We start from the raw sequence: 72,089 nt of genomic DNA on the forward strand, positions 1-72,089 counted from the left end.
AGTGTAAATGACTTACTGTCAGGATATATACACACTGGACAAGAAGGTAAGTTTAAATCCAACACTTTACTTGGTCACAGACTGGGGTAAACTCAAGCAGGTGCAGCTATAACAGTAAGGACTGGAGCAGAGTGCAGAAGTACTACTGTTGTTGTGTCACGGAATGTAGTTTTACATGTAGTTTATAGGTGAGAATATAGTTATTTAGACCTCAAATATGTGACTTATATATAAACATAGCTCCAGGCCATCAGCGGCCATTTAGCGCTCATGTACCTACTGAGAACAGCTATTTCTCGGCCAGTCCTTCAGGAATTTGCTGCTGGCTCTTATATAGATAATGTTTAAAAATGAGACATAATTCATTTTTGGTATATCAAACGGGCAATTTTTGATCTTATTAATCTATTACTTATTACATAGCAAATCAATTTGGCTAAGGGCAAAGTTCATAACATTTTTTATTTAACTGAAATCCTGAACTATAACTAGCGATATGGCTCTATCAGCATGGCTGTGATTGCCTACAGCACTTGGCCAGAGCCGAATCACAGCCATGGTAATATAGACCTTATGCGCCAGAGAAACAAGTGCACCGCCATCTTTATAATATTGTCTTTGAACTTCCGTTTTTGCGGTAGCTCTGTATATTTCTATGGCATCGCTATCAAAGAATAACTAGCTGGTGAAGTGGATCTACTTGTTGTAGAGCTAATGAAAGTTATCACGAGCATTGTAATGTTTAAAGCAGATGTCTTAACAAATGTCAGTAGACCGGGAAGATTTTAAAACGAGCAGTTCATTCATAAATACGCAAGATCGCTGTGGAAAGACAAACCGGAAGTCAAAAGGCAACAAGCGCAGCGCTGAAAAGGGGCGGGGCGGGGCTACATGGTCTATAGAGCCATATTGCATGGCAATGAGTGTGATGTTGCATTTATACAACAGTTCGACAGTACAAGTTTGTAAATAAATAAGAAACAACAACAGAGTGTCTTTAAAAACCCTCTTTTGTTCTGAACTCCTTCAGTCATGAATTCAAATCTCAAATTAACAATTTAACATGTCAGCGCTTAGTCAATGCATTTGTAAGTTGCATCTTATAAGATGTTGCTTAAAGGGGTCATATCATGAAAATCGGACTTTTCCCGTGTTTAAGTGCTATAATCGTGTCTCTGGTGCATCTACCAGCACAGAAAATGTGAAAAAGGACAACCCAGTAACTTTGTTTTGGTAAGCCTTTCTCTACAAGCATGTGAAAAATCGAGCTGTTCTGATTTCGCTCCCCTTGTGACATAGGAAGGGAATCTTATTATAATATTACCGCCCGCTGAATCTGTATGTTTCCACCCACGGTGCCGCCATTGTTTTCGCAAGCGAGAGTAACACTGGTCCTGGAGTGCAGCAGCAGCAGCTGTCCCGCAGTTTAGCTACAACCCTGATCAAACACACTTGAATGTCTTCAGGATTACTAAAGCTACGTGAAGGAAGGTGAGTTGTGTCAAAGCAAAACTCTGCAGGACAGCAGTACTCAAGAACGACTATCCCTGAGCTTGTGATATGTCTCAGCTATGTAAACATTATCACTGATCTGTTAACGGCTAAAATAGCAATTCTGTATTATGTATGCCTCAGTGTATTGAAATGATGAGCGAGCTTGGGGGCGGGGAGCACGAGCTCATTTGCATTTAAAGCAAACCACCCACAAAAACGGCTTGATTTTGCTCACACCCAAATCGGGGCAAATTTGACAAGCTATAATAAATGATCTGTGGGGTATTTTGAGCTGAAACTTCACAGACACATTCTGGGGACACCAGAGACTCATATTACGTCTTGTGAAAAGGGGCATAATAGGTCACCTTTAAAGTATTCTGTTCTGACCAATTGCGTAGTTTGAGCAAAGGCTTAACAGATAGTGTACAACTTAAGAAATGAACTCCAGAAAGCAGTCTTCATAACTTTAGTGACTTTACCTGTGATTTCTCTTCTCAATATTTTTCGGCTGAACAGCAGTTCTAGAAGAAAATAGTGTCAGTTTGAGTCAGTTCAGTGTTGATTTAGTGCCGTTGTAAAAAATCATCAGTTATTAATCTAGTGCATTTTATCTATATATATTCATCTATATAATATTGTTGAACATTAGGTGTCCCCAACTAAGCAAGGCGACAGTGGCAAGGAACCCAAACTCCATCAGGTGGCAAAGTTCCAGTTCTGCTCTGGTCAACAAATGAGTGCTGTAAGATTATGATTCAAGTGGCATCACAATTCAGAAGTCAGATTGGGATTGGAGCCAATCTCGGAGCATTCAAAATATTTAATCCAGTTCCATCTGGTTGAAGTTTCATCACTCCAGAATGGAGACGGGTTTTGCTGAGGATCTGTGCTGATGGCTGTCGTGCCAATGAGGCCTTCACAGGGGATTGTCTAGTTGACACGATCTCTGCTGACATTCAAGGCTGTGATGAGGTCATGTCTACAGGTGTAGGTCCACCATCTGGATATGGACCAGATCCGGCTGACTGTGGCCACCTCGGGATCAGGGTGAGACAGACAGACTAATATTAGCATAGGTGCCATTCTTCTTACGATGTAACAAGTACATTGGGTGTTATAAGAAGTGTTCCCGGTTCTGGTTGACCTAATTTATGCAGCCTAACTATCATTTAACTGATTTGACTAATAGAAATTGATAATGTGTTGTGTCTATGCCAGGTTAAAGAGATGTGTTTTTAGTCTAGATTTAAACTGACAGAGTGTGTCTGCTTTCCAAACAAGGCTAGGAAGATTATTCCAGAGGTTTGGGTGCTAAATAGGAAAATGATCTACCGCCTGCAGTTGATTTTGATATTTTAGGTCAGTGGTTCTCAAACCTGTTCTGGAGTACCACCAGCCCTGCACATTCTGTATGTCTCCCTCATCTATCACACCTGATTTAACTCATGAGCTCATTAGTAGAGACTGCAAGACCTGAAATGGGTGTGTCAGATATAGGGAGACATACAAAATGTTCAGGGCTGTGGTACTCCAGAACAGGTTTGAGAACCACTGTTCTAGGTATTACATGAACGCGCACAGCAGTGAGTGAAAGCGTCAAGAGAGGTAAATTACCTCATGTCTCAAAGCACATAACAGTACAATAATAATGAACATAAACAACTTAAAGAGCTCTGACCTGTACCACCTGACTGCTGCAGATTCATTTCGGCGTTGGTAGCGTTGCCACTGACACGCATAAATTCGAGTCACAGACCGCCCCTAGTATAACGTCACAGGCAGGGGTTAAATTGGGCCGGGGCCGTCCTGGGCTGAGCTCTGGCACATAGGCTTACGAGGGCTCGACATACGCTTGTCCGAGACCGCGGGACAAGTGGATTTTTTTAAGTGAAAGAGAATTTTACTTGCCTGACCAGGTAAGTAGCTTGATTAGCCTAAAATATCAATAACAACCAAAACGCGAGAATCATTAATTTAGCTTAAGTGGCGATTGATAGTGGATAGTAGTAATGTAGCCTACAGTAATGTAGCCTATCACTGGCGGTGATATTGCGCTGTTGAGTCTTACGTAATCTCTTGAGGAGAATTCAAAACAAATGAGCTCTGCTCACACAAAACTCAGTTATCATGTTGCAATAAAAATGGAATATGTGGGGTTTTTATAGCTAGCTATTTACGACATATGATAAAGTTAAGCATCACACGACCGAACGTGCTGAATTCCTGAATATCACCTCAATTGAAATTGACACTAATTTCATACAACAGTTCAATAAACAAGTAGTTAATATTAATCACTTACGTTTTAGGTGCAATATTGCATGTTTTTTGTTCTATTGTAGCACAAATAGTTCCAAACAAAGCAGAACCAGCGAATCTCGCATCTACGCTTAGCCGTTTTGAATGATTCAGCGTTATGAACGAATCGGTTGAGTGAAGATTCAATGGCCCATCCTTCATTCTTGATTCAGCCTTTTGAAGGAATCGTTTGAATAAATGACTCAATGGCTCACTCATTAAGACGGTCACTTGCCGCCATCTACTGGCGGTTTAATTTCATGTTTAAAAGTATAAATGTCCCACCAACATTTCTTATTTGTATATTCAAAAATATTTAAAGAATCTCATAACACTATTGAATTCAGTTGTACTTTTACAGTGTAAATTATTTAATTTGGTAACAGCCCTATAGTGTCTTACTATTTTAATTTATCAAATGTAAGAATTTGAAATAAAAGATGAAACAAATTTAATTAGATGGGGGGGGGGGGGGGGGGTTATAAAGGTTATAAAGGTTAATAAAATGCCCCCAGGGTAAATAAATAACAAAACTATGCAGATTTAAATATGTCACTGCTGATAAAACACTGATCAGCATTTTACTGTTCATAGCAGAGGGCTCTCTCAACTTGTTATATTTTACAGTTTGTCAAATGATACGATTTTGTAGTCTTTGTATACACATGCACCCCGCGAAAGCCTGAAACCACAGAGCCCCCCAGCATAACAAATCCCAATTTAACCCCTGGTCACGGGTTGCCATCTCTTAATTACGGTAGTTATGGTGTGAGCAGAGCATAAGCTCATTGTTTTGGTTCAGGAGGAACTATGGTGCATTCACACGGGGAGTTGGTGTCAACGCTTGATGAAGGGCGTGTCTGAAGCTTGGCGCTGACGCGACCGTCATAGTGACAACAGCCAATCACATTTCCGGTGTTGCATGAATGCAATCTGATTGGCTGACATTTGCGTTGGCGCTTGAAAAGTTGAGAAATTTTTAGGCTTGTTCAAGATGCATCGGCACTGCGCAGACTGATCGGCGTATGACATCAAAGTACCACAAGAGCGATTGGAGAGCAGACGACTCTTTATGCTTTTGAATCACCCTCTCAGTACTGTGATGTCTGCACAGCACCAATGCATCTCGAACAAGCCTTTTAACCTCTGCCATGAGCAACACGAGTGAAGCGACCCACAATTCAGTCACAATTGCATGACGTCACCTATTCAAAGTAAACGAGAAGTGTTAACGCCGATTCCCATGTGAATGCACCTTAAAAGGTGGCTGCTGTTTCAGTTGCTAAGTTTGTGACCGATGTGTGTCTTACTTTGCATAGCAAGGTCAGAAGCAGGTAAAGAAGCTGCTTTTGTGCTCAGTCAAACTGCTTTAAGGTAAAGTATGTAGTAAAATATAATATCAGATATTATTCACTGAATGTCTTTATAGGACAGAAGATTAACGCAAATAACTAAAACTTGTGAATTGACTTGCTAGATAAAGCATGACGTGCGCTGTCTAGTGATGCACGGATCGCAGTTATATCCACGGGCGCTGCAGATAATCCGTGGACAGGTAGGTCAAGTAATAAAAAAATAACATTGATTAATTGAAAACACATTCGGTCATGTCTTAAATGAATGTAACCATAAGTATATTCGGTCTGTGCATTCGTTCTTAAAGTGACAGCAGCCTAATAAACCTGCTGCCGTCTGTCATTATTGTTAATCAAGCAACAAAAAGACAAAATCACTCACTGCTCCTGACTGAATAACTTTAGTATCTTTATAAGTGTAATTGTTACAGTGAGCACTTCAGATGATTGCGTGTAAATTTTGTTTTTTTGTATTTTCAAATAACAAATTACTTGTTTTTTTAATTAAATACATTTTTTACAGCAGTATTTTGTATTTTATTTAAATACATTTGATGAGTATGTATTTGTAATTTGTAACTAAAAATACTTTGTGATGTATTTGTGCCCATCTCTTTCCATACTAGGAATGCGCAGTATACCAGTACTGGGAAAATACCAGTATATATTTTATTTCAAATGGTACAATATCATGATTTTGCTCATTTCTGTATATGCTGCTGTTCCGAAGTTCACCGCTTGTGCTACCCAAACTGACACGAAACCGCAATTGAGATGACAGAAAAAAATTAGATACATTTCTAGTTTCAACATTATTTGTTCTTCAGATATTCCTCTTTAAAAGAAAAAAGTATCAGCTGTATGCATAGTGACCTACATTTGGTTTTTGACCATTGAAAATGTGTACAATTTACCATGTACTCATGGAGCCACATTAACATGTCCATATCTCTGGGATCGTATCACCATGCCTTTAAAATGAAGATACCAAAAGAAATGTTTGTTAAAAAACAAAATATAAAAGGATATTAAGATATCTTTAATACTTCTTGAGTTACAGGCATGCAAACTTGAGGCAAAAAACACAAGAAGTGCTTTTTGCCATTTTTGAACTGTCACCATTGGCATGAAACAAAGATTGCTAAAGTCAACAGATTTTACTAATAGACCTACCTCTGTGTAAAAATAGAATAATTATGCTGCCATCTTTCTGAAGTCATTTTTACACCCCTGTAAATTGGCTCTATATCCAATTTATCCAATAGTGGATTCAGTAAATATACATCTGTTACATTTAATATTTTGGCTTTCATCAATATGTTTGTCTTTCTACAGAAAAAATATTAACAAAATCAAAAATTTGAGACGGGGACCTCTGGTTGAGTTGACACGGAATGACCCTACTAGCCTATTACACATGCGATGACGGATACTACACTATTTTTAATTCACGTAAGACATAACCGACTGTGTTTATGTTAATACTCACTAAGACGGAAATTTTAACATAATTTGGTGTGAATTTGACCGTTTAAGGTAAAACGACTCAATTTGGAATACACAAGCTTTTTTCCCAACAGGCAGAGGTGGAAACTAACTAATTACAAATACTTTCGTTACAGTACTTGAGTACATTTTCGTTTTTTTCTACTTTCTTAAATTGTGGTACTTTTACTTGAGTTGAATGAAAATAAAGTATTCAACTTCGCTACATTTATTTTTCACCAAAAGTACAAAATACTTTGACAAAGGTGCCGAGCAACAGGGCTAGCTTGCATTTGACAGGCACTTTTCAAACTACTGCAGTGGAGCCCTGCAATTCAGCCAAAAACAGACAGGGTCTGACTCAGGTGCAAAACCAATCAAAACTTCCAGTTCTGCTGGAGGGCGGGGCATTCTAACCGCGCTTTGACATTTAAATCATTGGCGTTGGGGTTTTGAATCAGTATCGCTAACGTTTCAATATTGTAACGAATGTAAGTGAGCTATGCTCATATTCTGATTTTAAATTGTAATTTTGGTAGCTTCTGAAATGAGCCATACCACTGATATTACCAGAGCACTGAGGAGTTTAAGTAAATAGAAAACTCGGCTCATACAAGGACGCAGTTATTGCATGGATGGGGCAAAGCTTGTCCTCTTTAACAATGCAGTTAAATTAAATGTACGAATCAAACTTTGTACGAAGCTGAAATAAATTCAACATTAGCAACAACTGTGAAATAAGAGCGCATGATTTATCTGTCAATCAGATGCACACAAAAGTGTAGTTTATTACAATAGCAACAGTGGACTCCATTTTCGGTAGAACGAAAAAAAAAAGCGTTTTATTTTAACATGTTAACCCATACCCCACTTCTTTATTTTTTTTTTTACTGGCACTTTTCTATTCATGTTTCATCAGTCAAAACGTCTCTATCTGCAGGTCTGATGTCCATATAAGGGATTTGCTGGACTCAGCTGTATTTCAAATACACTGTTTGGAAGTTAGTCGGCCGATACCAACAACAAACACGTAACCAATCAGCATTAGGGGGCGTATGATGGTTGAGGAGTGAGGAGAGAGAACAAGCAAGAGGGATATTTGAAAATAAGGAAAAAAAACCTGCAGAACAAGAAATGGGACACAATACAAAACAGCTCAAAAGAATATCACTGGAATGAAGGTTTATGCCTGGGTAAGCGCTTTAGGACCCGGATATTAGAAAAGCTTTCCAGTGCTGGAGAGAGCTAAGTGGGAAGGCCTGAAAACAGATGCAGAGGGTGCTTTATCCCGCTATTCATGTGAGTACACTGGGTTTTGATTGTCTGGGGATGGTGTGCTGTTTGCGACTAACAACGAACACTTTGTATTTACTCTTGTGTTCTGTACGTTCATTTTTTGTGCTTCCTTGTCGTTCGTCCATCAACTGTGCTTTATTTTTTGTGAAGCATTTTGTTGCGCGTCAGCTGTGATAAACAGACATCCCCTCTCGCATTGCATGTGTAACAGTGGCCAGATAGTGAGAGTTGTGCAGGTAAACCACTGCACACTGATGACCGCTAGAATGCGGTCTTTAGTGTCATTGTTAATGCACTTGCCTCGCATGCCAGCAGCGATTGGGCCGGGGTTCGAGACTGACTTGGAGCAGGGTGGTTGGGATTGGAGTGTGAGTTTTGGAGGCAGAGCAATGAAGAGAGGGGTGGGTTTGTTTGGGTTGATTTCAAATATCAACAATGTCCAACAGCGTTGTTCAAATTCTACTTAGAGCACCTTTAAGTTTAATACTTCTGTGAGTCTCACTTGTGGACTTTCTGCACGAGGGCGCCCTCCAGCTTCCAGAGAATGAAACAGAAATTACATGAGAGTGTTTAGCTCCATATTTTTTTAACATCGCCTCATTTTGGGTAAAAATAATACTAAAGTACTTTGTAATGTAGTAACGTGAGTAGTTTTAAAGCAAACTACTTATTTACTCTTACTTGAGTCATATTATTTTTCAGTACTTCTACTTGTACTCAAGTAAATTATTTCTTAAGTAGCAGTACTTTTACTTAAGTATAATTTTTTAGTACTGTTTCCACTCCCAAGTACTACTGACTGATATAAAATCACTTGGATGTTCAAATTGGCAAGGTTTAAAAAGACGTGGGAAAGTGATTTCCACCAGATGTCCCAAAACGCGCACAAGAGTTTTGTATTACAGCGTGCAGCTTGCTTTTATAGTGCAGGCGCGATGTGTTTTGAGGTCAGAAGCAATTTGCTAATTTTGAGAGCTAGAGAGGGGAGAAACTTCTCACAAGTCAAGTCAAGTCAAGTCACCTTTATTTATATAGCGCTTTTTATAATGTAGATTGTGTCAAAGCAGCTTTACATTGATAACTGGTACATTATTTGGCTGCACAGCAGCTCTTAAAGAATAGTGTCAATGCAGGCAGATCAAAGCACTGTTGAATATCAAATGTCAAGTCAAATGTTAAGTGTCCCCAACTAAGCAAGCCAGAGGCGACAGCGGCAAGGAACCCAAACTCCATCAGGTGACATCAGGTGGCAGACAAGTGGCAAATTGGTGTTAAAATAGAGAGAGAAAAACCTTGGGAGAAACCAGGCTTAGTCGGGGGCCAGTTCTCCTCTGGCCAACAGTGCTTTGTTACAATTCAGGTTGCTATCATAAGTCCAATAGGATCGCAACATTAAAAGTATTTATTCCAGTTCCATCCAATTGAGGATCGTATTGAGGATCACGCCGGTATGGACGGTTGTTGAGGAACTGTGTCGTGGCTGTCGTGTCGATGAGGCCCTCACAGTGGATGATCTAGTTGACTCAATCTCTGCTGATACGTCAGGGCTGCGTTGTGGTTGTGTCAAGGTGCAGGTCCTTGGTCTCACCTGGATACGGCCCGGATCCAGTTGACTATGGTGAACCTCGGGATAAACAGAAAGACTAATATTAGCGTAGATGCCACAAGAAAGTTTTCAAATTACACTGATTTGATGTGATAATCTGTGTTGATTAATTTACTAATAAACATTTGCGATAATTTCCCACTTTATAAATGCAAAACCTGCAAGAATGAGTACAATTAGGTGCAATACCCACGGCAAAATTCAGACCCTGTATAACATCAGTTTAATATCAATATTTCAGTATTAGATTGTGGTACCGTACCGAAGCCAAAATTTTGGTATCGAGCCGTCCCTACTCCATACTGAACTTGTGATCGGTATGATACCTATTCATTTACTGCTACAAACTTATTATGGTGTTATCAGTTATCATGATTTGAACCATACCAATGCAGTTCCACTAATGCCAATGTAATTTTCGAGTCTATTCAAAAGAATGTTTTGGTCCAGTAACACTAATAGAGAGATACAACCACGATCTGATGATAAGAGCAAATCATCTAACTCATTTGTAACTCTCATTTGTAATGAGAGCAGTCTCAGTACTATGGTACAATCTAAATCCTGACTGGAAATCCTCGCAGATACCATTTCTTTCTAAAAAAGTAACATAGCTGTGATAATACTGCCTTTTCTAGTATTTTTGACAGAAAAGGTAGATTTGAGATTGACCTGTAATTGACTAATTCTCTAGGATTATTTTGCATTTTTTTTTTTTAATAAGAGGCCATTATTATTAATAATAGCCAACTTAAAAGTTTTCAGTACATATCCTTTAAAAATGGGGGGTATTGAAATAGCGTTTGAATATGTGCTTGTGTTTACTTTCGCATGTAGTCTGTGAATAGGGAGTGGTGGCAACCGTTATCTAACTGAATTAAATGGTTTTTATTTCTATAAAAAGCAAAACGACAGTGAAGGCGTAATGTGTCAGACACAGACGGGAACAAGAGGGTAAGTATACAACAGGTGGTTTATTTGGAATCAGAGGCACGAACACAGGAATCACAGATGAATGGTAAGCTGATATGAACACGTTGAGCAAAGTCACTTAGCTGAATGTTAACAGAGTTCTTTCTGATATGTTGCAGGTTCGACGAAGGAAGACAGGACGAGACGAAGGAGTGGAGACATGGGAACATCGGAGGAGAGGTAAGGAGTCTAGGTATGTGTAAACAAGACCAGACACTGAAGTGCAGGAAGTGAGAGTTCTTATACTGCTGGTGTGATGCGGTGCAGGTGCAGCTGATCAGTATTCTGGTGATTGGGAATGAGTGGGCGGAGTGTGGAGATCCGGTGATTATGTGTTGTGATTGTTGGTGGTGGGAACTGACTCCTTGACAGTACCCCTCCTCCATGGGGCGAGGACGACGGGGTCTACCTCGACCCCGAGGAGCAGGGCGGTCCGGATGTTCTTGATGGAACGGTGTTAGAAGAGAGGGGTTGAGGATGTCGTGACGGTTTACCCAGGAACACTCCTCGGGGCCGTAGTCCTCCCAGTTGACGAGGTATTCCAGCGCGGGACCCCGTCGTTGAGAGTCGAGGATCGCCCGCACCCGGTAGATGTTCTCCTCTTCAGCGATGTCGGGAGGAGGAGGTACTGCATCGTCACCAGGATCTGTGGAGGGAGGAGACAAGGGTTTAGTGTGAGGTTTAAGCAGTGAAACATGGAATGAAGGTTATATACGGTATTCTGGAGGTAAGTTGAGCCGGTAGGTGACTTCGTTGAGCTGCCTCTGGATGGTGAATGAACCTATGTACCAGGGACTCAGCTTACGACAGGGCAGCCGGAGACAGATGTCCCGCGCCAATAGCCATACCTTCTGGCCAGGTTGGTACTGTGGAGTTGGGCCTCTTCTGGCATCCGCGTGCTGCTTGTGTCTCCGAACTGCCTGTTGAAGGTGTGCTGAGTCCCACACTCTCTCGCTCTGCTGGAACCAATGGTTGACAGCTGGAACCTCGGAGGGCTCACCCGACCAGGGGAAGAGAGGAGGTTGGTAGCCCAGGACGCACTGAAACAGGGTGAGCCCTGTGGTGTTCTGCCGGAGGGAATTCTGGGCATACTCCGCCCAGGGCAGGAACTGGCTCCAGCTGTCCTGGTTCTGGTGGCAATATACCTGCAGGTACCTCCCGATCTCCTGGATCTTCCGCTCAGTCTGGCCATTGGTCTGAGGGTGGTATCCTGAGGACAGGCTGACGGACACTCCTAGGAGCTTGAAGATCGCTTGCCAGACGCGGGATATGAACTGAGGACCTCGATCTGAGTCGATTTCCTCTGGGATTCAACATGTTGTTGAACAGGGCATCAGCGGCTTCCAGCGCTGTGGGCAAACCCTTAAGGGGAATAAGCTTGCATGACTTGGAGAACCGATCCACAATCACGAAGACACAGGTGTAATTGTTAGAAGGTGGGAGGTCTGTCATGAAGTCGACTCCAAGGGGAGTCCAGGGTCTCTGTGGTATGGGCAGCGGGAGGAGTTTACCCCCTGGAAGCTTCCTAGGAGTGTTGGCAATGGCACAGACTGAGCATCCTTTGATGTGTCGGGAGACATCCTGGGGCATGGATGGCCACCAGTACTGTTGCTGCAGAAGCGAGAGGGTACGTGAACTACCTGGGTGTCCAGAGCCTGGAGAGGAGTGAGCTAAGTCCACGATGGGCCGGTGGAACGTAGAGGAGCCCCTCAGGACCTCCCGGCGGAGCAGGCTCAGTGGAGTTAGCCTCAGAGATCTGTTGGTTGATGGTCCATTGGATGGGGCTTACAATCATGGCTGGAGGGAGGATGTATTATGTATTCTCTGGTTCAGGCTGGAACAGACAAGAGAGCATCAGCTTTACAGTTCTTGCTTCCAGGGCGGTAGGTGACTGTGAAGTTTAACCTTGTGAAGAATAAAGCCCAGCGGGCTTGGCAAGGATTGAGTCTCTTAGCTTCTCTGAGGTACTCGAGGTTATGATGGTCGGTAATGACCTCAAAGGGGTGAAGTGCTCCCTCCAGCCAGTGTCTCCATTCCTCCAAGGCTAACTTAATGGTGAGCAGCTCTCTGTTTCCAACGTCATAGTTTTGCTCCGCCGGCGATAGCTTCTTAGAGAAAAAGGCACATGGATGGAGTCGTGGTGGATCACCCTGCCGCTGGGACAACACCGCTCCAACCCCGGTGGATGAAGCGTCCACCTCAACGATGAAAGGGAGTTCTGGATTCGGATGGACCAGGATCGGAGCAGTGAGGAAAGCTTCTTGTAGCTGATGGAAGGCTTCTCGGGCGGATGGATTCCAGGACAGAGACTTGGGCCGGCCTTTGAGGAGTGATGTGAGAGGTGCACTGAGGAGACTGTAGTTGTGAATGAAATGTCTATAGAAGTTGGCAAATCCTAGGAAGCATTGTAACTCCTTGACTGTAGACGGAAGGGGCAAGTTGCGGATGGTGTCCACCTTCCTCTGGTCCATCTGTATGCCATGCTGATCGATGATGTAACCTAGGAAGTGAACGGAGGTGGTATGGAAGTCGCACTTGTCCAGCTTGAGGTACAGGTGGTGCTCGCGTAGTTTCTCTAGGACCTGGGAGACGTGTTGGCGATGGTCGGCCAGGTTCCGGGAGAAGAATATCATCGATGTACACAATGACGAACTGGTGGAGGAACTCCCAGAACACCTCATTCATATAGTTCTGGAACACATAGGGAGAGCTGGACAGGCCTGTACGGCATAACCCGGTTCTCGTAGTGGCCAGATGGTGTCACAAAGGCAGTCTTCCACTCATCCCCCCTGCGGATACGAATGAGGTTATACGCTCTCTGCAGGTCCAGCTTGGAGAAGATGCGAGCTCCCTGTAGCTGTTCCAGAGCTGCTGGGACCAGAGGAAGGGGATAAGTGAACTTAACATTCTGGGAATTCAGATGATGGTAGTCTATGCACGGCCTCAAGCCTCCGTACTTCTTGGCCACGAAAAAGAAGCTTGAAGCGGCAGGGATGTGATGTCGATGACGGATAAATTGCTGTTTTAAGGCTTCTTTGACGTACTCCGCCATGGCCTTTTGCTCCGGGATGGACAATGGGTAAACTCTACCCTTGGGTAGAGTAGCCCCAAGTAGCAGGTCGATGGCACAGTCCCATGGCCGGTGAGGTGGAAGTTGTGTAGCCAATCACTTACTGAAGACATCCTGGAATGCCCGGTATTCTGGAGGAATTTCAACTTTCTGATCAGTTTCTGGACTTTCGATAGAGGTAGAGAGAAGAGGAACATACTTGGAATGGGAAGAGGTAGATTGGGACTTTGCAAGTGGTTTCTTGATCGGAGATAAGCAGGATTGGTAACAGTTTTCACCCCATTTCAGGATCTCCCCGGTGTTCCATTGTATCTGTGGTTGATGTTGCGTTAACCAGGGACGTCCCAGGATGATGTCAGCAGTGGATCCTTCCAGCACCATGAACGTGACCTCCTCAGAATGCAGGGAGCCGATACGGTTCGTCAGTGTGGGAGAGAAGTGTGTGATGCGACCACGGGCCCAGCGGCTTTCCTTGGACGGTTTGGATTCATAGATCTTGTTGACATCGTTTTCGGCGTACATTCAGTTTTTGAAGAACTTGGGTGCTGATGAAGTTTCCCGCTGATCCAGAGTCTAGGAGGGCTTGTGCTGAAACACAGTTTTGAGAGTTTAACAGTGAGAGTTTAACAGTTGGACATTAGTTCTTGTAAGAGGTGCAACACGGGCTGGAACTTGGATGGTACTCACCGCTGGGCGTGGTAGTCGGATGGGACACATGGCGATGACATGTCCTTCTTCCCCACAGTAGAGACATAGCCGTTGTTGAATTCTTCTCTGACACTCTGCTCGGGTGAGGCGGAAGGAATCTACCTGCATCTGTTCTGGTGCTGGAAGGGAGGCAGGCAGAGAACTGGCAGCGGGTGGAAGCACAGAACACGCTGAGAAGCGTTGAGCCACACGTATGGTTTTCTGAATAAGGTTTTCCAAACCCATTGTGTTATCGTACACGACCATTAACTGCTTAACTCGAGGAGTGAGTCCTTGGCGGAAAGCTGTAATAAGCGCCGTTTATTCCATCCACTGGTAGCCGCCAAAGTGCGGAAGCGGAAAGCATACATACTCACGGTTTCATCGCCTTGGTGTAGATTAAACAGTTGGTCAGCAGTGCTTTGTCCGAAAACCTTTCTGAAATGGCAGAAGAAATCATTAATTGGCTGTTACCGGAGCGTTAGATTCCCAGTGGGGTTGAGGCCATTGCAATGCTCATCCAGACAGCAGAGAGATGATAAACGCCACCCTGGCGCATTCTGTTGCGAAAAGATGAGACTGTGCTTCCAGATATAGCGAGCATTGAAGTAGAAACCCTCTGCAGTCCTCCGCTGTACCTGAGAATGTCGCTGGTCGGGCCATGGGACTGGCAAGATGTTGCAGCAGGTGCTGGTTGAAGGAGTGCATGATGAACAGCGTGCACAAGGTCGGAAGTGGCTGCAGGTGACGTGCTAGTGGATGGTGGTGAGAGGGAGGATCGTACCGGTCACCAAGGAGGTAAACGGATCCAGGGTACGATCCTCGTCTGTGTTCGTGGAGCTCTGCATACGGTCTGGTCTTCTTTCAGACATAGACGGGAACAAGAGGGTAAGTATACAACAGGTGGTTTATTTGGAATCAGAGGCACGAACACAGGAATCACAGATGAATGGTAGGCTGATATGAACACGTTGAGCAAAGTCACTTAGCTGAATGTTAACAGAGTTCTTTCTGATATGTTGCAGGTTCGACGAAGGAGTGGAGACACAGGAACATCGGAGGAGAGGTAAGGAGTCCAGATATGTGTGAACAAGACCAGACACTGAAGTGCAGGGAGTGAGAGTTCTTATAGTGATGCGGTGCAGGTGCAGCTGATCAGTATTCTGGTGATTGGGAACGAGTGGGCGGAGTGTGGAGATCCGGTGACGATGTGTTGTGATTGTTGGTGGTGGGAACTGACTCCGTGACATAATGTAAACAGAGCGGTGGCATATTCTATACTAACTTCACCCTCACACTCCGTCATGGCAATATCGCGAGACAGCATTTCACCTCAATGAGAAATCTATATCTAGAGAAATGTGTCCTTGGCTGACATTAATGCTAATCAAAATTAAATAAGTACCTTAAAGAGAGTAGAATTCTGAAGTTTTTGAAATACATTATACATGTAATATTATTGTGCTTATTGTTCAAGGATTTCCCACAAATATTCCTTCACTCTGCCTCTGAAACTAGGTCTGAAGTAGGACACAGGCTGTTTTCTTTGATGTTTTTCCTCTAAGCAAAATATCCACTTCAAATGCTACCAGAAACAGTTATAATGCATGTGCATCCATCAGAGTAGAACATTTCAAGCAGTATAAATCAGTCACATTTGATACAAACTACCAAAGAAATGCTAAAAGTTTTATGTGCTAAGATCAATTATAAAGACTCTCTGCTTTATCAGGACAGATGTATTCACTCCACATTATTTGTAAACAACTGCAGCGGAAGGGCTCAAATAAGTGGTATGTAGAACAGATCCCTAGACGCACACCAAGGACGCTACAAAGTAAAACTACGGGACAGTGTGGAACAGATGGGAGATTAAAAATATCTGCCCTCCTATACACACCATGTCAGCAAAAACCTGCCTTCAGGCACAGCGTTTGCATGAAGAACCAGAATAAGACCACCACAGTAATGATTTAGTCCAGAATGAGACCAGCACAGTAATGAGTCAGACCAGAATGAGACCAGCACAGTAATGAGTGAGACCAGAAGGAGACCAGCACAATAATGAGTCAGACCAGAATGAGACCAGTACAGTAATGAGTGAGACCAGAAGGAGACCAGCACAATAATGAGTCAGACCAGAATGAGACCACCACAGTAATGAGTGAGACCAGAATGAGACCAGCACAATAATGAGATCAGAATGAAACCATTACAGTAATGAGTGAGATCAGAATGAGACCATTACAGTAATGAGTGAAACCAGATTGAGACCACCACAGTAATGAGTCAGATCAGAATGAGACCACCACAGTAATGAGTGAGACCAGAATGAGACCACAGTAATGAGTCAGATCAGAATGAGACCACCACAATAATGAGTGAGACCAGAATGAGGCCAGCACAGTAATGAGTGAGACCAGAATGAGACCAGCACAGTAATGAGTGAGACCAGAAGGAGACCAGCACAGTAATGAGTCAGACCAGAATGAGACCAGCACAGTAATGAGTCAGACCAGAATGAGACCAGCACAGTAATGAGTGAGACCAGAATAAGGCCAGCACAAATACCAACACAATAATGAATCAGAGCAGAATGAGTCCAGCACAGTAATGAGTGAGACCAGAATGAGACCAGCATAGTAATGAGTCAGACTAGAATGAGACCAGCACAGAAATGAGTCAGACCAGAATGAGACCACCACAGTAATGAGTGAGACCAAAATGAGACCAGCACAGAAATGAGTCAGACCAGAATGAGACCAGCACAGTAATGAGTGAGACCAGAATGAGACCAGCGCAGTAATAAGTGAGACCAGAATGAGACCACCACAATAATGAGCGAGACCTGAATGAGACCAGCACAGAAATGAGTCAGACCAGAATGAGACCATCACAGTAATGAGTGAGACCAGAATGAGACCAGCACAGTAATGAGTCAGACCAGAATGAGACCAGCACAGTAATGAGTGAGACCAGAATGAGACCAGCACAGTAATAAGTGAGACCAGAATGAGACCACCACAATAATGAGTGAGACCTGAATGAGACCAGCACAGAAATGAGTCAGACCAGAATGAGACCATCACAGTAATGAGTGAGACCAGAATGAGACCAGCACAGTAATGAGTCAGACCAGAATAAGACCAGCACAGTAATGAGTGAGACCAGAATGAGGCCAGCACAAATACCAACACAATAATGAGTCAGAGCAGAATGAGACCAGCACAGTAATGAGTGAGACCAGAATGAGACAGCATAGTAATGAGTCAGACCAGAATGAGACCAGCATAGTAATGAGTCAGACCAGAATGAGACCAGAACAGAAATGAGTCAGAACAGAATGAGACCACCACAGTATTGAGTGAGACCAGAATGAGACCAGCACAGAAATGAGTCAGACCAGAATGAGACCACCACAGTAATGAGTGAGACCAAAATGAGACCAGCACAGAAATGAGTCAGACCAGAATGAGACCAGCACAGTACTGAGTGAGACCAGAATGAGACCAGCGCAGTAATAAGTGAGACCAGAATGAGACCACCACAGTAATGAGTGAGACCTGAAAGAGACCAGCACAGTAATAAGTGAGACCAGAATGAGACCACCACAATAATGAGTGAGACCTGAATGAGACCAGCACAGAAATGAGTGAGACCAGAATGAGACCAGCACAGTAATGAGTGAGATCAGAATGAGACCAGCACAGTAATGAGTGAGACTAGAATGAGACCAGCACAGTAATGAGTCAGACCAGAATGAGACCACCACAGTAATGAGTCCAGAATGAGACCAGCACAGTAATGAGTGAGATCAGAATGACACCATCACAGTAATGAGTGAGACACAAATGAGATCAGCAGTGATGAGTGAGACAAGAATGAGACCAGAACAGAAATGAGTGAGACCAGAATTGGACCGGCACAGAAATGAGTGAGACCAGAATGAGACCAGCACAGTAATGAGTCAGACCAGAATGAGACCAGCACAGTAATGAGTGAGACCAGAATGAGACCAGCACAGTAATGAGTGAGACCAAAATGAGACCAGCACAATAATGAGTGAGACCAGAAGGAGACCAGCACAGAAATGAGTGAGTGAGTGAATAAGTGTCAGAGGATGGAAATAGGTAATTTTAGAAGAAAATCTATGTGCAGTACATTGAAAACTGTGATTTCCAAGCCTGGAAATCATGGAAGAGTCATATAAATTGATTAAATCCTAAAAAGTCAACATTTTTTAATTGACTAGAAATTGTTCTTTTGAGAGTAATCTCCATATAATCATTTTATAATTCATTAACAGCAGTCACAAATATCTGGAAAAGCAATGGAAAATCTTAAAGCATCACAAATTGCCCTCTTTAACACATTTTAGAATATCTGTAGAATATCTGAGTGCATTTGCATATAATGTGTTTTAATGTCACATTTCAGTGTTTTAATGTTCAATCTAATAAATATACAGCCTGAAACATTGTATGCTGTATTTATAAAGTACAGCATTTTTCATTTTTAACCATAAATTAACAGTGATTTAACCATATTTACCATTTAATTAAAAGTGTATGTTCATTTTCAGTATTTGCATATTCATTAACTAAAACTCTGGGACAATACAATGACATAAGTTATTCATAATTTTCCTGCTCTCATTATTGAGCTAATTAATAAACAATCCACTTTGCACTGAATTTTTCAATGAGTCACAGCTCATCTTCATCAAAACACGAAACACAACAGTGCCTTCTCGTTTGCTCACAATACTCGCATGGAAATCTGCCAAAAAATATAAAGCGCTACACCTGTACAACCTGTCTGGCAAAGCTAACAGATGGGAAGCACTTATGGCCTAGACGGGAACACTTCCTGTGCCACTGGGGGAACACAATGCACACACAGTGCACAATCAGACCTGTACTACTAGATCCACGGCTGTGTACGAGCACATAAATGCATTGAAACCCGCTCTTCCATCCACAGAATACAGAATCTGCTGGCAGCTGATGCCTACAGTCAGTTCAGGCTGGTATGGAGGCTTGAACACAGTATTGTTTGCTCAATATAGTACAGATCTCTGGGGGGAGTATCAGAACGCCAGAGTTCTTAACATTCCCTCAAAAATGCACGGCAAAAATGGGTCATGCTCGGAACCGTTTCCTATTTCTGTGATTTCAGCCATTGTGTATGGAAGCTGTGCATCATGCTGATGTGTTTGATCGCTCCCTTGACCTGGATAATCATTATATGAGGGATATTTCACTTCTATATTTTATATTTGATCATTTAATAAACTGAATAAATAAAGTAGGGCAGGGCATTGGGCTATATTAGAGTCTCTTTTCTAACTTCTCTATTAAGATTGCAGAAATGTATGAAAATACTGATGCACTGAAATAGAAATTCTGACTTATTTGTCAAATAATGTAAAAAGAGCTTTAAAATCAGAGAGATTTATTAGAATGCCATCTGACTATATTCGGAGGCATTTACGCTTGACGGGAAATTAATTTTGTAGCAGAGAGGCTCTAAGCCCTGATGAAATATTTGAATTTTACCCTGAAGTTACATTTATTTTTCATCAACATATATATTTTATCTCAAACCTGTTTTCTCTTATTGCTATTTTCCAAAGAAAACAAACTGACAGTTATATATGAAAAATATAGGCCATGTCCCTGTGCACAGTCCTTTCTGAAGAGAGAAAAATAATGAATCTGGCATCTTGACAGTGTTTCTGTTCATTTGATGAAATGTTTTATTCTGAAGTGTGTACAGTGGATTTCAGTTAGTCTCCTTCCATGCTGATGTATTTAATAGCCAGTGAGCATGTAGTGGATTAGCAGTGGAAATGAGACACATTGCAAGTGCCACAGGGGTATTTATTAGATACTCACCATGGTACTTGGTCATGGCCCCAAAATTGTCTAGACAAGTAATAATCATTGACAATAAAATAAAATAATAAAACATACAAATTTCAAAAAGATATATTGTACTGAAAGAATGATATACTAGAGTTGGATTGTAAAATCATCAGCAGGCAGAATTGATCTTTGTCTGCTGTTTCAGGTTTATCTGCATGTGCTGCTCTTCTTCTTTCACTGACTCCTCATTGGTCTGGAGAATGTGCTTCACAAGGTATTTAGCAGCTTCATCCACGTTGATATTCTCCTAAAGCAAACACAGCAGACACAAAACACAAAACTCTGTTAAATCGAATTTTAAAGCTGGACAAGTATGACATTCATGTACATTTTGGATCACATTTTATATATTTCTTATAAAACTATAAAAATATATTGATACAAAACATAGTTACATTTTTTTTCTCACCAATACTGCATTTATTTGATCAAAAATAAAGTAAAAAACAGTAATATTGTGAAATATTATTACAATTTAACTGTTTTTTTTATTTCTTATACAATGTCATTTATTCCTGTGATGTCAAAGCTGAATTTTCAGCATTATTACTCCAGTCTTCAGTGTCACATGATCCTTCAGATATCATTCTGATTTGATGCTCAAGAAACATTCCTCCTTATTATTATCAATGTAAAAAAATAAAAAAACTGTTTTTGATGCTTAAAGCTACAATATGTAAATTTTTCGCTGCTAGAGGTCGCCTATTCAAAACAAAGGTGTAGTTTGATGACTCAAGCAGAAATCATGTTCATGGATGAGATTATTAACGTTACTGTAGTATGAAGCAGAGCAGGGCGAGTGATGTTGGAGCTGAACGAGGTTGCTGGAGAGATTGCTAATGAGAGATGAACGCGACACACGCCTCGCGAGCAGTGGAGCTTTTATTATGCTGCAGTCGCCGGCACTGCTTCTTCCGGTAAAGCGTATAAGGTAACACAGTGCTGTTTATCACATTAGATACATTTGCGTTTAAAATAATGTTATAATGTTACTCTGAGCGTTCGCTAGGCGGCTGCTGTGAGACACTTGTTGCACACTGCAGTAAGCTAGATCGATTTTAGAATATCATATTAATAAATGCGGGGTGGCTTGTGTTGATAAGTGGCATGCAATTAACTTTAAAACATTGTATGATGGAGAAAATGCTGTATTAGCTACTTGACAAAATAGTGTTTTTCTCTGAGGCATGGTAAAAGCATGGTACTCTCGGAAAATCAAGAAAACTAGATTTAAACAATAAGACTAAACGTGCTGAGCTATATAACAATAATTCGTTTTCTTTCTATAAATGTAACCAAACAGTTGTTCCCTTGTCTAATAAAACATGTAATATATTAAAGCGTCTTTAGTGTTTCCATGGTTTCTACAAAATAAAACCGGAAACCGAGGGTAACGTAGATATGACACCACTGACTCCTGTACACGTCCCGTATCCTTGGTTAAAATCACGATTTTCTCATGATTTACAAATAGTTGGAAACATTTGGGATATTGTAAGTAGTCAACTGAACAAAATATATAACACTGGCCTAGTGGTTTTTGGATATTTTACTGCAAAAATCTTACATATTGTACCTTTAAGGATTAGTTCACCTAAAAATAAAAAATAATGTCATTTATTACTCACCCTCATGTCGTTCCACACCCTTAAGACCTTTGTTCATCTTCGGAACACAAATTAAGATATTAAAAAAAAAGACTTTTTAACAATATCTATTTCAAAACACTGCTTCATGAAGCTTTGGAGCTTTACGAATAGAATCAGTGATTCGGATCGCGTATCAAACCGCCAAACTGCTGAAATCATGTGACTTTGGCGCTCCGAATCACTGATTCGATTTGTAAAGCTCCGAAGCTTCATGAAGCTGAAGTGTTTTGAAATAGATATTGTTAAAAAAATCTTTATTTTGTTTTTTTGGCACACAAAACATTTTCTTGTCGCTTTATAATATTAAAGTTGAACTACTGAACTCACATGAACTGATTTAAATATTTTTTTAGTACCTTTATGGATCTTGAGAGAGGAAATACCATTGCTGTGAATGCAGGCCTCACTGAGCCATCGGATTTCATCAAAATATCATATATATAAAAAAAAAAATATCAATATTAATTTGTGTTCCAAAGATGAACGAAGGTCTTACGGGTGTAGAACGACATGAGGGTGACTAATTAATTACATTATTTTCATTTTTGGGTGAACTAACCCTTTAATATTTTTGTGGAAATCCATGATACATTTTGTGTAATACCATTCAAAAATTTGGAGTAATATATAACAATAAATAATTAAATAAAAAAATAAAAAAAGAGTACTTTGATTATTTATAGGGTAATTTAGGATACTTTATTATTTTATAAAAGTTTAAAAATGAAAATATATATCAAATTAAGTTTGACAAATAAAATAAAATAAAACATTGTTACATTGTAACTATGTAAACTATGTATAATAATGTAAATTATGTAGTCTGGGTGAGGAGACCCTGGTTGGGTGAAGGTTGAAAAACCCAGCTTCTTATCCCAAATGTTGTCTAAATATGAAAACTAGTATGATAAAAAATCCAGTCACCTTCGCTGATGTCTGAAACCATCCAATAAAACCCTTCTCCTGGCAGATTTTCTCCAGAAGAGAGGCATTCCTCTGGCACACTTTAGTCTCATCACATTTATTGGCCAGTAGAACAGCAGGAATTGGACGGCCATTTTTCTGCAGTACTTGGCAATCAAGTTCATGTTTCCAGTTCAGAGCTCCGTCCAATGTTGACCCGTTTGTCATGTCATACACAACAAATGCGCCACTGGATCCCTTGAAGTACACACGGTTCAGTCCCCTCACATGCTCTTGACCTAATGAACAACAGCAAAAAACAAATGATTTAAAAAAAGAAAAAAAAAAAAGAAAATATGGTCCAAATTCTCTTCTTGGAAAACAGAAACTAATCAGCTTACATGCATTTCGGATTTCATGACATGTATTTCTTGCTTGGTGCTTTATATTCAATAAATATGAATATGAAAATGAAACTGTCCAATGAAATGGTTAAGAATTACTCTTCATTAGAAACAATGGCACTAAAAACATTTTTTTTGTCAAAGTTTCATTTCTGTCCTATTCTGCTTCTAATAACATTTTTTCTCATGATGCACATCAACACTATTAATTTCATGTGTAACACTTTACAATAAGGTTCATTAGTTAACATGAATTAAAAATTATCAACACTTCTACAGCATTTATTAATCTTAGTTAATGTTTATTTCAACATTTACTCATACATTATTAAAATCAAAAGTTCTATTTGTTAACTATGCACTGTGAACTAACATGAACAAACAACAAACATATTTATTTTTTAATAGCTAATAATATTAACAAAGATTAATCAATATAGCTATTGTTATTTCATGTTAGTTAGTTAATACATTATCTAATGTTAACAAATGAGACCTTATTCTGTTTTATGCATTGATGATCTATTATGACAAATCAAATGTAGACAAATGAAACTTAATTCTATTAAACTAATTTCACGTTTAAAATACGACTTACCTGCTATATCCCAAAGCTGTAATCTCACCCGCGTGTGACTGTTCCAATCGATCACCTTCATAGAAAAATCCACACCTATAGTCGTTTTCAACTCCTCGTAGAATTGATTTCTCACATATCGTTTAACAAAGCTGGTTTTCCCAACTTTATAGTCTCCAATCACTAAAATTTTAAATAAATGTTCAGTGAATCCTAATTCTGAGTCTCCTGACATTTTCCTTGTTATAACATATCTCATCTGCAACAAATGACCTAGTTCAGATTTATTCTGCCGTTGAAATCCCTGTTTCGTTTTCCAACTACCTACCACAGACAGTTTCCAGCATCAAAATGATAAAACAAAGAATTTACATAAAACAAAGAAGTTACATATAAGGTATAAAAGGACATTTTGAGTATTTCAAATGCAAAAAGCGCGCATAAAGTGACAGTGAGACAGACGAGTGTTGTAGACAGTTCTTTAACATTGTCATATGAAAGCAATAACTAGTCACATTTTGGGAAATTATTAACTAAACATCTACTTCAGCAACAACCCTGAGAGCTTATTTACAATATGTACAATATTTATCATAAACCCAATAAAACATGCTCAATAAAATGATAAGCTAAGCAATTTCTGACAAATGTAGCAGAACTATATTAATCTGTAGAAACATGTAGTTTATCTACATCTAGGCTATATACGGTAGCAATGATTCTTTTCAAAAATATAATAGAACAAATGTTCTCTTAAAGCTAAAGTATACTTTCAAGACTATATGCTATCTGACAAGCTCAGAAACAAACACATATTGCACTGCGACAGAAAAAAATAAAACTTACAGCACAATCATTTTAGATAATTTCTAAAAAAGTTACAGTACATTTCTCTACAATTGCTTAAAAAGTTAAAATTCTATAATAATTTAGTAAACATCATATCATACAAGACTTAAATGGTCATAACAACTAGAGGATAGGTATGCCGCACACATATGAGGACTCGTGATACATTCTGGTGAAACTGCCGTCGGTGGCCCTGTTGAGCAAGGGGTTCTAGAATCTTCATTTACACACTGACTGTATAAAGCATATAAGTGTTCGGAACTGATATGAAAACATTCAACCAACAGTTACTAAATACAGGCATTGAAACTCAACAATCAATAATGTCTATTGAAAAGGTCTATGTAATAACACAAACTCTGACTTTAAGTTATGACCATTTAAATCCAAAGCTATACAATTACTTCATTACTTCATTACAAAAAAATCACATGAATGGAAGAAAATGAATATATACACTTTCTATTGTACTTCAAACACAACTATACAAAAATTACATCAAAAATAACACAGCATGGAAAAATACAGTTAGTATTGACATTGGCACTTAAACATTATCCATTTAAAGCTACATTGTAGGCATTGGTTATCTACACTTAGTTTACAGCATACATACGCTGCATGATATGATGCTTTAACTAGACCTATAACTGTTTGATGATCATGTTTATTTAATATATTCTCAGTTTTAAAATGTAGTTTATAAAAGTCATGTAGACTGATTGTATAAAACACATTAAACACATTAAATGGTCACTCATAGGAGTTGCTGCACATTCTTTGAAATTCTAAATCTTCAGGTTCTGCTACAATGGTTATTTCCTTTTAGTCCTTTAGATGATTTGATCTATAATTAAAAGCATAATCAGCGCAGAATATACAGCATTACAATGACTGGTGTTGGTTTCATGTCAACTACTGCTGCCATACTAAAGCAAGTGATAGTGACAGAAATCAAAGGGCTCCTGCATGTTTGGGTTTCTGCTTTTACTCAATCCAGCATTGACATTAAGGTCCAAAATTAACTTTTTTTTTTTTTTTTTTGCCACATTTGTCAATTGTGGGTGAATTGAGAAAATGTACCTGCTATTAAACAGTATTTTACTATTTTTTTCCTTTCATTTCTGGGTATTATTGTTAACTAAATCTAAAACCATAAAAAACTTTTTCCATTACTTGAAATAAAATAAACATTAACTGAAATAAAATATAAAAAATGTAAAGTTTATTTCAGCTAGTTGCCAATGCAACATTTCTCATTTTCATTTAGTTCAACCTGAAGTACTAAATAACTCAAACAGAAATGAAAAGCGATAAAAACTAGGGTTACACTTTATTTTACAGTGCCGTAGTTACATTGTAATTACTCAAATAAGTACTGAGTACTATTAATTAACTACATGTACTTACTATTTGGTTGTCTGACGTCACGCGGCAGCGCTTCCGGGTTCAAACGCTCTATCTCATACCACAAGAAAACAACAAACGGTGCAAATATACACACACAATGTGGTGTAATACTTCCAAAAAATTATAATCATTACCTTTATCTCCATACCAAAATCCCAGATGGCCAGACAGTGATTCATCTTTTATAAATCGTTAAAATATTAATGTCTGTGACGCTGTGAGCATGGAGACTGTTGTATAGACTGTAAGTATTTTAAATGTTTAACTTTTTAAAATGTTAAATGTTTATTATGAATAAATAGCGCCCATAAACGGCCGTAGAGATGGCATTCTCAAGTGAAACGAGTCGAGGCTTGGACCCGGAAACGGCGTTCCTTATGTCACGACTTAACAAGCGGATAGAGTTACAGTTAGGGTTAGGGTTTGGTTTAGGGTTAGTTACTTGTAATTATGCATAATTTACTGTTATTACTATAGTAAGTATATGTAGTAACGTGTAACTACGACACTGTAAAAAAAGTGTTACCAAAACTATATAGAGATAAAAAAAATTACTAAATTATTTATATATATATATATATATATATATATAAGAAATTACTAAAACTTTAACTAAAATTAAAACTGAAAATAAAAACTTGCTCAAAATATTAATAAAACTATAATAGTGTACCAATGATACTAAAAAAAATAAACACTGGCTCATTGAAAATAAATATATTGTACACAAGCTTCTCCATGTCTATGTGAAACTTTAAAAGACATACTAGCAAATTGAACTTGCATTTGGCACTTGTTAATTTTGGACCCTGCTCAACATACATCCACTTCCATACAGTCTCTTTAAATGCTCTGCTATCAAACAAATATAATATTAAAGCTCTCCAGTGCAGGCGACTTAAGTCACATCATTGTACAAACTAGTAGCTATTATTTCACAAAACTAGCTGACATGATCTTCTAAAATAAATGTGTTTCAAAGGGTCGAGGAGCTTTGCTTATAGTCTCTGAGAATGACGGACGCGTACGTCAAACTCGGCGGCGTGCATAAGATGGACTCGGACACCGGGGAGTTGGCAATGGGGCTGCCCGAGCCGAGAGAATCACGAAACGGAGAAGGTGGCATCAGAGCCAGAGAGTCCTCCATTGCCATTTTGATCTGCACCAACTCCTCCTCGTCATGGATCTGTGCATTGTCATACATGTAGCCATGGAGAAGTCCAAACTGCTCATTTTCAACGTCCTCCAAAGGGGAGACGGGCTCATCTGGGTAAGCAGCCAGTTGCATGGGCAAAATCGGATGTGGATGCAATATTTGGGGTTGAAGTGGCAGCATCACCCTGTCGCCTGGCTCAGGCAGGCTTATGATCTCATCCAGATCGGGCATGTTTGAACTGAACTTGACCACCTCTTGCTGAAGGTGGTCTGCGATAACTTGTTGGGGAAGAACACTGTTTTTTTGTGGCACGTGTTGCTCAGGGGTGTAAAAGGTATGATCGGTGCCCACCTCCTTCATAGGCTTGCTGACAGGCGACTGCCTGAGAGCCATCAGAGGAGGGCTGCCCGAAGGATTGTATCTGATCGGGTCGCCCTCATCCTCCTCAGCAACATTGTACAGAGTCTTGGTGCTTAAATCGGAAAACTCCATGCCTGGGTTATTGTAGGTATTAGTTAGGGGTTTGATGACAGCCGTCTGATTGGATCCGGCTTCCTGCCTCTTCACATGTACAGACAGTCTGTGCCACATGTGTTCCCCTTTCGGAGGATGTCTTGAACCTGGTTCAGACCATGACACAGACTTTCCATTAGAACTATGAACAAAATAAAGACGACTGTTATTTCACAGGAACCGAGAAAGGTGAACACAAGAACAACATTTCTCGTTCGTGTAAAAAAATTGTTTGAACAAGCAAAAAATATGCTGAATATTATTATTATTCAGACATCTAGTGTAGCCTTAAAACATTTATGTTTACAGGTCAATAGAGGTGGGAGGTAATCTTATATGACCAAAATATTTCACAGACTGAACAATTATATATCACGTAACGGTATACAGTGGGGTCCAAAAGTCTAAAGCCAACTTAAAATGTGGTATTTTTTCCACATAAACCTGTATCATGTGACTCTGTACAGACAGATGTTTTTCCAATGAATGCTCATTGAAACATGAAGAATATGATCATCAGGTTTCGTTCACATTAGCTCCAGTCCCATTGTCATAAAGTAAAAGTAAAACTAAATACTAAGATTTTGAAATTTTTTGTAAAATTCAATTAAACTTTTTACTCAAAAAAATATGTTAAATATATATATATACATATATATATACACACATATATATATATTACAGCTGTCAAGCGATTAAAATTTTTAATCCAATTACATAATTACCAATTAATTAATATAATTAACCACACATCAAATTTAGCTGAAAAATTACCCCCAAAAGATCATTTAAAGTCATTAATTGTGTTAAAGGACAAAAGCATCAAATAGACATTACAAAAAGTAGCTTTAGAAAGAAATATTTTATTTGATTCAACATAGAATTTATTACACATAAATGTTTAGGTTACAACGGTCATAATTTTTTTCAGAAGCTGCATCTGAATTGGTATTTAGATATTTACATTGGTATTTTAGATTCACAGACCAAAAGTTTGGTTACCAACATTCTTCAAAATATCTTCTTTTATGTTCCGTAAAAAGAAAAGTCATAAAGGTTTGAAACGACACAAGTAGTTTGGGGGTAAACTATCCCCAAAACATGAAATTATAATGAAATGAAAAACAAACAAACAAACAAACAAACAAAAAAAACCTAAAACTAAAAACTAAATAAAAAACTAAAACTTCCAATAAGGTGGTGGTAAATGTCTAAATGAGTTATTGAGTCATTTATTCATTTGATTCGTTCAAACGGCTGATTCATTCAGGAATTAAGAAAATGGCTCTCTTTATAAATGGGCCATTGAATCATTGATTCATCCAAATGTTTCCTCAAAACTTTGAGTTATGTATGTAACTACTGTTCCCAGAAGGAGGGAAACGAGGTACAACACATGACTATGGGATATTGCGCTCTTGCGCGATTTGCTGAAGACACCTTTATTCACCTCTGAAAGGCCAATCTCACATGACAACGTGGGCGGGGTTACCTGCTCACAGCATATAAATGCAGTCGCATGCATCATTCCCTTTGTTCTTCAGGCTCTTTTGTACCTCGTTTCCCTCCTTCTAGGAACAGTAGTTATATACATAATTTAACGTTTCCATTCAGTCAGTTCACTCGGTACAACACATGACTATGGGACATATATTTACACCCCACAAAGTCCGCTGAACTAAACATAAAGGGACCAGTACCACCACATATCCCCATGTTTTCAGTGGAGCGACAGCCCCTGGCTTAAAGGTCCTGCGGTAAGCACGGACTGAGTCACCGAGTGACATCTATTTGGTAAAAAGTTGATGTCCAACGTGTCACTGCACAAATGTCCTCTACAGACACTCCTCTAAACAATGCCCATGACGTCGCCATGCCTCTTGTGGAATGCGCACGCACCCCTGCTGGCAGAGCCAACCCTTTACTCTTGTATGCAATAGAAATCCCCTCCATGATCCAATGTGAAAGACGATGTTTAGATAGCGGTTTCCCATGAACAGGGTTGGCAAAACATACTAAAAGTTGGTCAGAAGAACGCACAGCCTGCGTCAGCTCAATGTTCCTGCATTAAATTTGCACAGGGCACAACGCATTGAGACCACACTATACGCCCCTGACATGACTTTAGGTATGTACGTTGTTGGAGGCAACACCACTCTGTACCCATCCAACGCAAACTGGATGCATGAGGGATGCACTCACAGCGCACAAAGATCACCAATGCATTTCGCTGACCCCAGTACCAGCAGCAGGGCTTTTTATAAGACAGCATCCTTAGATCCAAGGATTCCAAAGGCTCAAATGGAGGTTCACACATAGCCTCGAGAACTACAGTGAGGTCCCCTGATGGCACCATTGATTTTGGAACAGGCCTTAGATGCCATGCCCCTTTAAGGAACCGAACGGCAAGCGGGTGCATACTTGCACCATTAATGCCCTAATGACAGGCCGAAATGGCCGCCAAGTAAACTTTCACCGTGGAATGTAAGTGACCTTCCTCCAATAATTCCTGCAGAAAACTCATAATACCCGCAATCAGCCATTGATATGGCGATAAGGATCTTTGCCCACACCAATCTTTAGATACGCCCCACTTCAATGTATAAAGCCCCCTTGTCGATGGCACCCTAGCGCTCTGTATCATGGCCATGACATTGATTGGGTAGGCCCATAGAGACCACATTTCCAGCCGAGGGTATAGAATCTGCCCCCTACCTGGGACAGCAGGTTCCTGCATACACTTAACCCTGCCCAGGGGGATTCCCTCTGTCAACAGAGCCGAAGTCCTCCAGGGGATCAGAGCGCGAATGCACAATGTCATTATTGTCATTTGTCTGTTTAAGTGCCACGTGGCATTCAGACCAGAACTCAGTGCCCATCTCTGGAACACATGCATAAGGAGGAGTCCCAGCTGAACAACCGCTTGAGGCCATGAACCCCAGAAGTTTCAACACGGTACAAAAACGTACTCGCCTGCCCAGTTGAAAAAGGCTCAGGCAGCTGCGAAAATCCTCGGCCCTCAGTACTGACAGCATAGCTGTGTTCTCTAAACCAAGATACAAAATCCATTGACTCAGAACTAGGGAGCTCTTCTTGAGATTTATTTAGAATCCCAGAGCTCGTAAATGGGAGATAAATGCTTGTGTTTGCTACACTGCTTGTTCCCTGCTCCAGCCAGGAGCAGGTCATCCAAATAGACAAACACTCTCATGCCCCGATGACGAATGCGTGAGCCATTTCGTGAATACGTGTGCCGCTAGGGACAGCCTGAACAGCAGGACCTGAAATTTGTATGCAGTCCCTTTGAAGGAGTACCCCAGGAATTTTCTGTGCCCTGAGTGGATTGGTGATATGCAAAATATGCAAATCCACTGATGTATACCATTCCCGGGGATGCAGAGAGAATAGCAGATGACGTACTGTAAGCATTTTGAACTTGTAATGTCTGAGGTGCTTGTTCATCTGGCGTAAATTGGGAGAAGGAAGTAACGACTATTTCCTCCATCTTCCATTGTGGAACCACCTGAATTGCTCCTTTCCTGAGGAGAACACAAATTTCTTCCCTCAACACTGGGGAAGCCTCTTCCGACACTGAAGTCGTGATTACTTTGCCGAAACAAGTTGGGCATGAAAGGAACTGCAGCTGATAGCCCCAATGAACTGTGCAAAGAACCCACAGTGTTAGTGTGCATGCGCACCACTGCTCAAGACAGACAGCGAGGATCCCCGGCATTACCTGGGGAACAAATTTTTTTGTGAACATTGCTGGATATTGCATATCACTGCATTTTCCTTCTCTCTTGCCACATGGCCCAATTATGAAGTTAATGGTTTCAGTGCATTTTGATTGTTTTGACAAATCAGCACATGAGGCATTGTATGCTAAATGCAAAGTTTTTTTATTGATAACGAACTTAAAGGTGAACCCGCTCTCTTGCAGTGTCCTTTTTGCACTGAGAGAAGAAAGCCTCTGGGCCGACGCTCTTCCCCCATCTGCGAGCTAGGGAGCTGACTGCCCCTTCTTTGCCGTAGAGAAATGTCTCCCTTTCTCTGGGGGTAGACCCTTCTTTCCCACCCCCACCTGTGCGCGCCCATCCGTGTTGCATGCAGTATGTAGTCGGCTGTGGATCGTACTTCCCCAATGAGCTTGTCACATGGCCTCCCCCTTGACTCGGCCTCGTTTCACCCTAGCAAATAGCCTGGTAAGTCTGCAGTAAGGACATAGTTCTTAAATCTCTAACTGTGCTGGCCTGATCACTATAAATCCTGCTGAGCTGTTCTCCTACTCCTTTGAATTTGGTGAACTTATTCATCCCTGGCACTGGAGGAGGGGGAGACATGGGTTTCGGTCACAAAGTCGTAAGCTCCGACACACAATCTGGGTAAAGGAATGGAATGCTGTAGGAATGCTCTTTCCACTGTTTGCGTGGAAGACAAATAGAAACCGGCCAAAGCGCAAACTTTTCTGAATCGGAGGAGGGGCAGGCCGCTCCACCGACAGCTTTCCTGCCGCTCTCTGATACAGCTCAATTAAAAGGATCCTCAATCACATCCTTTCCACCCACCACCTCTGAGGGCAAGGGGGAAGCTGTGATTTGCCCCGCTTGAAAAAAGTCATCAGAGAATTCCTTGCCTGCATCAAGTGAGACAGAGTCATTCTCACAACACTCAAAATCCTGATTAAACTCAGGAACAGTCAGAGGAACATTGTCGAAATCACCCACAACCTCCTCTGCTTCCACACGATCGCCCCAACTCCCAGAAGCCTCCCCGAAAACAACTACAGCAGCATCCGGATCAGTCCCCGAGGACAGAAGCACACTGTGCCTGGCCACTGCCTCACCGAGCACACGCTCAACAAACACTATATGCTGCTCGAATGTCGAACAACAGAGCTGCCAGCAGTGCATACATACCCTGGTTTGGAGAGAGACAGCTTGGCGTGGACAATACCCAAACACAACGGGCAGTGCCTGTGAGTATCTTTTTCAGATAGTAAATAACCAAGTCATAGGACAGGGGCAAGAACCCTTGCTGTGTTTGGACATTCTGTGTAAGAAAAGCTTATTAGTCCTATGTTAACGAAGTTAAACTTGTGCTAAAAAGTTTCTCTTTTCTGCCTTAGTTTCGACAAGAATCACCACCATAGGCTTTCCTTCTTATGAAAATATGGCGTGATGGTGTTCTAGCAGCATGGTGATAAGCTTAAGAAGAAAAAAAAGGAATGATGCATGCAACTGCATTTACATGTTATGCATGTCATTTTATTCACGTTATTTTTACATAACTAATCAATTAAATTAACGCGTTAAAAGTCACAGTCCTAATATATATATATATATATTCTATGCACATATTATTAGTTAATTTTAATATATTATGTAAATAGAAAATATTACGTTAAAAATAGATAAATAGCAGCATTTCTACTAGTGCTCTCAGACTTTTGGTCCCCACTTTATACCACAAAACTCATAACAAATAAAAGGAAGTTCAGCTTATTTGATTATTTTCACATTTTACTTGGAACTTGACTCAAAACAAAAGACCAGATTATTCATAATAAATTAATTATTCTGGCATCAGTGCACAAACAGCTTCGCAAATTTAAATTGAAAAAAGACTAAAAACAGTAAAACTAATAATATAAAACAATTAGTTATTAACAAATAGCAACAGCAGACAGCAGATTTACATAATATGATCTACATTAAATGCAACAATTTGCAACCATAAACAACTAGGTGCAAAGGTCATCCACATCTTGACTTGTTTGGGACATGTCCTGCTCTGTATTTTTTCATTACTCATGGTTTTTTTTTTTTCATCTTTTTTTCACTACTTTCATGTGTAGATACCATGAATATATCTACTGTGGAATAAAAATTATAGCAAAATCTCTTCTGGCTGAAACACTTCCATTATCTGATATACACCATCAAACCACCAACAACTCAATAGTTGGTTGTAGAAGAATAATAAATCTTGCACTCTTGCACTGCATTTTAAAGCTACAGTCACACAGTCTCTCTCAGTCCTGCTGCTTAGACGCCCCTGGGTGCGCAGGTTTTAATTGTAGTTGACCTCCAAATCACAAGAAGTCTGAGAGAGCCGTTAATTGAGGAAGCTCCTGGAAATGGGATGATCCTGAGGTCAGGAGAGAAGCCGGAATTACAGGACTGGACCCATGGGCTCTAACGCAACAGGACTTAAAAAGACTGCGCTAATGTCGCTGAGCTACTTACTTGGCATTTCCAGAAGTGTTCTTCTTACGTTTGAACATGTTTAGCAGGCTGTTGCTCCTGCAAGCAATTTTTCCATCGCCTACGTGCATACGCACCACATCGGAGGTGGTGAACGCGCTGCGTACGTTCCTCTCGGGCTTAGCGATGATTATGTATATTTTTGGCGTGAACATGCAGCCGAGAGCCACCGTCACACTGAGACTCACGGAGAAGGATGTGGTGATGATCTTGTAGTTGGAGCCGAAGTAAATTGGCACAAAGGCCAACCAGATAATACAGGTAGTGTACATAGTGAAGGCAATGTACTTCGCCTCGTTGAAGTTGGCAGGGACATTGCGAGTTTTAAACGCATAATAGGTGCAGCTGAGAATGAGCAGGCCATTGTAGCCCAGTGGTGCCACCATGCCCAAATTACTGGTGTTGCATATTAGAAACACTTCTCGAATACTGGGGTAGGACTTGATCGGCTCTGGAGGCTCCAAGATAATCAACGTGACCTCCAAAGTCAGTTGCACACTGATGAGGATGAACGCGATCACCACTTGCGCCCAGGCACTCATGAAGCGCGGTTTGCGCGTGCATATCTTCTTCTTGCTGCCGGCCAGAATGCGAGCAATGCGGTTGGTCTTGGTCACGAGAGCCGAGTAGCACATGGAGGCAGAGAGGCCAACGAGGAGGCGCTGCAGGTAACATGAGGCTAGGGTGGGACGGGCGATGAGAGTGAAAGGGCAAATGTAACCCAGGAAGATGCCAGCCAGGATGATGTAGCAAAGTTCACGGCTGGAGGACTTGACGACTGGTGTGTCTCGGTACAGTATGAAGATGAAGGTGACAAAACTGGTCACTAGGATGCCCAGACATGAAAAGACAACAGCCGCAATGGATTCAGGATGACTCCACTCCAGGTAGCGAAGGGGAAGTGGCTCACAGACTAAAGAGACAAGACAAAATGATTATATCAATGTGAGACAATGAACACAATGCATGAAATTATGATTAATAACATTTGCTAAGGCAAGAATCACTATTATTATTGCTGTACTGTTGTAGTACTCAAGACCACTTTTTGAAGGTCTCGGTCTTGTCTAGGTATAGACTGCATTTGTACTCGGTCTTGTCTCGGTCACAGACTAAGAAGACTAGGGATAAGACCACAACTGCAGGAATATCACTAAATTGCCTGTGCATTATCTGATTTATTTGTTAACATGCTCTATATAGTGTCTTATTATTCTAACTGTATTTATTGATTAAATATAAGACATTTCTCAGGCAGTAAATGTGTATCTTTCAGGTGAATTTGAGGAGTGCTGGTCTGGTCTTGTCTTGGTCTTGGTCTTGGTCTCAACACACTCTGGTCTTGGTCTTGACTTTAGGTGGTCTTGACTACAACACTATACTGTGTTATTAGCAGTGTGCAATTATTTTTTAAGCATCAGACTTTCCATTTTGTCTGGTGTATAATAAAGAAAAAAAAATCCTACAGATTTACACTGAAGGGTGGAGCCGAGCCAAAAATACAGATCAGAATATCATAGGAAACCCACTTTGGCAACCACTTTGAACACCATAGCAACACACACACACACACACACACACACACACACACACACACACACACACACACACACATTAGCAACAACAAAACAACGTCTTGGCAACCAGCCACAAATTTTTGGAATGAGTTTTGTTGATTTGAACCAGTAAGTAACCACCTAGCAATGCCCTAGGCAACTACTTAGAATACCATAGCAACTGTATCATAACGCAACAAAAACCAATCAGATCATGGGGCAGTAAGTAACCACTTTAAACACCCTAGCAATTGCATAGCAACACACAAAAAATACTCAATGTCTTGGCATCCAGTCACAGAATTCTGGGATCAGTTCTGCTAATTTGCCAAAACACAAAAGTTGGAATTTTTTTTAAAACTTGGGCCAGTAAGTAACCACTTAGCAACACCCTAGCAACCATGTAGCAGTGCACAAAAAACACAAACACAAAGCAACATCCTGGCAACTGCCCACAAAATTTTGGGATGAGTTAGTAACCAGTAAGCAACTACCTAGCAATGCCCTAGCAACTAATTTGAGCACCCTAGCAACTGCATAGCAACACACAAAATACTCTGAACACTTAAGCAACCACAAAGCAATGCCTTGGCAACCAGAAACAAAAAAACTTAGAGGTTATTTTTTTTTACAGCAAGTAACAATTCTGAACACCCTAGCAACCACATAGCAACACACAAAATACTCTGAACACTTAAGCAACCACAAAGCAATGTCTTGGCAACCAGAAAAAATGTTTGGGATGGGTTCTGTTAATTTGGTTCAGTAAGTAGCCACCTAGTAACCACTTTTAAAATCCTAACAACTGCATAACAACACACTGAAATGCTTCTGAACACCTTTTTAACCACATAGCAGTGCCCTGGTGACCTCTCACAAAATTTGGGGCTCGGTTCTTTTGACTTGGGCCAATGTACAGTGCAGAACATATTCGACCAAACACACCTGCAGAGCTGTGTACTCAAATGTCTATTATTCATAGGATGTGACACATTATGAATTTATGCTTCCACCAATATGCAAACACTCTAAGAGGCCAACAGGGGGTTGAAATCAAAGCATACATTGTTGAATATGAAATCAAAATGGCAAAAGCATACACTTCGCATTGCTGCGTGTCTTTGTAGGACTGGCCATCTGAGTGTGACCAGCTCGCTTATGCACCAAGTGCTAAAGTAGGTTTCCAGCTCACCTAAAAATAAACAGCACCTCCACTAAGGGACCGGCCATAAGAAAGAATCAAGCCAAAGGAGACTTGAGAGACTGCAGCAGGAGAGAGGAAATGAATGCTTCCTCATAACCAACACCAGTTTTACGAAACACCCTTTTGCAAAAGATAAAACTCAAGGAGAGCTTAAGGACGCAACTATTTACATCTAGCAGGATATGAATAACTTCTTAAAAGATAAATAAAATTCATATTTTTTTTAGCATTCCTGACCATTGGCGCACACGATTTTTCTTGAGCTATGTTGAATCCGTGCATTACGGCAGTAACATAGAATGGAACTATAGAGTGAACTAATGAAAAATACATCGCTAGGACACTCTAAGCTGCTGCATTGACATTGACCATCATAGTGTATGAAAATAGGCCAGAGAAGTAGGCAGTGAAGTAGGGCTGTCACAGGCGATAAGTTGTACGGTGCAAGCAATCTGTAAAAATGATAAATGGCCTTCAAGTGTCATGGGAAACCTTTTGAAAATAGGACAGTGAAGGTCTTTTAAAGAGCCAAATCAGTTATAATGCAAGACTTGGAGAATGGTCTTCTGCATGGATGTTTGATGACGCATCTGTGATGCTTTGATTCAGACACATACTCAAAACATTTTAAGTGAATTACCAAAACTCTGTAAATCATTAATTACTGGATTTTGACATTTTCTAAAGAAAACAGACTGTGCTTGTCCATGCAAAAGTCACCACTGTAAGTCTGATTGCTTAGAAAAATAATATTACACCTCTCCTCAACAAGCCTGATAATTTCCTGTCTAGAACAAATGGTGACAGACACTGGTTTGTTTTAAGATGCAGACTAGCTTATACTGTATATTTTAATATTTAGTATCTTTAGTATCTCCATTGTTTCTCTAAGAGAGTCTCTTGATTATCAGATTTTTATTTATTTATTTATTGCTTGCTTGCTTGCTAAGAAAAAAAAAAAGTAATCTCACATATCTCTTCTACAGCTTAAAAAGAGATCTCAACCTCAAAAAGAAACCAAGATACCTAAGCTTGTAACCCTCAAACCCCTTCTACTTTGTCAATTATAGTCTCTATAGTTTCTATTTTCACTTCTCCTAAGTGGTACATTCAACAAAATGATTATTGCAATAAAATGATTATTGTATTGAAGTACCTTGCAGTTCTTCATCTGGCCACCATCCCAGCTCACAGGCTTTGCAGGTGAACTCATCCTGGACATATTCATTGTCCTTGCAGGCCGTACAGATCCAACAACAGCTCACTTCCCCTTTCCTGATCACCTGTGAGGACACAAAACCGCACAATTCACACATTTAACCAGTACACTACAATGTCTTTTTGTATTTTAAGGACAAGAGGATGCAAAATAAAATAAAGGCAACAATGTAAATTTCTTTTGCATAAGAGTTTTTGCTAATAAATATACAAACTTACCTTGATCTCTCCTTTGGAGCAGGGCTCACTGCAGACAGATCGAACCATCTCACTGCGGTTCATTTGGATCATATCATCATCAATACTCAGAATGCCTTCATGCCAAAAGCCGACGTTTATATAGTCGTAGACTCCAGGCTCTACATACTGCAGGTTCATAATGTCATACCTTCAAGAAAGCGAGATAAAAAAACAGAAGATCTTTTACAGTCAATGCAAGCATAATTATTATTGTTGCTCATGGTTACATTTATGCATTTTATGCACTCGACAGATGCTTTTATCCAAAGGGAAATTACACTGCATTTAAGATTTAAATTAAGTTTAAGTAAGAAAGTTTAACATTAAAGGGGACCAATTATACCCCTTCTCATAAGATGTAATATAAGTCTCTGGTATCCCCAGAATGTGTCTGTGAAGTTTCAGCTCAAAATACCCCACAGATCATTTATTATAGCTTGTCATATTTGCCCCTATTTGGGTGTGAGCAAAAACACACAGTTTTTGTGTGTGTCCCTTTAAATGCAAATGAGCTGCTGCTCCCGGCCCCCTTTCCAGCTCGCACTTCGGATACTCAACAACAACAAAGCTGGATAATCTCATGCAGCCAAAATGATGATTGTCAGTAACAGTGTTCAGCCTTACATTGTTCAAACCGAAGTTGGACACTGATGGAGAGACTCAGGAAGAAGTTACAACTTTTAGAATGCATCTGGACATTTCTGAACGGTTAGTGGATAAATTTATGTAGTTGTTGTGGAGTTGATTCAACTCATAGAATAGCATGTGTCGTCATGTTAATCTTTTGTGCAAATCCAGAGTTGAACTGAAGCAGTCCGGCATAAAATGATTTGCGCAAATATATAACACTTTACCGACTTTCTTCGGCACATTTCCTTCATAATTGAAATTCAACCACAGTGTCCTCAGTGGCTCGGAGGCAGAGAGTCTATGAAGACTCTTATGTTCGTTGGTACATCCGATAACAGAACATTTGTAATGCATTTTTGGTGCAGATATTGTATATCTCAAGCTGCTGTGAGTGTTTGCTGAAGCCAGGCCATTGGACTTATTGGATACACACTCCACAGTGGTTTAAAAATTAATTAATAGCTATTTTTGTGTTATTCATTTAGTGCATAAAACGTAGCTTTATTTAGGCCAGTAAGTAAGACTGACCTGCCTGGCGAGTCCCCGTTTTCATCGAACCACACATCTTCTCCAGACACGCCAGTAAAGGAGGTCTTGAGGAGAAAGTCCAGCAGTTTGCTGCCATCAATGGGGTCCATCGCCTCACAAAGTCCCACGTGACCCGGGCACAAGTCCTCATGCATATCATGAAGGCCGTGAGCCATGGCATAGATGGCATTAATGACAAACCCCATCTTACTGTCCTGGACATAGTTGTCCTCAAGGCTTTCATAACCTGCAAGAATCAGCAAACCAAACAGCAATTGTTAGAGTACCACTGCGACAACTTTAGTGTCTTAGTCAACATGAAACAACATTTGCAACCCAATTTACTTTCTTATCTAAACAGCTATTTGACTACTGGTTAACATTATCCAACAGCCTACATTGCCTAAGTGATGTTAGCTGAAAAGGAAAGTCTACAGATAATGAAGACAAATGCTTTTTCTTTGGAATAACGTGCACAGTAAAAACCAAAAACGTGCATTAAGAAAGTAAATAGGGTCGATTTTGATTTCATATTGACTACAGTAAATCAATTATCAAAACCTGCAAATTCTGCAAAATAATTATTCCACTTTTACCGAAATGAAAATCACTGTTACAAAAAAACAAAACAAAAAAAAAACACTGTAACAGTTGAGCCATATTTTCAGACCCCATTTTATAGAAATGTAATTTTTGAGCACTTGAAAGGGAACGATAGGGTGTCCAAAGACATTATTATTCCAAAGCCACAGATGACATGACAGTAAGTTCTTTCTATTTCCATTGGACAGTGAATCAAAAGACAGCAGGGTTAAAACAGAAGATCAAAGGAAATGCTTGTTGTTGCCATGGTGAAGCAAACATTTATGTAACCCAACTCAGAATTTAATTATTAATGGACATGATGGTGACATTATTATTAATTGAGCAAGGAAATTAATTATTCATCCATGTTCTCATTCTTGCCCATCTCCCTCATGAATCAGATTAAATGTGGCTGACAAGCGAAGGCAAAAAAAAAAAAAAAAAAATGTTCATCGTATTAACTCAAAGGAACTCGCAATGTCAAAGGACACCCTATCGAATCATTATCTGGTGATCTGTAACAAGCCAGCAGGAAGCAGTAACAGGCACTGTAGCTTATAAATATAATGAATTCGAAGATTAAGAACACATTTTCAAAGAAAACTCTCATCATAACATGGCTCTCACATTACATATGTGTAAATCAAAGGGCATTGCAGCAAGCAACGGGCAAAAGCTAAAACCTAGGCATGCTTTGCTGAAAATGCTGTCTTGGTTGATCCCTCATTTTTAATAGGCACAAACCATAATAAAGCAGTGACACTTTGAGGACAAACTGAAACATTAAATCCATGTTTTATTAATGATAGAGACAGTTTGCGAGAAGGATTTCTCAGTGTTTCTTACGCCCTGGATCTCTATTAGATCATTTATGTTCAAAAACAACATATTTTCTATGGTATGTCAAAAGTTTGTTTACATGCAAAGAGAAATATTTACGACAGAAGGCCTCAGTAAAGATATGATACTGTGCTATGATATTTCAACCTATATATCATCTCATCAAATAAGATTTATCATCAAATCTCATCAAAAATCCCATCAAAATGATTCCGATAATAAAAAAGAGACAAAAAGTGCTGTGCTGTGCTGTCTAATTTGAACTTTCTAACTAATTTTTAAATTGAGTAAATAAATAAGAAGTCAGCATATACTATGGCCCCATTTACCAAGTTTAAAATTCTGTGTAAATTTTCCTGGATAATAAGGTGTCAACAAAACAAAACACCAAACACTAAAACATTTTTTCCACCACAGTCACAGTATGACATCGATACAGTGTTTTTTTTTTTTTTTTTTTTTAGTTGTGCATGTTTAGCAGACGCATGTTGTAAGTGGAGCCAAATCTATAGAAATAAGAAGCGTGACCTCTTTATTTCTTCTCTCTGAAGGCTCTGATTCATATTAGCACAAGCAACTAAAAATGTTTGGAGCTTAAAAAAGTTCCCCAAAGGAACATGCAGCATAGCCAACTGGCATGATAGATCTAGTTAATGTTATTGGGATATAAAGTTCAAACCAAAGTGCCCTTACAGATGCCAATATTTTGGGGATAAAACATCCCAATAACTTCATATATTAGAGGTCAACCGATATACAGTGCTGCTTTGTGACCTTATTGTCAAGGACTGTCTTTTCTACTTAACCTTTACTAGTGATCCAAAAATGTAGAAAAAACACTTATGTTTTATACAGACACAGAATCATAGAACATAATTTCCTTTAAATTCATATGGTTGTACAATATCAGTCGACCTCTATCTATATTTCTGAAGTGAAGTGTCTCCACGTTAGCTCTTCAGAAAAATATTCACTTACCATCTTGGAGTTCTAGACAAAGAAATAATAACAGAACAGCACACTATGACTATCTCTCTGTTTGATTATTTGTAACAGTTTTCATTTTCCCTTATATTCATGTTGGATATAAAGTTAAAATGAACATTTAGCATCAAAATCATTTGACCTATACGAATGAAAGTTCACCTCTTATCTAAAACAACTAAAAAAGAAAACAAATAAATAAATAAGAATGATATAGCAAAGCAATGCTGTAAATAAAAAAAATATATATAGATGGACAGCTAACATGAAAACTGAAAACAAGTGGCATGCTTCCCTATATTTATACTTGCACTTAAATAAGTCTAGTTGTATAAAGGTTCAAACAATTAAATATCTATCACACTAAAACATAAAAATATATTGCACTGTGAAATAAGATGTGGCACTGCAAATGCAGAAAAGAAAGTCAGGTGTTATTTTGACAGCATGATTGTTGAGTGTTGTCTCAAAATAGTGCTTCAGCTGATGTTAAAGATCAACCCAGCCAGATAGAAATGTACCATAAAAAGAGTTAATTTACCTAGATCACCTTTTTCAGTCAGCAGAGAATGTTTCAAAGATACAAAAAGAGCAAAAACACAACACAAAAATATGCCTTTAAATTAGTATAAACCTAATAAGAAAGTATTTTACAGCATTTTCTTCTGTTTTGGGAAATAACAGCTATAGCATGCAAAATGAGTCATTCCTGTTGTGCAGTACCACTGTAAGGGGCCATTCACACAGAACGCGTCTTTGCGTCTAAAAACGCGAGACGCAGCGCTCAGGAATGGTTTTAAAAAAAGCGCAGCGTAAAACACGAAGGTCTCGAGACGCGCTTTTGAGACGTGATGCAATAACGACAATAACGGAAATAATACAAATAGGCAAACAGCAGAATTGATAGATATGAGTTTTGACATGGAAAAAAAAGAAAATAAGATAATAATAAGCGCCTCCTCCGCCATGTTGCCGTCAAATAAAACAGTTGACATACCAACTTGCTACTGTAAACAGAAGCTCGCAACGCTTGCCCCGCCTCCGAGTTCTTCTGATTGGTCCACTGTTTTGGAACTGACATTGATGAGCGGCGCTGCGTGTAAAAGTTGAAACTCTTTTAACTTGACACGGCGTTTTAAAAACGCGGCGCTCATGTGCGAGGCACTGTAAAAGACGCGAGACGCGAGCGTAACGGTCATGCACGTCCGTCAAGCGCCGCGTGTTTACATAGAAAAACAATAGGAAAGTAGCGCATTGGAATAGAAAAACGCGTTCTGTGTGAACGGCCCCTAACGCTGTAACTTTTCTTAACAATCTATATGCTTGTGTTGCAATTGCAATATAAGAAGATATGTACTCTAGTACTCTTGTATGTTTATATAAACTATATGAAAACATACTCTGCTCAAGACACAATAACTAAAAAAATAACAGCATGGCTAAGATGATGATGAGAGCATGTCAACTAATTAATATACAGTAATTTTAGAAATGTTGATATTATCAGACTGTAATTTCATCAAATGGGATGAAATGTTTTTACAAGACAACGAACTATCACCACAAAACATCAAAACAAATTAATCAAATCCATTGCTCACACTTACAAATGTTTGTCTGTTGTTTTCCCTCTAAAATGATGTCCCTTCCTGGAGGATGATTTCAGTGGCTTTTGGTAGTTAAAATGTTTTTTTTTTTTTTTTTTTTTTGTGTGGAGAAGTACAGTAAAAAATGACCATCTAAATTGTTTTCTTGTTGGGCAGGTTTTTATAACAACTGGGTGTAAATAGTAAGGCCATTTAATAGGGTTAGGTCTGGGTGGTATATCGAGTTTGTACAATACATTTTTATAAACAATAGACTATAGAATAAGGCAATATCATTTATATCAATACACAGTAGTTTGATATTATGACCGCATCTTAAAAATAACAAATAGCCTAGTGGAGGACACAAAGTGAGCTGCTGCAGGGAAAGTGCATAATCCAATTTGTCCTAAACATGAGACATGCTAAATTATTAGGAGCTTTAAAATAACTGGTAAGAAAATAGTTAACTTGTAGCCTATAATTTAACTTGACTTGCCCTGACCCTGTCAGATACTTGCGTTGTTTAATGTGGTGTTTTCCTCGGTGCATAACTTACATTTTACAGTTACGTATATTCTCTATCTGTTAATGTTAGAAAATCATGCAAATATTTCAGTTTTACTGTCAGGAGTGGATGAATCCCCACATCTGCTCCTGACAGCAAGCGAATCTCCACTAAACTTCACAGACTTCAGTGAACGAGCACTGCCGCGCAAATGCGCGCCAAACAGACGGAGTGCAATAGAATAGCGCAATAATTGTGACTAAAAGACACATTTTGATAAATATTTGTTGTTGGACATTAAGGGCCAGATTTACTAACAGCTTGCGGGATTTACTAAAGACACACAGTGATAAAATAGTGCTGAAAAGGCGTGGACACAGTTATTTTTGCGGCTGACCTTACTGCATATGGGAGGAGGGTATTTAAATGAATCACGCAAGGTGATTTACTAAGGTTTGCACTCGCAAATTTACTGGTGTTTGCGCCATTATTTACCGCCCAAAAAAGCATGTCTTAAACCAGACACTAACTGGTAGATTGCGTTGGTCATTATGGAAATGATCCGACTGCGTCTGTATTCTTTAATGTGCGCATCGTCAGTAGATCATGCGCAGAACTTTCCACTCCCATCAGCGTTTTTTTGGAATTTGCCCAAACGTGCCGCATGTAGATTTTTAAACCTACAAGTAAGTGTATTTTCATTATAGCAGTAACTGCAAAGTGATTTTGGGGGTAATCAATATAGGCTAATATAATTACTAAGCTCAGATGAGTGAATGTGTTCCTCCAACCAGTTAACATGTAGGGCCAGATTTACGAACAGCTTGCACCAGCGCAAACCCTCTTTTGGCATTAGAAAACTACTGTCGGGATTTACTAAAGACACGCAGTGCAAAATTAGCGGTGAAAAGGAGTGGACTGAGTTGTTTTTGCGGCTGACCTTAATGCATATGCATTTGTAGGAGTTTCCCTTTCAGATGCAAAATTTATGGGAGGAGAGTATTTAAATGAATCATGCAGCGTGATTTACTAATGTTTGCGCTAGTCAATTTACTGGTATTTGCGTCATTATTTAACGCCCAAAATAAGCATGTCTTAACCCATTTTGTGACATGGCTGCAATTGTTACTGCTAGGAGGAGAAACCGCAGAGAACAGAGAACGCGTGGTAGATGGGAGAAAATATTTTCCACTTGTATTAATTTCTTTGGAATTCCAGAGGAAGACATTATCCGAACATATCATTTGCCACGCCATCGTTTACTCTGCTTATTTGGGACCCAGTGCTAATTAAAGATAGGATTTTTTGTCCATAAAGGAAAAAGAATAATATTGAAAAAAACACACTAATTGATTAAAAATTAAACCAATCCCAAGAAGCTTGACAGTTCAATTAGAGAAAGAAAAATATGAAGAAATACCTGAAGTATTTGTAAATAAATTGCAGGGTTTTAGTGCATAACATTCACCCAAACAAAGTAGTGAATTCCTTAAAAATTCTTTAATTGTGATGCTTTAATAACAGAAAACTAACTCACATAAATTCATTAATATTTTATCTAATATATTAGGTCAGCTATGATGGGGACATGAAAATGTACTGCATACTAGGAATGACCCATATAAAGCCTCTCTCTCTCTCTCTCTCTCCTCGTACCTGAGCAGTTCTTCTTATAATTCGTGTTTTCTTGTGGGTGTCCTGGGAGGCGACACTGGAAACGATGCTGCCAGAATTCAGCAAACCAGGGGTTTCTATTGTTGGTGTTGAGCCGTAACTTCAGGTAGTACTCATCGAAGGACGTGACCTCCTCCGACTGTAGCTTCATAGTGATGCCGCCAGCAGCTTCCTGTTCGTAGCCCTCCACGACCTCATCCCTGTCTGCCCAGCCATCACTGAAGGAAACGGGTCACAAAGTGTCTAGTTAATCACCTAATTACCACCAGCTTCCTTATCAATCTCTCACCTGCAATGCCTAAAAAACACTGATGCTCAAGTGCATTGACCTACTTTAGCACAGACTCAGCATGCACAACACTTACTCTGTGTTACAAGTTTCATCATTAGAGCACAAGTGATGAGATTATGACTGCCAGCAGATTGATATAATCTTCTCTGAAACAGTTCTAGGAGGAAATGCTTTTAGCTGCAACATCCAAAATTAAACAGTGTGCAACTTGCTCCCTCTGCAATGCATAAACCGCTGGCATATCAAAATAGCATGGAAACATTTATATAAACTATATTATAGCAGGCAGTAGTCTATATTAGGCCAGCATTGGTCCCAGTTTTTATTAGTTCCAGTCCATTCCTTGAGCTCATAATGAAGGTATCTTTATGTGGTCATGGCATCATCAGCACCATCTGCCTCTCAGTATCTTCCTGGCAGCATGCCAAATACTGACTATTATTAGTTGACACTTCATATTTCACAGATGACAACAATTTACCATGAGCAGCTGACAAGCATTGTGTCTTCTCATTGTAATTACAACTTTGTATTACCAAAGAAATGCCATTATCAAATGTTTCTTCAACTTCAGGCACTTTTATTTCCCAGGGGTTGATTTTAATTAAAACCAAAAGATTTCAGATTTTTTTTAGGTCAAATTTAATCCGTCTTGGAAAGTTTTTGCCATGTTATGTGTGAAAAACTCAATTTTATATATCATTTGAAATAGCATGAAAGATGCATTAGACACTCATTTGCGTTATTTTAAAGGTACACAATGTAACTTTTTTGTTCAAAATTAACAAAATTTTGACCCTGATTCACTGATTTTACCCTGATTCACTATTGTACGTGTTTATATTTTAGACCTGTCGGGATGGTTTTCGTGGGAAATTGCATACGTCACTCGCCCATGCGTGTCTCGTGGTGTGGGAGTGGCATACACTGAAAAAAAAGGTAACCTAAAATGATAACATTTAAATTAACTGATTTTATTCAAGTCAAAAATATGATTTAATATTGCTGAATCAACCTAAATACATTAGTTCATACCAATAAAATTCATTTTTATGGGTTAAATCAAGTAAAAAACTCTTTAAGGTGACAATTTCAGGGTACCACTTTTTACAGTTAATGTTAGTTGTCACAACGAGTGAGAAAGGTTGACATGGAGCAGCTAAATCTCGAACCTCGAACTGAGAATCATCCATTTTAAATAAACGCCGAACAGAGGAGAGTCTTCTGGCAAAAAGAAAACGCTACAGAGCTCGTAATAAAACAAGAATCAACATTGGCTTGGCTTTTTGGAGATGACAGGATCTGAGGGATTTGGAATGTTGTAAAAGCGACACAAAGATAAAAAATATGGATCAATGCCTAGTTTATTTGGACCAGCTTGCTCCTCTGAATCTCAACCTGTAAGTATGATTAATAATTGATGTTTATATTTTCTAGCGATCGTTCAAAATTCGTAGTTTTGTATGTTATGTTGTGTAACGTACAGTCTGTATGTCTCCTGCTAACCGGCTAACTCACGTTTCTGTAGTTCTGCTGTGTACAATGATATAGCCACTTTTTATTTTGTTAATAGTTATGGTGAAAAAGTCTGTGTACACATCTGGCCTAAATGTTTATCTTATGTTTAGAGGTTTTCAGCTTTTGTCTTTTCAGAGATTGTATATTATAGGGAGATAAGAGGGTCTGTATCTCTTACCATTGGAGAAAGTGTAACGGCTAACTTAATCACGTGCGGCACCTCTCAGCCTATCGTGTAATGGCAGTGACATCAGTGCCTGCCATTCAAAACTCCTTCTCTGCGTACCACCACAGCCTGAGCCTTAGCATTAGTCATTATGCTTTTTTGGCTAAAGGTTGCAGGCTTGCCTTCCAGTGGCTTTGACACAACATCTATTGTTCTATCTGTTAAACAGTAATGCGGCACATTTGCTGTTGGTAATGCCGTAAATGAGTCCTACCTGTCTGCCTTCTCTTAAAAAAATACATTTTTATCAAACTAAAATCTACATATAGTTCCCAATGAAAGTACTGTTTAGTGTAAAACATGCTGAAGATTAGCGAACAGGCTGTCGATTAATTAAATGATTAGCTATTTCCCCACAAAAGCTGTTTAATCAGCATAGTGAAGCCTCTCATCCATTGACATCCATTCAAAAAACGGCCTCTGGTCTCCTTCCCTGCGTACCGCCAGAGGCGAAGCGTTAGCATTAGCCGTTACGCTTTTTTTGGCTAAAGGTTGCAGGCTTGCCTTCCAGTGGCTTTGTTCAGGATTACTAGAAACTTCCAAACAGGTGTGAGTTGGAGCTGGTTGGAGCTAAACTTTGCAGAGCTGTGGCCCCCTCATGTCATTCCAAAGCTGTAAGACTTTTGTTCATCTTCAGAACACAAATGAAGATCTTTTTGATGAAATTTGAGAGCTTTCTGTACCTTCATAGACAGCTATGCGACTACCACTTTGACGCTTAAAAAAGTTCAGAATTTGGTAGTAAAACTAATCCATATGAATTGAGCGGTTTAGCGGTTTTCTGTAGAGACACAATCGCTTTATGTGATGAACAGACTGAATCTAGGTTTTTATTCACATATAAATATTCATCAATGCACACATCAGCTCAAGCATGTTTGCTTGACGTGCGAGAACCAATGAGGTTCATTCTCATGTGTTACACAGCACGTTTGAGCTTCTGCAAGAACCAATAAAATTTGTTGTCACACGCTGGTTCAGTTGAGCTTCTGTTTATGTTCACTGATCAATGTTTATCTGTGAATAAAAGCCTACATTAAATCTGTTTATTATATAAAGTGATCAAGTCTCTTCAGAAAATTTAAACCATTCAATTAGTTTTACAATCTCCTTATGAATAGATCATCTGTGCACCTATGCTCTAGCCTACTTCTTGGTTTGAGTCAAACATGAACAAATTATTATTGAGACTCGTTTCGAGCGGTTCTTTGAATCAGTTTGTTGTTGACTTGAGTCTTGAAAGGGACTATGCCGCCTTTTCAATGCACATGACATTTGGACACGACTGTCGGAATTCGCCACCTAGTGGCTGTCGTAATTAACTTTCATTGTACGTGGCAACATTGGGAGAGAAGCTTGCTCTCTGTGCCTCGTAAATTTACTAAATTAGTATTGGGGGTCATTTTTCCTACATGCATATAGGAGCCTTTATCCTCCAAACATTCACTGTGGTGGAATGAATACATTTATGCAAACAATAAGCCCCAATGCATGTAGGACAAATGACCACCAACAATTTTGGAGGGAACATATGGAGGCAACATTAAAATAGTAAAAATATTACATTCATAATTTATTACTTATCAATAACCAATTTTAAAAAAAAGTAAGAAGTGTTTATGATAAAGTTAAACAAAAAAGTATTAATAATGCTTGAGTCGTTTGTGTGACTTGTGAACAGATTCAATAAGTTCTTCGAAAGAATCTGATCAAAAGAATCATTTGCTCATGATCATCGCTTTTGTGTCGACGTGGGTATCTACACTATGTTGCCAAAAGTTTTGGGACGCTTGCCTTTACGTGCACATGAACTTTAATGACATCCCATTCTTAATCCATAGGGTTTAATATGGAGTTGGCCCACCCTTTGCAGCTATAACAGCTTCAATGGGAAGGCTTTCCACAAGGTTTAGGAGTGTGTTTATGGGAAATTTTTACCATTCTTCTAGAAGTGCATTTGTGAGGTCAGGCACTGATATTGGCGATAAGATCTGGCTCGCAGTCTCCGCTCTAATTCATCCCAAAGGTGTTCTATCAGGTTGAGGTCAGGTCTCTGTGCAGGCCAGACAAGTTCTTCCACACCAAACCCACTCATCCATGTCTTTATGGACCTTGCTTTGTGCACTGGTGCGCAGTCATGTTGGAACAGGAAGGGGCCATCCCCAAACTGTTCCCACAAAGTTGGGAGCATGAAATTTTCCAAAATGTCTTGGTATGATGAAGCATTAAGAGTTCCTTTCACTGGAACTAAGGGGCCAAGCCCAACCCCTGAAAAACAACCCCACACCATAATCCACCCTTTACCAAACTTTACACTTGGCACAATGCAGTCAGGCAAGTACCGTTCTCCTGACAACCGCCAAACCCAGACTCGTCCATCGGATTGCCAGACAGAGAAGTGTGATTGGTTACTCCAGAGAACACGTCTCCGCTGCTCTAGAGTCCAGTGGCGGCGTGCTTTACATCACTGCATCCAACGCTTTGCGTTGCACTTGGTGATGTAAGGCCTGGATGCAGCTGCTTTGCCATGGAAACCCATTCCATGAAGATCTCTACGCACTGTTCTTGAGCTAATCTGAAGGTCACACGAACTTTGGAGGTCTGTAGCTATTGACTCTGCAGAAAGTTGGTGACTTCTGTGCACTGTGCGCCTCAGCATGCGCTTACCCTGCTCTGTGATTTTATGTGACCTACCACTTTGTGGCTGAATTTCACTTTGAATTTTCACTTTGTTATGATACCACTAACAGTTGACTGGAATATTTAGTAGTGAGGAAATTCCACGAATGGACTTATTGCTCAGGTTGCAACCTATCACGGTACCACGCTTGAATTCACTGAGCTCCTGAGAGCGACCCATTCTTTCACAAATGTTTGTAGAAGCAGTCTGCATGCCTAGGTGCTTGATTTTATACACCTTTGGCCATGAAAGTGATTGGAACACCTGAATTCAATTATTTGGAGGGGTGTCCCAATACTTTTGGTAATATAGTGTATTTCTTCAGTTTGAAATAACATGTTTTAATGAAATCTAGTGGAATAAAAAATGTTTTTTTTCTCTATTTGGAATGTAAAGGTAAAAAAAAATTTTCCCAAAATATTCTGATAAAATAAAGATACCAAAGTGGTTCAAGTGGTCCTCACTGCAGAGCCAAATGATGCTCAGTTCAACTATTCTGAAAACCACTGCTTTTTCCTGTGGAACACAGAGGCTTGACCTTTGACCAAGTTTGTTACATGCCATATGCCTTAAATTATAATTTACTAAATTTAAATATTTTTGTAATAAGTGTCTCAAATCCATCATTCATCTCCAATACATAACATTAAAACTGAATAGTTTTAACTGATGCTGTGTACACATTTTTAACTGGTCAAATCAGCTTAGTGCGACTAGTATATCTTTCAGTTAATTACTGAAGTATATGGCTTTGAATTAGCCTCCTTTAAACTATCTCCTTGACCTAGAATACAGCAGCCTTGGCCAATTGATGTTCCTCTTTTCACTCCATAGAGACTGCACTGGCATTAAGACAGAGGTTTGAAATACTTTACACCAACAAGAGAGGGTTCTGCTGAGTAAAAAAAAAAAAAAAAAAAAAAAACCCAAAGAGACAGTCATCCATCATTTTAATATCTCATTAATAGAAACCTGCAGCATCAGGATATCATGATAATTTCTAAGCAAAATCCCTCTGATAGATCTGGTGCTTTATGAAACTATCAAGGATTATGCTTTAATTCCTCTAAATTTCCTCAGTTTCCCTGAAGTGCCACATTTCATTAAATTGAAAACTAAACTTATAGTCACCTGCCGATGAGGAGGAACTCTCCAGCTACACCAAGGCGTCTCATGGCCATGAGGAGACCACGAACAGTCATACCCTCGCAGAAACAGACCACCACGCGAGCTTTGGGCAGACGTTCTCGCAGTTTCCTCAGCAGTCGGTCGAAGTGTTTCTCCCCAGCATTGCTGTAGATCTTATCAGAGTGTGCAATACACAGACCCTCCTGAGATGCCAGTTCCTTGAAGGCCTCCATCCCACTCTCGCCATAGTTCCCTGAGGAACGACATTAAACACAAGAGCATTTGCATCAGAGCATCTCTCATTACCTCAATCCAGCTCACCTGAGACTGCAGTGCAAATGCAATGAGATGGACAACTTAACAGCATCTTCAAAGGTCTTAAAAGTAGATGCAGACTGACTTTAGCCTGACTTATATTAAAAGTGTCATGTCCTACCTTAATAATATTACACACAAAACAGACCTGTTGAGATTTTAATTCTTTTTTAATCATTATATTTTTAATTATTATATTTTGAAAGAAATGCAATTCTGTCATGACTACTCTCGGAGTGTTTGGCATGGTAATAGGTATGACAATGTTGATATGTTTGGTCTCGGCGGAATAAATCTGCGACGCTGCTGCTGCTTTTATTGCTGCTGCTGCTGTTGGTTATTATTGCTGCTGCTGCAAAACAAGTACGGGACTTGTTACTGCCAATACATACACGACACTGCTGTGAGCAAGTAAGACATGCTGCTGCTGCACAATATAACATACGTTAATAACCCGTAGCAAATCTATACAGGTGGAGCTGGGGAGGTGAGGGGTTTCTGAAAGCACGCTGCACTGCTAAGGCAAATGCTACTCATGTATTTGAAGATTGAGCATGCAAGCTCATTGGCTACTGATACAGCAGAAACCAATCATCTGTGTCCTATAGAGAATGATGTGATTACGAGCAGTTTGAGTTAAGGACCTAAGGACCTAGAGTTTCATGACAGAACTTTGTATATAAAAACTTTATTCTCTCCATTTTATCAACTTGTTTCAGAGTAACTGGTATCAGTTATGAACAAATACATTACTCACATTAATATTAACACACATTAACCAAATTCTGAAGATATTTCTTAACTTTCTGAATGTTATTAATTCATATAAATCAATCAATTACTATAAATATTGAACATCAAACTGGTTTCTTAGAATTTTCACAAAGCAAAAATTCAGTTCATTTCCTGCCCCCTTTTGATTGACAGGACATGTCGGCCCTGACTATCGGCTGTTTTTAAACTATCGGCCGATAGTGTGAAAATTATCGGCCAGTACCAATTATTGGCCAATATATCGATGCATCTCTAGACAAAATATGTGTATTTTTCTGAATAGCAATTTAGTACAACACAACATCCATATTCACAATTCACAATTCAATTCAAAAAGCATTACTGTTACTTAAAAAGTACAATTTCATGTCAGCTGGGTGAGTGACAAAAATTAATGAATGATTAAAAGAATGAAAGAATAAACAAATAAATTAACGAATGAACCACCACACACAAATAATGAACAAATTAAAGAACAACTGACTTGAGTGAATGAAGAATGATCAACTGAAAGAAAAGAAAAAACAACAAAATGAATGAATGAAAGTAACAAAATATTGACTGAATGAAATAATAAGCAAATGAATGAATGAACTGAAGACTACAGATGATGACACAGACATTTATTTCATTGAATGATTTGAGAGCTCAGCTTGTGACCCTGATTGTGCTTTCAAATGCTGTTAAGAAGATTACGGTTACTTTTTAATCACAGATTGGGTCATATTTGGAATAATGTGCTGTGCTTGATATGAGACCAATATCAATCTCTTGATAATGATATGGTGATTAAAAAGTCTGTTAAAAATGTCTCGTACATTGACAGTTTTGACCCTGCATGGTTGAAGATTCCAGTGATATTTGAGCAGATCTATTTAAGATCTATTAACTTTCATTTCATGCAATTTAGATGTTCCCATGAGACTAAGTACAAAGCAAATGAAAAGTTAAATTTCCTAATTCTCCCTTTAAAAAAGTTTCATAATAGATCTTAAAGTGTCAAACCATGCTCCGATTCTGCAATCAAAATTCAAAGATTTCTTATGAAATTCCTCCAAAATCAAATGATCTAAGTTACTTTACAACATTCATTTTATATTTGTACATCCAAACTCATTTGTGTCTATTTTTTTTTTTCTCAGGAGAAGCATCTTGATACTTCAGAACTCCAGGAGATACAGTATCCTGAGCTACAGAAGAGCTATAACTCACCCTCAGTGTGAACTGCTGACACATACGTCCAGTTGTAGCGTTTAACAATGTCCAAGAGAGCTCTGGCCTGAAGAGTGTCAGAGGGCACGACCCTAAGGAAGTACTTAAAGAGGGTTTTATCACTCAGATCAATGCTTGTAGCAGAGTACGCAATCTGAGGGATGTTGAACAGCTGCAGCAGGTTCTGAACTTGAATGGCCACTGAGCTGGATCCAGGTCCAATCACACCAGCGATGGGCTTTTTGGTGGCCGGTGGCTGAGCGGAAGGATTTCCATCAACACACCACTTCAGCCCGTCTCTTTCATCACGGATGGAAATGAGAGAATCTCTTATGAACTCAATACTCTGTTCCAAAGCCACTGATGAGTGCCAGCAGGAGTCCCTGATCTCGCAACCCAGAGTGATGTTGGGAAGAAGGTTGGGATCAGCGTTAATTCTATCCAGTGTGTGGAACATCGCTTCCACTCTTTGGATCCCGTACTGTTCCCTGATCTCGCCGCACTTTCTCTCCGAGACCTTCTCTGCCGATGGTTGATGATGGACAGAAAACAGAGCTCCGATGATGATATCGCCATCCATCCTTGCCACCGAGCGGGATACTGCCCTGGGTATCACTGACCTTTTATGAACATCAGCTGATGAGATGGGACGGGTACAAAACAATAAGACTGAAAGACACAAAATAATGATGATATTTATTCTCAGCATCATCATCCTCATGGTGTCAGATGTCTTCACTTCAAATCAGCTCCATCTTGCTGGTAAGAAACACAGATATTTGTTGCATTCCAGTCCAGCCATGATCATCCAAACAGCTTCCCTGCAGAAAAAAGATGAGAATGAATCACTTCATATCACATTCTAAGCAGCATCATACAGATTAAATAAACTGTCTAGGTTTGTTCTTTTATAAATCATGCCAGTAGATTAAAGTCAGGGAATTGAGTGTGTTCTGCGTTCAGAACAGCCGCTCACGCTCACAGATGAACTAGAAAGTCACTTTGTCGAGAGCGATTCAATCATAGTGAAAGTATATCCTGATGCTTTGTAGATTAGTTCTGATACAGTTGATATTCAGAACAATACAAATGCACATCATTCTAGATATCTGCCAAGGGCATTTCTGAATCAAACAGATATTGAAACAAGCTGATGGAAAAAGGAAGTTTTGATCTGAACAGGTCAGAGTTTCCTCAGCATTGCACCATGTGTCTGTAGATGAGCTGTTCTGTGCTATAATTCAACTAAAATATAATACCTGGTATAATTACTAACAGGACACTAGTTTAGTGATCCGACTGATGTATTATATCTGTGTCATGCATTCAGTGCTCATTCTCACCTGAAATCACAGCGCGTGTCGTCACATCTCTCTCCTGAGCTGCTGGAGCACAAACTGAGCCTCCTGTTTTCATCCTCCAACATGAGCGCAGGAACCTCCTCCTTTATCATCACTGCATGTGAAAGCGGGTCAAACATCAGCCAGACACAAATTCTGAGGAATATGAATTATTATATATTTAATCATGTATGATACCTGTATGAGTGTCTAGCTATGATGAAGAAAATTAAAATGAATTTTTATTATGTTCAGTAAATATTATATGAAGGCAAGCAGGAAAGAAAACCAAGTACTCACTGCAAGATTTTCCAGATTCTACCTCCAAATAACTCCACAAAACTTCTTCAAAAAGAAACTAAGCCTATAAAACACAGATACATTCGGAAATGCACAGATGCAACAACTGATTTTAAGGTTTTTAAGGAGACACTAATGATGTAGAACAGGAGGAGACACATCACATATCACAATGTACAGAAATTCAGACAATAAGATAAGTGGGTGATAGAGACCTCTGGTGGTGAGATGAACATACTGTTCTGGATGTCACACTCATTTGACCTTGAAATATCAAACCAAGTCATGTCATCTTTATTTATATAGCGCTTTTTACAATACAGATTGTTTCAAAGCAGATTTACAGTGGTAACAGGAATATAATGCAACAAAGTTTGTTTTGGCTGTACAGCAGCTCTGGAGAAAACAGTGATGTCATCGTCCAGCTCAGTTCAGTTCTCATACAATGGTGTCAGATCAGTGCAGGCAGATCAGTAATATTGTTGAATATTAAGGCCCAATCCCATTTCTACCCCTTACCCCTTCCCTTTCCCCTACCCCATTCGTTTTGCGCGTTCATGTGAAGGGGTAGGGGTGTCTCGATTCTTTTTTGGCTGGAGTGGTAGGGGTAAGGGGAAGGGCCACATAGCCCTTCAAACGAAGATTTTTTCGGGACCACACTTCGAACGAAGGGGTATGAAAAATTTTCCTGCATACACCGACTACCGTGCTGCTAGAATGCGTGTAGTGATCATGGTAGTGATATTTCCACTCAGGATCGATCACTTGTGTGTTACCTGGCTGCCAGTTTCTCCGTAGCTTGCTAAACGCGCTATTTGAATGATGTGAACACAAATGAATAATACAGTTAAAAGAAATATCTGGTCATCCTTCATAATGCAGTCGCTATTTACATCTTGTATCGTCTGTAAACTCTTGCGTTACCAAGGCAACAACTGACTCGTTTGTATTACACTGCAAAGAGCTCCGTTATCGCAGCACCACAGTAGAAAATGAAACCATATCCGTACTGGCCCGCTCGGCACGGAATGGAACGGTTAAACAAACAGCTTGGCCTGATGGAAAAGCGGCTCCGCCAGTCTTGTACGTTCTGTATCATTCTGTATCGTCTTGGGAAACTCTAAGGCTTATACGTTTTCTAACTGAAACCGAGCGCCGTTTTCTGAAGTCCAAAATACAGCGCAAAACAACTTTGGGAGTGAGTAATCTGTTAAACGTGCTCGCGCCTGATTTCTATTGATTTGCGGACTTCATTGCTGTTCATACTGGTTAAATGTTACAGGACACTAATAAAAGAAACTAGGTATGATGACATGTGTAATGGTGTAGTAGTGGTGTCCCATTTCTTAGGGGAATATTTTTTGTTTCAAGAGGCAAGGGGAAGGGTGAAGGGCTAGGCGAAGGGGTATAAAATATAGAATTGGGATTGGGCCTAAGTGTCCCCAACTAAGTAAGCCATAGGCGACAGTGGCAAGGAACTCCACCAGGTGACAAAATGGAGAAAAATCCTTGGGAGAAACCAGGCCCAGTCAGGGGGCCAGTTCTCCTCTTGCCAACAATGAACAGTGCATGATTGTGATTCAGGCAGCATTACAGGTCAGAAGTCAGATTGGATCAGAACAGTCATAATATGTAATCCAGTTCCATCTAGAAACATTGACCATCCAGTCAGTGAATCTAGAGACACAAGACAAAACATGTCCCGTCATTAGATTTTAAAACAACATTTCCATTTTGAAATTAATCAGATCATCACTACAAGATTCTTAACACAAATGTACTATTTTATTTGATTTTCTAATCTAATCAAAGTGATATTATATTATCACTCACCACCCCAAAACTCACTACTTCATAGATTCAAATTTATATTCAACTACAGAAAAATTGTGTGTATGTGTGTAAACAACACACAATTGTAGCCTATGTTGTAAAGATAGAAACACTATTACTGTATGTCTTGACAGCAGTTTATTTTAAAGGGTTCAAAGCTGTCTCTTCTTTTTGTCAACACTGTCAGATAAGAAAGCATTATTTTATTTTATAAAATCAAGTAAATTCACAGTCGATGCTAAATTTGTGAGTTTTTATTAAAAAAAAAAAAAATTGATACAATATTTTGGTATCTGACTGTCCTGACCCATACTGAGTGACAGGCAAAGAAAAACAATTGGGAATTGATTTATAAAAAAGAAATAAAAAACTTTGTTAAATGGCTTTAAGTTTTTTGAAACAAAGGTATAAAAAAACAAAATTTGAGGATATAATATCAGCCCATAATAATGTTAGGCTCAATACACAAGATGATCACAAACTCTCAATCCCAAATTCTCAAACTCTCCGTCCTGAGCACTGAGTCTCCACACAACAGAAGTCTGTGGTAGGGGAGAGTGGGGCACAACCCACAACCGGTTTTTGACTTTGTCAGTTTGTGTGAATCTACTTAGGGTTCAGAGAATTTATTTTGTTCCTCATTAATTTCACACGTCTGGTACAAATATGTGGCTTTGTTTCATTGTAACGTGATGGGGCACGTTGTAACATTACCAAATGAAAAAATATACATGACAAACTATTTTAATCTAATATTTTGTCAATAAAAGACAATATTTTTTCATATAAAATAATAGCACATTTGTAGAAATTCAATAATTAAATACAAAATTAAATCATTTGATGATTAACTAACAGCTGTGACTGGTGAGTGGCAAGGAAACACACGTGATGAATGAAAACACACTGAGGGGCTGTTTACACGACACCGTCCACACGGAGACGCGTTTCTGTGTATACGCACAAATTTTGTATCAGATTGGCGTTTCGTCCACAGGGATCCAGTGTTTACGGAAGGTGAAACCGCTATTTTTTGAAACCGGGTCCCAGAGTAGATAAATCTGAAAACGCCGCCTTTGTGTTTTCGTGTGTACAGCCAATCCGTATATTTTGTGAAACGATGATGTCATCACCCCACGTGTCGACCCTAGTCAGTCACCGCTAACAGCACAAAACAGCAACAATAACAATAATAGCGTACTAAATGCTTGTGTTCGTGCTGCAGAAGCTACCGACCCTAAAGCTTTATTAAAATAAAGCTTTATTTCGAAGCTTTACTAAAGTTTGTATACAGCGCACAAGGTTTATGCGCATGCTCCAAGTCTTATTCTTTGTTTTTAGTATATCTCTATTGCAGAATTACAGCGCCACATACTGATCTGGCATGTTTAGGCTACTACATCGTTTTGAGTCGTTTCAGTGGTTTCGTGTGTACGCAGATATTTCTTGAGACGAGGAAAAAAAAAAGATCAGATAGCCTAAAAACTGAAACATTTTTATGCTTTTTGGCTGGTCATTTACATGACAGCGGCGTTTTGGGTGCCTGAAAACGCAAACTTTTGAAAACGGGTTTCAAAGTGCAAGTTTTTGAAAACGTGTCTCCGTGTAAACAACAAAAACGTGAATCTGTGAAAACGATGACGTCATGCACATGCATATTACATGTTCAGTCAACACTGTTTCACCTCCATCTAATGGCCTGCCGGCAGAATACAGTGTTTTTAGTCATTTTCATGGATTTGTGTGAATGGGGTTCATTTTGACAATGGTGTCGTCTGTACGCGGAAAACTCAAAGGAAAAACTTCTTCGTTTTAAGCATATCGTTGACGTGTAAACGTACCCTTAAAGTCCATGAACAAAACTAAACAGAATGGTGACAATACAGTATGTGGTTGTTTCATTATTACAGTGTACTGTATACTTTTTTCTTTAGGATATTTACCCCGAAAGAAAGGAGGTGAAATGTGGGGAATGTTGTAGCCTAACATTCAAGGGGCACGTTGTAACATGACCATATGACAAATTAAAATGTTATCTGATCTAATAAAAAAATAATAATATAAAGTGATTTTGGCACAAGTTTTTTTCTATAGGCTATTTAGAGTTGATATGGCAACTAGTAAATACACAAGTTTTGTCATGTGTGGAATTGTTTAAAGCATGTATTATAACTTGCCCCACCCGCCCCTAATAAGAGTGTTTACACTGTTACAGTCTAAGAATGTTTAGACCAGGGTTTACTGTGAAATACTGTTTTCGAGTATAAGCGCATCCCTATGAAGAAAGGACAGGGCATGAAAAATTGTTTAATTAAAGTGCCCCTATTATTCCTAATTTTGCTTTGGAGGTTTCCAACAACAGGTTTACATGCATCAAAGGTCAAAAAGGCCCAGTCTGTTGTGATTGGTCTACCATTTACAGCACGTGTCAGAAACAAAACGCCCATTACCATACGGTATCTGAATTTCAGCTCCAGATGCTTCCTCAGTTCTCAGTGATTGTACACACTGTAAGGACAGTAAGGATGGCATTGATTTTACCATATCAATTCGTGCGCAAGTCCGATGATGAAACATTGGAAGAAATTTATTCAACTTGAACCTCAGTTGCAAGGATATTTCTCAGTGGTAGGTGTTTACTCAGTTTGTTGTACATTATGAGATGCTGCAACTGTAATTCCTCTACATCAGCATTAACAAGTGTATGTCCATCAACAAACTGATAAGTATATTTCTAATTTATTGAAGTGCACATGTGGGAACTGTATCATCAGCTGTATCAATAATGGTGCATATACATTATTCAAGCACTAACGTGAATGACTGATGTAACATTACAGCTTGTAAACCAAAATCTTGCTCCATTCTTTATCATTACCTAAAGTAGTAAGAATATTATATGTTGATTTTGTTGTTGTTCCTGCTGTCTCTCTTTCCTCCTTTAGGATTGGTTCTGGACATAATGCGAGGCTGTTGGTGGTTGGACCGGAGAAGAGACCCGGACTATAAATTTCCCTGGAATTCCTCTGGAGGGAGCTCTCTGCCTCTTTGATTGTTCCTTACTGATTGTTGTGTGTTATCTGGTGGAAATGTAGTGCAATAGATTGTGATTTCTGTGATCTCTGCTTTAACAGAGTGCTTTTGAAACAGTGTGATATTTATGCCTAAAACATCAACGTCCTATTAATCCTGTCTGTAACTTCTTAATTATTTTTTTAATTATTATATATATATTTTTTTTTTCCAAGAAATTGCTTTGTACACACAAAAAGAACAACGTCATGAAAACAAACAAGAGAACAAGAAAATAAAATAAAAATGAGTAATTAAAAAGTATTGTTGTGTCATTTATGTTACACCCTGACCTAGACCAGGGACCGTAACAAGTGACACAATTTTAGGTAATAGTGGGCCCACAGCTGATTAGCAGAACTACTGTTAGCCGGTTATTTGGAGACCTTTAGGGTGAACTCAATATAAAACACAAAACTAGGTATTTTGAACAATTAAAGTGGGTACTGTCCCATCTTTAATGGATAAGCGTTTTGCAAAATCCATGTTGACCTCGCAGAGATTTGAGAAGAAGTCGTCAGTAAAATGATGGGAACAAAACAAAAGTTTACACTGTGGTATCGCTGTGGTAATTTTGACCACTGACTCACATTCTCATCCTTTGGAAGTGTTTACAAAGAGATTTGCTTTTGCAACACAGAAAACTGTATATGGACAAAAGTATTGGGACACCTGACCATTACACCAACAGGGACTTTAATGACATTGCATTAATAGACATTCATTTTATTCACAAGACTTTGAAGTGTTAATGTGTATATTTTTTTCCATTCATCCAGTAGAGCATTTGTGAGGTCAGGCACTGATTTTGGATGAGGAGGCCTAGCTCGCAATCTCCGTTCCAGTTAATTCCAAAGGTGTTCAATGGGCTTGAGGTCAGAGCTCTGTGTGAGCCAGTGTAAAATATAGGCAAACAGTAGCTAGGTAGGCTATTGTGACAAAATTACAAAAAAGAGAAAGAATATTAAGTATAGTCTGTGCAAAGAAAGAGTGACCTTTGATATAGATATCTTTCACAAACCATATTTCACCCTTTCGTGCTATTAGCTGGTTAAAAATATGTGAATAGCACAGCACACAAACTATGGCACGAGAACAACAGCAAAAGAGTGCTTTTAAGAGAGCTATTAAAGTGTTACATAACTGCATTATTCAACAGAAGAGCACAGCGCTCTGCGTGTGAACCATTCAGGTACTTTCCACAGATCAATTCAGATACTGGTTTACATTTGGTGTTACTCAATTATTAGTCTCACGTAGCCAGACCTTCAGACTGACGGCAGAAGGTCTGGACTCTATCGCAGCTTTTATTGGCCAAGGACCGCCCAAGAGGACATTTGACTGACATGTAATGCAATCACAGTTCGTTTTGCTCGCGTCATGTTAAGGGGAGTGAAAACGTAAAGTCGATGTCTCTACAATAACAGACCGGCATGCATCTAATGAATTATTTATTCAAGAACATCGTGCAAGTTTACTGCAACAATGGAGCCGCAAACTCCTCATACTTTTGAAAATCCAGCATTTATCTGATCCTGGTAAGCATTCATTGTCACATTTGTAAACATGGCGGCGTTCTTCTACCACGAGGGGGTTTGGCATCACGGCATTTGTTTCCAGGTGGACCGTTAAAGAACGTGACACACACGTCTCCCGGACATCCTGTAGAATTCAACCAACCAGATGACGACTTTGAAACTCCTGAAGTGTTTCCAGATAAGTGTGCCATATGCATCAGACGTTCAGCCAATGGTCCATGGGCGTGACGTCTGAGGCTGAGGCTACTCAAGTATTAACTTTATTATTGTAGGTGTATATACAGAAATATACACCTATACAGAATACAGAAGCACATGATTGCATTGTATCTTACCTTAGAGTATTTTTTACAGCATGAGCTTTATTACTGACATTTAACTGACTTTATAAAATGCATTAATGTAAAGAAAACAATGACTCAGAAAACTTTAAACATTAGAAAATCACTTTATTGACCGTATAGACACTGTAGTCACAATCTGATGACAAAACTAAAACAAATCAACTGACAAATAGATTCAGCGAATGTTATGTAATAAAAGTTATTGCTAGATTAAGTTACACTTAAAAGTGTAATTTAATTTAATTTAACTGAATTTCCATTTTTGTGTACGAATCAGGCAACCAAATTGACCTAATTTACATGTGCAACTGCACTGCAGGCAACATTTTGGTGAAACCTCTGCACATTTCTGATAATTTCTTCATTACTTTTAATCTACAACTTACTATTTGTGCACCAGCAACCCCTCTACCAGTTACTTTCAGACAAAACCTGCGCTCTCTTTCTCCTTCTTATCTTTCCTCTGTTGTGTCTTTCTCTCTTGCCTCACCCACTAAATTCTCATCTCTGGATGCGAATACTGCAACAGATACTTTATGTTCCACTTTAACTTCTAGACAGTATCTGTCCTCTCTCCTCCAGGCCAGCATGTGTTACTCCCTCTAACCCCTGGTTATCTGATGTTCTTCTTGAACACCAGACCAACCTCAGGGCTGCAAAGAGAAAATGAGTCTTTGCTCTCATCCTTTTCTGTTGAAGTTCATGCTGCAAAATCTACATATATCCACAACTAGATCAACAGCGTTTCAAACACACTTTTCAAACCATTCAACTCTCTACTCTGTCCCCCTCCACCACCACCCACCACCTCTTTAACTGCTGATGATTTTGCTAATTTCTTCACTGACAAAACAACAACCATCAGCAGTCAGTTCTCAGCTCCACACACACAGGAACTCAGACCAACCACATTCACAGCCACAAATCTTCTCTCTTCCTTCTTTCCCCTCACTGAGGCAGGGGTATCTAAACTTCTCCTCTCCAGTCATCCTACCACCTGCCCTCTAGATCCCATCCCCTCACACCTTCTACAAGCCATCTCTCCTACACTCTTACCAGCACTCACATCTCAACACATCTCTCCGCACTGGCATTTTCCCTACCGCATTCAAGAAGGCTCGGGTAACCCCGCTGCTTAAAAAACCCACATTAAACGTGTCACTTGTAGACAGTTACAGACCAGTCTCTCTCCTACCATTCATATCAAAAACACTTGAACGAGTTGTTTTCAACCAGGTATCATCTTTCCTCTCACAAAATAACCAGCTGGACGTCAACCAATCTGGTTTCAAAAGCGGCCATTTAATCGAGACTGAATTACTGTCGGTCACTAAAGCCCTGTGGATTGCGAAAGCTGATTCCAAATCATCAGTTCTTATTCCCTTGGATCTGTCTGCTGCCTTCGACACTGTGAATCATCAGATCTTTCTGTCCACCCTGTCATCACTGGGCATCACAGGAACTCCACTTCACTGGTTTGAATCCTATCCCACAGGTAGGTCTTTCAGGGTTGCCTGGAGAGGGGAGGTATCCAAAGCACATCAACTGATCACAGGGGTTCCTTGGGGTTCAGTTCTTGGACCCCTCCTCTTCTCCATATACACTACATCACTGGGTCCCATCATACAGGCACATGGTTTCTCCTACCGTTGCTATGCTGATGACACACAGCTCTACCTTTCATTTCAACCAGATGATCCCACAGTAGCTGCACGAATCTCAAGCTGTCTGACGGACATCTCGGCATGGATGAAAGAACATTACCTGCAGCTCAACCTGGCAAAGACTGAGCTTCTCGTCTTCCCTGCCAATCCGACTCTATAGCACGATTTCACCATCCAGCTAGGTGCATAATCAATTACCCCAAGATTGGCCAAAACTCTTGGAGTAATCTTTGAGGATTAACTGACCTTCAAAGACCACATTGCAAAGACAGCTCGATCATGCAGGTTTGCACTACACAACATTAGGAAGATCAGGCCTTTCCTAACTGACCACGCAACACAACTTCTCGTCAAGGCCCTGGTCATTTCTAGACTTGATAACTGCAATGCTCTTCTGGCTGGACTTCCATCATGTGCAATCAAACCTCTACAATTGATTCAGAACGCTGCAGCACGTCTTGTCTTCACCGAGCCCAAAAGGGCCCACGTCACACCTCTCTTCATTTCTCTTCACTGGTTACCACTAGCTGCTCGCATCAAGTTCAAGGCAGTGACGATTGCTTACATATCTACCACAGGCTCAGCACCCTCCTACTTCCACTCTATCTTACGAGTCTACATCCCTGCTAGAAGCCTACGATCGGTAAATGAGTGACGGCTGGTGGTACCATCGCAGAGAGGCACTAAATCACTCTCCAGAACATTTTCGTTCACTGTTCCTTGCTGCTGGAATGTTCTCCCCACCTCCATCCGGAATGCACAATCCCTATTCAAAAGACAGCTGAAAACTCATGTCTTTTATGAACACTTAACCTTATCATAAAAAACAACAGCTATGCTTTCACTTTTCTTTTACCCCTGCTTATTCTAGCTTATGCTACTCTGAGCAATATCTGAAACTTTGAATTTTCTTGTGTTTATTTGCCTCTGCACGATGAATCGCTTGATGTATTCCTCATTGTAAGTCACTTTGGATAATGTATAAATGTAAATGTGTAAATGTTACTATAGCAATACATTTGTTACAGTATTTGTTCATCTTTGTTAATGTTAGTTAAAAATCCAGCTGTTCATTGTTTGTTCATATGTTAACAAATACAACATTTTATTTTAATAATATATTAGTAAATGTTGAAATTAACATTTAACTAAGATTAATAAATGCTGTAAAAGCATTGTTAATTCTTAGTTCATGTTAACTAAAGTAATTAACAAATGTTATTGAAACCTTATTGTAAAGTGTTACCATGAACAGAAACAAGCTACACCAGGGGATCCAGTTCTACAAACACTGGCAATGTGAATTTAGGAAGCTATCAAACATAACACCCAGGTTCTTTACTGTAGAGAATGACGCAACAGTACAACCATCCAATGACAGATTACATTCCAGCATCCTTTGTTTGGATTGAAGGTGGGGTATGTATTTTTTCAAAAACACTGTTTGGAAGTTAGTCGGGCCGACACCAACAACAAACGTCTAACCAATCAGCAACAAGCAGTTTGTCTGTCTACACCAGACGTGACGCGACAATGAGACGTGATAAAGTCAATCAAAAATCACAGCCAATCAGAAGAGCGCTCTCTTGGCACTCACTACGGAATGGATAAGTACATAATCAAATTCATAAATATTACACCATTTTAACATTATTAAAAATACATACTGAGTCACTGAAACTATTTTTGTCATAGAATACACTGTTCACACAATGAGTTGACAATCTGTTCACAATAAGTTAACAGCTATTGTTCTTGTTCCCATTTTTTTTTTTTTTTTGAAGATCTGGGGTGAATTGTCCATTGTTGTTTTCAGTACAGCTATAAAAGACACACAAAATGATATTCAAACTCACATTAGACGCTTTTAACATTAAATAAAGTACATAAACAGTACCTGAGATTATAATTGCCATACTTTGTGTTATTGTTCCAGCCGCGACTTCGCAGAAAAATAGAAACTGTTTCTAAAATAGAATCTTTGCGTGTCACTGTCACGGCTAGTTAGGACAAAAACTCCTATTACCATGGTGTTAGGAGGTGTATGACAGTCGAGGAGACAGAATGAGCAAGAGGGAGATATGAAAAAAAACAAAAAACGCAGAAAGAGAGATGAGACACAACACAACACAATACAATGAATATCACTGGAATGAAGGTTTATGACTGGGAAAGCGCTTTAGGACCAGCATTAATATTAGAAAAGCTTTCCAGCGCTGGAGAGAGCTAAGCGGGAAGGCCTGAAAACAGACTCGGTGGCTGCTTTGATTCCGCTTCACATGTGAGTAACACTGGGTTTGAGTGTCATTGATTGTCTGGAGCTGCTGTGCTGTTGGCGACTAACAACAAACTCTTGTTTGTATTTACTCTTGTGTACTGTACGTAAATTTTGTGTGCTTCCTTGTCATTCATTCATCATCTGCGCTTTATTTTTCATGAAGCATTTTGTTGCATGTCAGCTGCGATAAACAGACATCCACTCTCGCATTGCGTGTGTAACAGTGGCCAGATAGTGAGAGTTGAGCGGGTAAACCACTGCACACTGACGACCGCTGGAGAATGCGGTGTTTAGCGTCATTGTTAGTGCACTCGCCTTGCCTGCCAGCAGCGAACGGGCTGGGGTTCGAGAACGACTCGGAGCAGGGTGGTTAGGATTGGAGGGTGAGTTTTGGAGGCGGAGCAATGAAGAGAGGGATGGGTTTGTTTGGGTTGATTTCAAATATCAACAATGTCCAACAGCGTTGTTGAAAATCTACTTACCCCATAATAATTTAGGATTAGGAAATTACTAGTCTTTCAGTCTTTTATCAAACTAATGCACTCTAGTAACTTGGGGAGTTTAGGAGCCTTGTCCAGTCTTGAGGAAATATAAAACATTGATCATTGGTGTACCAATCCTACAGGGTGTTGCCTAGGCACGTTTTTAATGTTGTGGATGATCAGTGTATTTTAGAATGTAATTTTAAATGTTTAATACAAAATATAGTTTTGATCTCTAGTTGGCTATTCCATCTACATTTGCAATTAGCCTAAATGCAGGCTACTGTATGAAAATGTATTTTCTTTAATATATTTTGGTACATGAAGGTTGAAACTAATTATGTTTTCAATTTCAAAAATATATTTCATTAAGCTTCACTGTGTACAACATATGTGTAGCATATATTTGAAATATGTTTTGGCCAGAAAAAAAATAAAAATAAATGCAGTATGGGATGCATCCCCCGAACTACGGTCAATGAGCGATGCTTTGTTGTTCCTTTATAATGAGACACAAAGGCACTCTCCAAAAACCTTTTCTAGCTTGCTTCCTAATCTAGCTGTATATTGTAGCAACACCACCTCCACAACCTTTTAAGCAAGGCCTATGTAGTAATTAAGCAATGTTTGTCTGTTAAACAAAGCACATCATGTAAATGCTCCTGGTAAACATTTGACTATGGCGGCAGGTGTCTCAATTTTAATGTTCCATATGATAGAATCTCCAATTACCATTTCAACAGGCTTCTCAGTGGGTGTGTCACCAAGTTGTTACTCATTTGCCCTGCTGCAGGGGCTCTGCTGCTGGAAACCAAAGCTTGCGTGTAATGTGGAAAACAAAACGTAACAGTCTAACATAAGCATGTTAAAGAAAGAAATGACAAAGAACTCAGGGGAAAAAAGGGTTATATTTAAATTGGGAACAAACAAGATATACTCTCAATAGGCAACACCTAGAAGCCAAAAGAAAAAAGATACTGGTTGGAGGAGGCAATAGCATACTTTAAGGAGAGGAAGAACCAAGGTTGAGCTGGGGGAACCAGAGGGCCAAGGCGAAGCTGAGAGATTGGAAGTCCAAGCTGGAGCCAGGGGATCAAGAGACCAAGGCAGATTCTGGAGGATGAGGGACCCCGGTGGAGCTGAAAGGATGGAGGACTATAGTTGAGCCGAGGGATCTGAGGGCCAAGCCAGATCAGTGTGGCAAGTTCTGGCTTCGGGACAAACTGGGCAGTCAGCACTGCCTGAGAGTTTGTGGTGGGTGTTTGTGCAGGCTTAGGGTTGATATTCCAGGCTTTAATGGACACAGGGTTGCCGTGGTCCTCCTCCACCAAGGGGAATGGGCAACTCATGTGGAGGGCCAGGCCTCGAAACTGGCACAGCATCCCTCAATTACCACTGGCAGGCAGTAGTGACTTTATTTGTTTATTTATTCTAGCGTGATAAAATGAAATGATGGTACTGTCATCAAAGTGCACTACAATAAACAATGGACTAAGGATGGATGGAATGGAAGCAAAAGGTAAGTGTTGGCTCTGTGCATCAATTAGCAATGAAATCAGGAGATGGTTCAGTGGGTAGCACTGTGGCTAGAAGGTCCCTGGTTTGAATCTCTGACTGAGTTGGCACCAGTTTCCCCCACAACACAATATTAGGCAAATTGGAGACACTAAAGGCTATGTTCAGACTGCAGGCAAATTGGATTATTATTTTTTTTTCCACAAATCAGATCTTTTCAGGCAGACTGACAGGCACTATTTATTTTAAGTGAACAAATAAGATGTGTGTCCAGACATAACCAACCTATCTGCATGGGTTGCTTTGGTAACGATGTAGACCCACCTACATTTGTGACAAGCCTTTCAAAACAGATGCAGGAAAAATGGAGATGCATCATCTCACTCTCAAAATAAGAAATAAGTACAGAACTCATCCATTGGAGAATGGTATATATTGTGATATTCCGTGCTGTAGTCATGGCTGAAATCTTTGGACATTTACAGTTTTTCTCAATTGATTTGACAAATTTCTCCAAAGTAATGTAACTGTTCTCAAAACAGTTAACACAGTGATCTAAACACACTCTTACCTTAGCCAAACAGTTAAACTTTACTGCAAAATAAAGTAAAGTAATCTAGTAATGCATTTATTAAAAGTAAATACTAACATCAAAACTACAGGCAAATTGTCTATTGATTTTAGAACATTTTCAGCTGTGGATGTACAAATACACTAATGAAAATACAAGTTTATTGTAATGCTTTTCCAACAGGTTTTGTTATATGGGTCATTGACAAATAAAGCTTAAAAAAGGCTATTTTTAAAAAATCTTTTCAAAACTGTTGAAATGCATATTTTTGAACAATGTGTTTAAACAAGTTTCAGTTGTTACATAACATTTCAAAGTGTTTAAATTCATTTTTGGACTTTTTTTGTGAGGTGGTACAACCAAATATTTGTAAATATATATTATACCACCTGACATTGAAAGTGTACCAACCTACCTATACTTGAAATTAGCAGTTCCCATTCAGTCAGTCACGTTCGACGTTAAGATACTGACGTAATGGGGTCTCGCTTGGGAGCCCAAACACCTCCAAGTGGTACAAAACGAGCCAAAGTGAGATTTACATGCCGGGCCACACCCCTAGCATCCGGGTATAAATAGGACCGGCATACTCACTTCCATTCATACTTTTGCTTCGGAGCCGAACGGTCGCACTGATCATTCTTCCCTTCACCTTCTTGAAGTTGCAAATTTCCAAACTAAGAGAGCAAACAGCAATTTTAATTGCTACCTGGAGTTTCTCCTCAACAGGAATTTTCATTGCTTTCTGCCTCGAAGCTCGTGGGGACTCTCGGCTGGTGTGAAGGCGCAGTTCAGCAGTGCGTGCGGTGACGTGCTGACACAGGACAGTGCAGCATTCATCCACGGGTACTTCTGCTGTCCGGATGGTTACACTTTTACGGTGCTTGGGGGCCTGGCTACGCCTCCCCAACCCATCCCGTTGGCTCATTCGGACAGTCAGACTCAGCTATGTGATTCAGTTTGCCAGGCGTCCCCCCAGGTTCAGCGGCGTCCTGTACACCTCGGTGGCAGGCAAGGACGCCCCTGTCCTGCGGGCAGAAATGCTTCCTCTTGGCGAAGGACACAATAGAGCCTGTCCCTCCAGCCGAGATGAAGTCAGGGTTTTACAGCCCGTACTTCATAGTACCCAAGAAAGACGGGGGGTTACGGCCAATCTTGGATTTGCGTGTCTTAAATCGGGCCCTTCACAAGCTCCCATTCAAGATGCTCATGCTGAAACGCATCCTCACCTGCGTTCGCGCCCAGGATTGGTTTGCAGCGATCGACCTGAAGGATGCGTACTTTCATGTCTCGATCCTCCCTCGACACAGACCGTTTCTATGCTTTGCATTCGAGGGGTGAGCATATCAGTACAAGGTCCTACCCTGTCTCACCAACGGGCGTGCGCAGTCAGTGCTGGACTGCCTGAATATGTTCTCACAGAAAACAGCGGTTCCACTGAAGCAATTTCAGAGGCTCCTGGGGCATATGGCATCCGCAGCCGTGGTCACGCCACTCGGATTGTTACATATGAGACCGCTTCAGCACTGGCTACACAACTGAGTCCTGAGGTGGGCATGGCGCCATGGCACACTCCGTGTGATCATCACACCGAGTTGTCGCTGTACATTCAGCCCGTGGTCGGACCTTGCTTTTCTACGGGCCGGAGTGCCCCTAGTACAAGTGTCCAGGCATGTTGCTGTCACAACAGATGCCGCATGCAGTGGACAGACTGCATCGAGCTCCTGGACAGGACCCCAACGACACTGGCATGTCATCGACACTGCCTCGAGTTGCTAGCAGTACTCCTTGCCCTGTGCCGGTTTCGACTGCTGCTGCACGGCAAGCATGTACAGGTACTGTACTGACAACACATCAACCGTAGCATACATCAGGGTGGTCTACGCTCCCGTCGCATCTAACTCGCCCGCCATCTCCTCCTCTGGAGTCAGTGCCGACTTCCCGCCATTATTATGCAGGTCATTAGAGGTCTTTATGTGATTCTTTTGTCTTCTCAGGTGTGAATTACCTTATTATTCATGATGATTCAAGCCTCCACGCATACTGTGTTTCTTGACAAAAAGTGTCTTACAAAAACTAAATCAATATATTGTTTTATATGAACGAGTAGGCAGGATAATTTTTACATCACTTTGAAGCAAAAACTCTAGTCTACAACCTCCAATACCCAGAAGTCTTGTGAACACAGATTTAATATATTTTTTGGGCTTTATTTCAGTGACTTAAGTTTTTTGTTTTTTCAATAACCACGCATAAATGTTATTCCTTCAAAAACACAAACATGTACATACATGTTCCTCACATATTATTGTAGCCTAGTTTGTGCTGAATACAGTGTAATGACACTTTTTCCATTAATATGTTTATGAACAACTGAAAAAAGCACAAATGTCAGGGCATGTCAAAACTTCTCCAGGGCCCCGAAAATCCTCAGACCCCAGAGGGTTAAGAGGGTTGGGGACCTGCAAGCATTTCCGGTCAGCGAATCGTGCCTAGAATTCAGGCTGGCCTACTCTCACGTTGTCCTGAGACCCCGGCTTGGATATGTGCCCAAAGTTCCCACCACTCCCTTTCAGGACCATGTTGTGAACTTGCAAGCGCTGCCCCTGGAGGAGGCAGACCCAGCTCTAGTGTTGCTGTGTCCCATTCATGCCCTGCGCGTTTACGTGGATCGCACGCAGAGCTTCAGAAGCTCTGAGCAGCTCTTTGTTTGCTTTGGAGGTCAGCAGAAGGGAAAGGCTGTCTCCAAACAGAGGTTGGCCCACTGGATAGTGGATGCCATCGCCTTGGCGTACCAGTCCCAAGGCGAGCCGTGCCCCCTCAGGTTGCGAGCTCACACCACTCGGGGTGTTGCCTCATCCTGGGTGTTGGCACACGGCACCTCTGTAGCAGACATTTGCAGAATTGCATGCTGGGCGACACCAAACACATTTGCGAGATTTTATAATCTCCGAGTGGACCTGGTGTCCTCCCGTGTGCTGTCTACACCTAGATAGCCACGGGTGTCCGCTTGCTTGTGCCATTTCCCTCGGATGAGGGAATGCAAGCACTTTTCCTGCTCCTCAGTTCAGTTCCCCACATGGTGAACCCTGTGGAGTTCCGCCTGCATCTTGCGGCAGCCAGATGTGGCAGATGTGTTTTTTTTTTTGCTGTCCATACTTAAAAAACCCATCAAGATAAAATCTGGATATGCAAAAAAGTGTGAGAGTGTGTTAACCTTGTGACCTGTTTACCTGTTCATGGTGTTTCCCTTCCTTTGGTCCAAAATGCTGGGTAGAGACTACAGCACCACTTTGACACTCTAAAGGAATAGCAGAATAAATTCTTTATTTTTTTCTGTGCTAGAGTAATTTTAGCATTTAGATATAGGTGTCAGAGTTATGTTCTGTTTCGACCATGTTTCTTTATGTTTTGGTTCCGTCTTCTTTAAAACTTCCCTTTCGAAAGGGAACTCGCACTGCGCCCTAGAACGCATATGGGGAACGCCCTCACATGACAGGTGTCTGAAGCGATAGTTGAATCACGTCAAACCTATTG

The 72,089-nt window shown here is 40.0% G+C and overlaps 2 protein-coding genes across 5 annotated transcripts; both read right to left on the reverse strand.

The window, feature by feature from the left end:
- Window positions 1-8,938: 8,938 nt before the first annotated feature.
- On the reverse strand, window positions 8,939-24,041 carry rab32b (RAB32b, member RAS oncogene family). The gene is made up of 4 exons (XM_051867792.1): window positions 23,748-24,041; window positions 22,767-23,044; window positions 20,282-20,440; window positions 8,939-9,555 (listed from the first exon to the last, which is right to left on the reverse strand). Exons 1-3 carry the CDS (start codon window positions 23,983-23,985, stop codon window positions 20,303-20,305), a joined length of 654 nt encoding a protein of 217 aa, XP_051723752.1. The 5' UTR covers window positions 23,986-24,041; the 3' UTR covers window positions 8,939-9,555; window positions 20,282-20,302.
- Window positions 24,042-24,188: 147 nt separating this feature from the next.
- grm1b (glutamate receptor, metabotropic 1b) lies at window positions 24,189-55,409 on the reverse strand. Of its 4 annotated transcripts, XR_007925893.1 has the most exons (11): window positions 55,256-55,408; window positions 54,959-55,070; window positions 53,616-54,436; window positions 51,318-51,567; window positions 45,453-45,688; window positions 39,294-39,540; window positions 38,115-38,283; window positions 37,834-37,960; window positions 33,900-34,830; window positions 25,869-27,796; window positions 24,189-25,750 (listed from the first exon to the last, which is right to left on the reverse strand). XR_007925893.1 is itself a non-coding variant. In XM_051867788.1 (10 exons), the coding sequence occupies exons 3-10, from the start codon at window positions 54,334-54,336 to the stop codon at window positions 26,962-26,964; spliced, it is 3,516 nt and encodes a 1,171-aa protein (XP_051723748.1). In that variant the 5' UTR covers window positions 54,337-54,436; window positions 54,959-55,070; window positions 55,256-55,408; the 3' UTR covers window positions 24,189-26,961. The 4 variants fall into 4 exon arrangements, 3 of the variants coding, with proteins under 3 accessions (XP_051723748.1, XP_051723749.1, XP_051723750.1); XM_051867788.1 differs by having other exon boundaries at window positions 24,189-27,796; XM_051867790.1 differs by lacking the exon at window positions 24,189-25,750 and having other exon boundaries at window positions 27,511-27,761; window positions 55,256-55,409.
- Window positions 55,410-72,089: the final 16,680 nt, after the last annotated feature.

This window comes from Ctenopharyngodon idella, chromosome 17, assembly GCF_019924925.1.
Source record: "Ctenopharyngodon idella isolate HZGC_01 chromosome 17, HZGC01, whole genome shotgun sequence".
NCBI lineage: Eukaryota > Metazoa > Chordata > Actinopteri > Cypriniformes > Xenocyprididae > Ctenopharyngodon > Ctenopharyngodon idella.

Excerpts from the sequence above, each read along its gene's own strand:
- grm1b (XM_051867788.1), bottom strand. The coding sequence starts at position 54,336 with ATGAGGATGATGATGCTGAGAATAAATATCATCATTATTTTGTGTCTT. Across the intron at positions 51,568-53,615 it reads GTCAGCAGTTCACACTGAGG|GGAACTATGGCGAGAGTGGG; the intron begins GTGAGTTATAGC and ends GTCGTTCCTCAG. Across the intron at positions 27,797-33,899 it reads AACACTTCTGGAAATGCCAA|TTCTAATGGAAAGTCTGTGT; the intron begins GTAAGTAGCTCA and ends TTTTGTTCATAG.
- rab32b (XM_051867792.1), bottom strand. The coding sequence starts at position 23,985 with ATGAGATATGTTATAACAAGGAAAATGTCAGGAGACTCAGAATTAGGA. Across the intron at positions 23,045-23,747 it reads ACAGCTTTGGGATATAGCAG|GTCAAGAGCATGTGAGGGGA; the intron begins GTAAGTCGTATT and ends GTTGTTCATTAG. Across the intron at positions 20,441-22,766 it reads GGTTTCAGACATCAGCGAAG|GAGAATATCAACGTGGATGA; the intron begins GTGACTGGATTT and ends TGTTTGCTTTAG.